The sequence below is a fragment of the Gossypium hirsutum genome, chromosome A02 (assembly GCF_007990345.1).
Source record: "Gossypium hirsutum isolate 1008001.06 chromosome A02, Gossypium_hirsutum_v2.1, whole genome shotgun sequence".
NCBI lineage: Eukaryota > Viridiplantae > Streptophyta > Magnoliopsida > Malvales > Malvaceae > Gossypium > Gossypium hirsutum.
In genome coordinates this window covers 74,013,785-74,085,873 of record NC_053425.1, presented here as the reverse complement: position 1 = coordinate 74,085,873, position 72,089 = coordinate 74,013,785, and the positions used below count along the sequence as shown (strand labels likewise).

General features: G+C 33.9%; 1 protein-coding gene and 1 non-coding gene across 7 annotated transcripts; both read left to right on the top strand.

The window, feature by feature from the left end:
- The first annotated feature begins 33,965 nt into the window (after positions 1-33,965).
- On the top strand, positions 33,966-34,072 carry LOC121217141 (small nucleolar RNA R71). Its single transcript, XR_005913324.1, has one exon. It is a non-coding gene; the product is annotated as a small nucleolar RNA R71 (small nucleolar RNA).
- A 5,926-nt stretch (positions 34,073-39,998) lies between these two features.
- On the top strand, positions 39,999-60,424 carry LOC107934027 (villin-2). Of its 6 annotated transcripts, none has more exons than XM_016866361.2 (24): positions 39,999-40,494; positions 42,423-42,577; positions 42,822-42,921; positions 43,077-43,145; positions 43,248-43,484; positions 43,628-43,805; positions 43,978-44,110; positions 45,384-45,543; positions 45,622-45,772; positions 45,850-45,950; positions 46,053-46,211; positions 47,290-47,358; positions 47,427-47,495; positions 47,604-47,741; positions 49,249-49,377; positions 56,603-56,750; positions 56,894-56,904; positions 56,987-57,127; positions 57,201-57,326; positions 57,932-57,994; positions 58,787-59,045; positions 59,217-59,446; positions 59,528-59,654; positions 60,139-60,424. In XM_016866361.2, exons 2-23 carry the CDS (start codon positions 42,522-42,524, stop codon positions 59,639-59,641), a joined length of 2,841 nt encoding a protein of 946 aa, XP_016721850.1. In that variant the 5' UTR covers positions 39,999-40,494; positions 42,423-42,521; the 3' UTR covers positions 59,642-59,654; positions 60,139-60,424. The 6 variants fall into 6 exon arrangements, with proteins under 6 accessions (XP_016721850.1, XP_016721849.1, XP_016721846.1 ...); XM_016866360.2 differs by lacking the exon at positions 60,139-60,424 and adding an exon at positions 59,816-60,069; XM_041087271.1 differs by lacking the exon at positions 60,139-60,424 and adding an exon at positions 41,957-42,036 and having other exon boundaries at positions 40,196-40,494; positions 59,528-60,069.
- Positions 60,425-72,089: the final 11,665 nt, after the last annotated feature.

Here is a 72,089-nt window from a genome sequence, read left to right as displayed (position 1 = left end):
GGTTTATCCACAATACGGTGTGTAGGGATGGATGAGTTCTAGGGAACTCTTATTGTGGTGTGTAGCGGAGTATGGGTAGGAACCTTTTTTGTTAAACATGAATTGCATTGACATTTATAAGCATACTCAAACAAACTGTTAAATTCTATATTGCTACACGATTGCGATTGTTTTGATAATTTTATTTTGTATGCCATGTCTACTGTTTTACACTGATTTCCTTGTGTTTAGACGCACACTAAGCTCTTTAAGCGCACCCCTCTTATTTCAATCTTCACAGGCAACTTCCAAGGTTAAGACACATACTTAACATTCAAAGGACTTGGCTAAGATTATTTTCGTTAAAGTATTTTAAACACAATATTATAATTTCTGTTATTTTGGAACTGTCTTATATAAACTATAGCATGATATTTTTAATTTAGGGTTTATTAACCATGTATGTCGTTTAAATTGATTTTAGGCTATTGAAACTTGGAATTTGAGTTAATTTTGCATGAAAATCTGGTTTTCATTAAATCTATGTTAAATATCACTTTTCCACTGCAATATTTATGTAAATGAGAATTTGAAAAGTTAATAAATTGGAAAACAATTAAGTTTTCAAAAATAGTCACCATAATAAGGAAAATGTTGAAATCAAATAGTTTTTGAAACTCGTATGTTTTTGTGAAAAAGAGATATGAAGCTAAGTTTTTCTTCAAAGGTAAATAAATGTTTGAAAAAGATTATTTTAAAAACTTCGGTAATTTTACTAGGCCATTTCCGTGGCTAATGTAACCTTCAAAATCTGGCTGTAACGTCTAGGCTGGGTTTGAGAGGCTACACATATATATACTATAGCTAATGAATGCTCATGCCGGACATAAATAATAATAAAGTCCAGCTGATGTATTTGCCTTTTTTGGCTGATTATTAAGTTGTCCTTTTGTACAGTTAGGCTTCAGTAGTATTAGCAATGTTGTACTATGAGTTTTGTTGGGCGACAGAGCTCAATACATAACATATAGACGAGTGTCTTATATTGCTACAGTCCTGGGTGCTATACAAGATGCCATTTCTGGCATCAATGAGTCACCAACAATGTGTTCTTTTAACACCCCAAACCTGGCCTAGACGTTACGGTCGAATCTGGTGCGTCACATCAAATCGGTTTTCAAATTTGATCTTTTCGGTAAAAATCCATTACTGAATCTAAATCCTTTTATTATTATTTAACTAAAGTTCTCGTCAAAACGTTTTACCAATTTTTTTTCCTTTGGTATATTACTTCATTTAAAACTGCAGAAGCATTTTAAAAACTTTGTTGTTGGAAGCTCGTGTTCCTTAGAAAATCGTGTTATTTTGAAAACTCGAGTTTTCCTAGACTAGCAGTTTGGTAAAAGAAATCACAATCCAAATTAAAACTTAAAACCCACCAACAGCCTTATTACATAAATTAAAACCCAAAATGAAATCTAATTGCAATTAAAGGAAACGAAAGTAGTAGTGTGGCCATCTCCGAGTCCCTCGCAGCTCCAAACCATCTAAGCTCAAGGATTACCTGCACAGTTAGAAACGGGGTGAGTTTACAAAAGCTCAGTGTGTAATCCCAATAACAAACAAACAGTGAATAACACAATAGCAGTTCAATCTGGCCCAAAGCCCTATTCAGTAACAGTACAGTCTGGGCCTTAGCCCTTAAGCAGTAGCAATATGGGCCTAAGCCCAATACAGTATTAGTATAAATGCATAATGCAACCCATCCCATACCAGTCAGCATACCATCCGTACCAACCAATACACTTGTAGGGATATCAATCGACCCACCCAACCAGCACACCCATATCGCAGCAAAGCTGCCAGTAATAATAATAACGTAGCATAGCTGCCAGTAACAGTAAGCGTGGTAAACCACCAGTAATAATAATCGTGACATAGTCATCAGTACAGTACTTCCTCCATACCATATACCCAACCCCATGCAGATGCAGTATGTCATACCGAAACAATTATATAAGAGTTGTACACACAACACTCACTTACCCCTAGCCCACGAGGACGCTCATGATGGCCTCTATAGTCTGTCGCCCATGACTTGGGCTCGGTTCACCATACGAGCATTCGCACGCTCGTGAGTCCATAAACACTGACGATTCAAATTTTGAACTTTTGCCGCTCTGCAGTAAAACAGGGGTGTGAATACACACCTTTCGGCATTTGGACAGTATTAAGGGTGATGTACAGTTACACACCTGGTTTTGCGAAAGCGACGAAAACCACCACGAACTCAAAGCCTCGATCAAAGAGAAGGTGATCAACAGTGTCTAGATTTACTCGGAACACCCTTGCATATCTTGGCCCTCAATTGCACATACAATAGTTTAGCAAATTTAACTAATTGATGAAAATAGCCTAAAGCCCCAAAACATCACATTCTTAAATTAAGGGATAATCGGCCTACCCAAGTTTTGGAAGTCAGGGTTCCGATAGCTCAAGAATGTTACGCGCATCCGGCCCCTCAGTAATGGCTGAACCCCGCGAACATACATCAAAGAATAAAGGTCACCATGCGTCAAACACAGAAAACTTAAAATAGGAATATTCGGCTGAAGGTAAATAATAAAAGAAATAATATTAACCATTGCTACACGATATTCTTACCACAACAAAGAGGCACCGATTTCACTCAATCAAAACTAACAGGGTGTCAGTCGCGGAGATCAAAAAGATAACTAAAGGAATAAAAAGATTTAACAAAAAGAGAAAAGGGGATATTCGGCTAATATAGAATATGATCTAGATGAACAAAAGATATTTGGCTAAGGTTCTAAAAGTAGAAACGCAAAGAAGACGAGATAGCGGAAGGGTTTGAGGGTAGGAAAAGAAGAAGAAGAAGAATGGGATTTCGGCATAGTGTTGGGTAAGACCTGGGGTAATGTCCGGTCAGGAACTTAGAAGAGAATAGAAAAGAGAGGCACAAGCTTTAACCAAACAGCATAGAGTGAAACAAGAATTTGGCTCTTCCTCAAAGGTACCTAAAGGAGTCGGCAGAGGAATTAAGACCCAAAAAGACCAAAATGAGAAAAGAATAATAGCAGCAAAAGAGGTTTCGACTTTCACTCACTACCCAAGTGCCAAAAATACACTCCCCAAACACTTAGCCAAAATTGCACCCTCACACACTCCCAAATGGCTACAACTCCTTCCCACATCAAATTCCATGAAATCGCCAAGATTTTCTCCCTTTATCACTCCACAACAACCTCCAAGACTCATTCAAACTCCCATCTGACAGAGTCTCAGTCCACTACTAACTCTTGCCGTCCCAAGCAGCAAAAATAACACCTTTTCCCCACTATAGGATTCGAACCTCAGTCTCCTCACCTCTCAAATCACGCCACAAGGCTTTTTTTGATAACAAACGACCACACCAATTCATAAGGCCCAAGTGCCAACGCTCAGGTTCTTTCAAAGAGAGAAACAAAATTTTGCAAAGGCCAGGGCTTGAACCCAGACCTTCCTAGACACCCCAAGCACACCCCTAAACATTAATCCACCACAACCTACATGATTTGCGTTAAACTCGGCAAACTTACAAACCCTAAATTTTAGGGCGTTACAGTTCTCACTTGCAAATTGGTAAAAAAATTAAAACTTTAATCAATAATTATTTTTTTATAAAAATTGTAACAACTCATATTCAATGGTACCAGAATTGGTGGCTTAGGAATCCCGTATTCCAATAATTGAGTTAGTTAAAGTATTATTTAATATTTAAAAGTCTATTTTAGTATAATATTGAATTTTGGCGCAACAATTTATTTGATTAGATAACCAAATAAGGTGTAAAGACTAAAACGTAAAAGTGGTTAAAGTTTAACCACTATAGATTTTTAGTTTGCTAAGGGTTCATTATGGAAAATTACCCTTTTTATATGGAGTGTTGGTGGTAGATGACAACATTCCCCACTTATGTCGCTTAATTAAGCTTAGTGTTAAGTTAATCAAGTTCAAAGTAATTAATTAAAGTTTAAAATATTAAGGTATATAAGGAATTTTAAAAGAAAAGATGAGACATTTTTCTCATCATCTTTATTCTTTCTCATGGCTATGGGGAAGAAAACCTAGGTTTATTAATTTCAACTTTATTTACTCAATTGGTAAGTGTTTTTAAGCCTGTTTTTTTATAATTTTATGTTTTTAGAATTCCAAGAGCTTGATTTAGCTAATCAGGGACTATTTCATGAAACTGTTAAATTTTATAAATGTTTCCACTGATGTATTCTTGAAGTTTTTGTGGATATTTGGCTACTTTTGAGGTTTAGATATGTTAACGGACTAGTTTGTAAAGTAAAAGTTGCTATTTTAAACTTAGGGACTAAAATGTAATAAATTTTAAATTTGCATGAACATTCTATAAATATAGGTTCTAATGGACTATAGAAGGATAGAATTAAGATCGATTTCAAAATTAAAGCTGAAATTCGAAAGTTATGATATTTTCAGTCTTAGGGACTAAGTTGAAATAAATACAAAAGTTGAGGATTTGTTCTATAGATGAAATTGGATTGTTATATAACTTCAATATGTTGTTAAATGATATTTGGAATGTATAATTGAGTTACATTATGATCTAGATCAAGATTTACAACAATTGGAGGATATACGAGGAAAAGAAAAAACTGTTAAATAGACCTTGACACCTAACCGTTGTTAATTGCCAAGTAAGTTCATACAGTATAAATAAGTTTAATTTTCTATTGAATTATATTTTAATGAATATTAATTTTTATTTGATAATTTGGATTTGTTAACAGATAGTACTCGAATTGGAGTTAGACTTAATCATAATGAAATAGTACAGAATTGAACTGTGGAGATAATTCCGATGAACTTAGTAAAAGTCTCGTATATGAGGTTACAGGTTGATGCTCGATGATTCCAAGCTCTAGCATTTGTTGCGGACTTGAAGATACATGTGACATAGGTTTAGCTCGGATAGGTAACCTGATGTCGTTTTATAGGTCTAGCCCAGATGGGTAACCTTACATGTATATTTAGTCCATGCCAAGATATTTAGCGTGTCATTAAAGGTTTAGCCTGGATGGGTAACCTGACATTAATGTTTATGATTAGCTCGGACGAGCACTTGATATTATTTCATCTGTGTACTAAGTTCTTTTATGATGTTTCATCAAGTAAAATTAAAAGATGGAAAAATATGGAACCATGAAATTGATGTTGACAAAAGATGAACATGATATGGATATGAGATACAAATTGAATTATGCTTGATATATGGCTATTTGAGATTATATGTATGATTATAATTCAAAAACCTTAGCTATTTGATTATGTTTTTTTTATAACTTGATAGGGATAATTGTTTGCATATTGTATAGTATGTGATAAATGATTGAGGTAAGTAAATCGTTTATATTATATGAGCTTACTAATTATTTATAATACTTACTAGTGTCACTACTTTCTTTGTAGATTTTGGACGTCTAGAACATGTTGATCAGATTACGAGGAGCAAACACCTTTCGTCTTCCGATTTGGTAGACTTTTGAACGTTTTGATTTGGTTATATGTGGCATGTACATAAGTTGGTCAAACACTTGTAAAGGCACATACATATGTTTTGGTTTGGTTGGTCTTTGCATATAAGAACATATTCTATATAGTAACTCGTTGGAATGATGTTTTGATTAATGCAAAGTTTGATATTTAGACTTGTAAAAGTGAATGGTATAGTTTAGAAGTTGCTATGTATATGATCTAGTTAATATAATAATTGATATATGGTTATAACTTTGATTGTAATGGTTCCAAATATGGCATATTGGTTGTATGCTTAGTTGGTTATTGAAATTAAAGTTTTGCCTTTGAAATGTACATGTTTTGAGTAGGTTAAATTGGTTATTGAATGCTTAATAGGTTATTTTGGAAGGGTTGGTTTGTGTTATGCAACATATGGTCTATTTTGTTGCACATGGTCTAACACACAGCCATGTGTCACACGCGGGCCAGTGACACGATCGTGTCCTTATTGAAAGTTTTGGAACATTTACATGGATGGTCACAATTTGTAACACGGGCTAGCCACACACCCGTGTATGTCTCAAAATTGAATCTCTTATTTTTGCACATGGAAACAGTGACATACACGATTTAAGTATACGATCATGTAACTCATGTCACACGATCTCAGCCTGTCACATGGTCGTGTAACCGTTGTTTACTGAAATTTCTATACTTTTTGCTAAGTTTTCAATTAACTCCAAATTGTTCCCGGGGTGGTTTAAGAGATTGCGTAAGCTCATTTATAACTTATCTTTGTTTATAAATCATATCATGCTTGGATTATGAAATGTTTTATTTGTTTAGTTGAATGTTTAAAGCCAATTTTTATGTGTTATGTTCTATTGACTATTGTAGCATCTTATAGCTCAGGTTCGACGACCGAACCGGATCAAGGGTGTTACAAATATTTCATCTAACAAGTTTGATTTCTTTTAAGATGGTTTACTTGTTAGGGGATCAAGAAGTATAAAACCCTCATTGTCTATAGATAAATGATTGAGGCATATGCTAGGGAGGTGGTAACTTTTTTCAAAATAAAATTACATTCATGTCATGTAATTACTTTAGTTATGTTATTTCACTCATGTTACTATAACCATGTGGATGTTATATTTTATGTCAGACGTTGCGGGCGTAATTCTCCTATTAACTTGTAACTATTCACTCTTGTGGTGCATTAACAGATCTGTGTTGAATTTTTCAATTGTTGAGTGGTACAACAGCTCATTTCATTATTCATTTTAGCATGAAGCCTCGTCATCCTCTATCTAAAATGGTGTTGTTCTAGCTCATACCTTACATATGTATTCTGATAAGACATGTTATAATTCATTTTAATTTTTAAATGTATTCAAAAGATTAAAAAATTATGAAACCAAGAATTACCTGATGCAAGCTCGTCCTTGTAGGATGATTATAACTCGCGTGAGTTCTCGATCGAAATTAAGAAGTATCGAATGTAATGGGATTTGTAAAGGTTGAACACGTGAATGGCAGGCTTTGGAAAGGTGATTTGATGGGTAATAAAGGAAAACAAAATGATAGGCTTGAATTCGATTTAAGGACTCAATAATGAACCAATATTATATAATAATTGTAACACCCCTAACTCGTATCCGTCACCAGAATGGGGTTACGAGGCATTACTAGTCATATCACAACTCAAACGAACATTCATTACATTACATAATTCGTATCTCATTCCCATTACAAAACTTATCATTTAACACTTCAGCATAATCAAACATGTATTAGCAAATAACAGAACAGAGCATGTGATAAAATATCTATCTTATTAGTTGAATGAAAACCATACCATTTCAAAACTTACGCATATACGCATATATATTAAAACTAAACAAAACATATATAACCTTAATAATATTACAATAGCTGAATATATTATAGTCACTAAATAACCAATTCCAAATTTCATTTTTAACCAATTCATACCTCACCCACTTGACTAATATTAAGTATTTTCTAAGTACTATAGCTGAATCTAAACATGCAAAGTTTATAAATTTTCTACTTTTGCATAATACACACATTTGATCAAAACACAAGGCTTGATTTCTATTAATATAGAGGATAAAAACTAACATTATATTTTTAAAACACAAGTGTCGATTCAATATACTCTTATTCGATCTCCTATTTCATAATTAAACAGATTCACATATTATGCATATTATTCTAGGCTAAAACATCCACACGGCATAATAGACATATTTATGTATATACACATAAACATGCATTATAACAAAACCAAAATATATATACATCTTTTCTCATCACAACTTATGCGCATAAAACCATATCAATTAGAACCAACTCCGAATTATTAATAATAAATCAAATCATGCCTAATATATAAGTATACTTGCCACCACAAATAGAACCAAAGTAGCCAAGCCTCAAACGATCACATCATAGGTATATCAAATGTGCATGATCTATAACTATCAAAAGAGCAAATGCACAATTGATTCAATAAACAAATATTCGATACACAAGCTGATTCTCTTATGATCAAACCAAAACAATCATAGAATATACATTCGGTCATTCATGAAAAACATTCAATACATAAAATATTTATATTTTTATGATATAGACCATATCACATACTTATCATTATGAGTCCAAAGCCTTAGCCGAATTGTAATGACCTGAATTTTTACAGTTATCGAAAAAGTGCATTTCCGGGTCTCCGTTTCTGAAAAATAGATTTGTAAATATTTATTAAAAATATTTACGAAGTTAAGAGAGTGATTAATTAAAGTTTAATGAAGCAAATTAGCTTAAATAAAGGATAATTAGATAAAAGGATTAAATTGAATGAAGTGTGAAAGTTTAATTATAGGATAAAGAAATTGAAAGGACTAAATAAGTAAATAAGCCAAAGGAGTGCCAAGTATATGGCAAAAATAAAATACATGTGTAATAAGTATTATACATACATTTGTAATACATGTATGTATTTACTTATTATTTAAGTAAATAATTAATGTATTTATTATTATTAAATTGATATTATATGATGAATAGATTAAATAAAGACAAGTGTATGGTAATGATTTGGTACAAATGTATTAATAAAAAAAATACATACATTTGTAATATATGTATTTGATATTAAATGGATATTTATTATTTAGTGAAAGATATTTATTAAATAAATAATTATATTATAATATATTTATATGATAAATAAATGTAAAATGACAAGTGTATGGTGAGGATGAAATACAAATGTAATAATATATGTGTGCTCAAGTGTAAAATAAATATTTGATATTAAGTAAATATTTAATAAAGTCATTATTATTGTTATTATATTTTATATATATATAAAGTAAAACAAAAGAAAAAGAGAGAAAGAAAAAGAAACAGAGAAGCAGACGAAACAGGGGAAAGAAAAAAAGGAAAGAAAAATAAAAGGAAAATTGGGGTTTTTGAAGCCTTAAGCTTTACTAGGTAAGTTAATTTGATCCCTTTTCTTACAATTTTGATGTTTATAGAATTCTAGAGAAGAGTACTACATGAATTATATCAAAAGTTAGGAAGTTAATGAATTTTTATTTGTTGATTAAGTTGAACAAAAAGATGAATTAATGGCTAAATTGATAGAAATTCAAGTTAAAAATGAAATAAGGATTGAATTGTAAAGTGATTCATAACTTTTATGCTTTAAGGACTAAATTGAAAGAATTTTGAAATTATGGTTTTATGATAAAAAAATAGATAATTATGTCTAAGTTTGGTTAAAAATTGAGTAGAAATAAAGTATGAATTAAGATAGAAAAGTAAGTGAATTTAGTTAGGATTAAATTGAAATTAAAGTAGAAAATCAACATTTTGTATTATGACTGTTTGGGATAGCAGCAGTAGTTTAAGTTTGAAAAATTAGCAAAAATTGTATAAATTGAATTAGAGGATGAATAAAATATGGAATTAAAGCTTATTGAGTCTAATTTCTTATAGAAGAAACGGTGTAAGCAATTGAATTTTAAATTATGAGATATAATGAGTTTTGTTAGACAAGGTCAGAATGAATTCGAGTTCCCCTGTTCTGACTTTGGAAAATCACCAAAATTTGAAGAAAAATAATTAGAGGCTTAAAGTTATATGTTTAGAATTCCTAGTCTATTTTCAGGAGAAATCAACGGGAATATTATCCTAGTTATGTACTGTGAGATAATTAATTTTTAGTGAAGAAGGGTCAAAATTGTCAAACAGCAGAATAGGGGTGAATTTAAAGAATAAACTATATTTAATGGCTACACGAAAAATTCTGAAAATTTTATGGTAAGAAGATTTGTGAATCTAGTTTCAGGAGAAATTAGTGGATCTTAATTTAGAATTCTGTAACTCAAGATATAAATTAGTAATGTATTAATGATTATGAATTATATTAATTTCGTAGTCAATGTGGTACTGGAAATCTCAGCTAAGAAAGGACAAGACAAAGTCAACGGGAGTTAGCTCGAAAATTACAGTTTGTATTTTCATAATCCAAACTTAATACTTAAATTGTTGGATTTATTATTTAATATATATATGTAGTAGGTGTTTTGAGATGATTATATGAATTGGATTGAATATTGATTATATTGAATTGATTTATGAATATATGTGAATTGTTATTGAATTGAAATTAAAATGTAAATTGATTGGAAAAGTGAAACAAATAAAATACATGAGAAGTTAATATTGGAATGGCTTTGATTGGATGATATGGAATTGAACCAAATTGAATTGAATGTGATTATTTGAAATGTATATTGATTGAAAAGAAATTAGTGATTTTAAATTTGATTGGACAATAAATAAATAAATAAATATGGATTGAATAAAAATAAAATAAATTATGAATATGTGTAAATATGTGAATTGTGTATTGATTGAAAAGTGGTTGGAATTGAACCGAAGTATGATTATATGTGAATATCTGAAATATATATTGGTATTGAATTGTATACTGATTAGAAAGTGGAAAAGTAAATTTGAATTGAATTGAATTGAATGAAATGGAATTATGATTAATTGAAATGTGTATTGGTTGGATATTGAAATATGAGAAATTGTGATTGAATTGAAAGCGAATTTGAAATAGAAAAATGATTTGAATACCCTATTAACTAGTCGGACTGAGTCGGATATAGTTGGCATACCATAGGATTTGGAAGTGTTCAGGCACTGAGTGCCATACTGGTGTGTTTGGTTGGAATCCGTATATCCGCCAAAGCCCGAGTCTTGTTAATAGGGGTAAATATGAATATTAAGTAAAATTGGAATAAGAATTAAATTTCCTATTAACTTGTCGGGCTAGTCGGATATAATTGGCATGCCATAGGATTGGAAGAGTACGGGATTTATCGACTTTACCGATCGGGCACTTTATGTGCCGTATTTTAGGCACTTATGTGCTAGTTACTATTACCGCTACTGCTACTGTTACCGATTCGGCACTTTGTGTGTCGAATATTGTTACTGTTACCGTTACTGTTACCGATTCGGCACTTTGTGTGTTGAATACTGTTACTGTTACTGTTACTGTTCCAGATTTGTTCCGATGAGGTACTCTGTGTACCGTGCTGCTACTGTTACTGTTACTGTTCCGGCTTCGGCCGATGAGGCACTATGTGTCGTACTGGTGTGTTGGTTGGATCCGTGTATCCGTCTGAGTCCGAGTCATGTTAATAGGGGTAAATAAAGGTATAAAATAACTTATTATTACTGAATAATTGACTGTTACCGGATAATTGACTATTACTGGATATTAGACTGTTACTGAATAACTGAATATTATTGAATAATTGATCATTACTGAATAACTGATTGCCACTGAATGAATAATTGCTACTGAATAACTTAATAGTTACTGAATATCTGATTTTACTGAATAATTGACTGTTACTGGATAACCGATCAATTGATCGATACTGAATAACTGATTATTATTGAATAATTGATTGTTACCGAATAACTGACTGTTACTGAATAAATAATTATTCTGAGTGTTAATGAACATTACTGATTGATTAATTGCTATTGAAAAATAATAAATGATTTGAAATTTAAAGTAGACCAAAACATTGGTTGGAAGTGAATGTTTGAATTCTCATTGAGTTTGAATAGTTCAATATATATAAATTAATATGTTTTATAATTGTTTAAGTGTTCAGATTATAGAAATACCACTGAGTGTATACTCAGCGTACGGTTTGTTTTCGTGCGCAGGTTAAGTTAAGGCTAGACCGTTGAATCAACATCCCAGGCCGATCCCGAATTCAATGAGGTAAAGTATGTTGAGTATTGGTAATGGCATGTACCTAGGATGTTTTATGAGAGTCATTTAGGTTGTAGAAGTATTGATGAAATGAGTAAATTATGGTTGGCAACGGTATATAATATGAATTTTGAAATTTACTAAAAATTCGTAATGATTCTAAATTAGTCCCGAATTGAATTTACTGTTCATATTGGACCGCGAGGGCCCATTAAAGGGACGACATCTTAAAACTAGGATGAGTATGAATATTTATTTTAATTAATGACCAGAATTGGACTGTACTGACTGGTAATGTCTCGTAACCCTGTTTCGGCGACGGTATAGGGTTAGGAGACGTTACACGAATATACAAATACACCTTATTTATCAATTTAAAACCAAATCACCCATGCAAGCATGCCATTTCAAATTGATGCAAAAACCATATTTCTTAATCAAATTCTTCATAGCTTAACTTAGTCCACACATGTCCAATACCATGAATTCAACATTAACATATAACTAAACACTTAATGACATGATTTAAACACCAATGCTGAATCATAAATAACTTATAACCATCACTTATATTTCATCACATAACTAAATACATAATTTACGTTATAAACAATTTCCAAATTGATTCATGTTTTGAATTATGTATCTCAATAATAGGTCAATAACAATCCATATCTCAAACACATGCATCAACCACATATATCAAGCTTTCCAAAAGAACTAAACATAAGCCATAAATGGTTACTACATGCCAAAACATATATATACCTAACATGAACTTATATCACAACTGAAAATGCATAAACATAAGCTTCATTACAAGCCATTTTCGTATGGCTCATTTATACAAATCCAAAATTGACCAAAACAAATGCTAGCCTATACATGCCATAGATTTATAATTCAAGCTTTTAAAATATCGAAATAGTGATCGATAGTGTGACGGATTTCCTTGATGATCCCCGAGCTCGTAACTAGCTTCCAAAATCTATAAAACAATGAACGAACACACACACAATAAGCTTGAATACCTTAGTAAGTCATAAGCAATTAAAAAATTTCAATAACATACATAAATCAATTAAACTAAGCCAAATCAAACAAACCTTAATCACATATACATTTATCATACTTGTAAATTCATAAATCATCACATAAACATTAACATATTATAATAAACTAAGCCAAATCAAACAAACCTTAATCACATAAACCGAATACAAACATGCTAATAAGCATATATAAATCTCTCTTTTATCATGCATGATTCATGTATTCATCTCAAGTATATACTTTCCTTACTTTCATAATCATATAACTTAGCACGTACCTGAACCTTTTAGCTCGATTTCACATTCAATCTTAACTCGATATTGCCTGTTAAACCATTCGGAATTAATAAGGATACTCGAATAGTCAAAAAGCTCGTACAACGCCAACGTCCTAGACGTGGTCTTACATGTAATCACATATCGATGCCATTGTCCCAGACAGGGTCTTATATGAACTCATATACGATGTCGATATCCCAGACATAGTCTTACACATAAATCACAAATCGATGCCAACGTCCCAGATGTGGTCTTACACAATCACATATCGGAATCTTATGTCATGACATGTAACACCCCTAACCCGTATCCGACGCCTGAATAGGGTTACGAGGCATTACCAGGAAATTCATCTCATTCACATACATTTATTCATTCATAATCAAAATCCATTCACAATGTCCCTAATAAGGCTCTACGAAACCTTCAAACATGCTTAAGAATGGTTCGGGGCTAAACCGATCACATATAAAAATTTTCGAACACTTAGAAAAAATTTACATTCATAGGTCACATGCCCGTGTAAGCAGGTCGTGTGCCTCACACGACTTTTCTAGGCCGTGTGAAAACAGAGCATACATATTGACTTGCACCACACGGCTGGAAACACGCCCGTGTGCCTTGGCCATGGAAAAACTGGAGGGGTTACTGACTTGGGTCACATGGCCAACCATACGTCCGTGTGTCTAGCCCGTGTACCCTTCGAATTGACCACACACGCCGATATGCCAAGGCTATATGCCTCACATGGTCATCAGACACGCCCGTGTGTCTAAGCTGTGCTCAAGACTGACTTAAATTCGTAGGGATACCCTAGGGGACACACGACCGTGTAACATAGCCGTGTGTCGTACACACCCGAGAACACGCTCGTATCTCTGCCCGTGTGGACAAAAAATAGGTCATTTGAAAAGCCATTTTGCCACCATTTTCTCATGTATACATAGCTACCAAATTTGTATCATTTCAACCCATATATAAGCAACCAAAACATGCGATTCCAAACATATAACAAGCTATCTATTATCAACCAATTCAACTACTAAGTTCCATATACAAATATACCAAAACAAGCCAACATATAAGGTATTATAATCACCATATAAAACACTTATCAAGCACATATCTTAACCCATACCAAAATGACAGTAGCATATACATGCCATACGCCATATATACAAAGCTTCAAAAGTACCAACGAGTTGATTCGATAGTGTGATGATGGTTTATGATGATCCCCGGTGTCCGAGCTAGCTTCGATACTCTACAAAACAAAAACAAATATCACTACGTTTCATAGCTTAGTATGTTCGTACCAAATATACTCAATAGTTCATATAATACAAAACATCAATTAATAAACACTTAGTAGTTCTTATATCATCATTCAATTCTAATCAACCACCATTTAACATGTATATACAAATTCATCAAGCTCCATACACATAGTATTAACTACCACATAGGTATCGTACATACCTGAACTTTCCCGTATTTATTTATTTCATTCTCACCTTTTTGTTCAATACATTAATTCATTTGGAAGTCTTTCAATGCTCTAAAAATTCGCACACTTAGTGCATCAGTGATTAGCCGAAGCTATAACGATCTCACACACTTAGTGCCATCACATTAAACCGAAGCTATCTCAGTATCGCACACTTAGTGCCTCATATAGACGAAGCTATTCCAATTCGCACACTAAACGTTATTTATAGCTGAAACTATTTTGAAATGCACACTAAGTGCCAAACATAGTCAACTTATCGTCGTACGCAATTGTAGTCACATATATACAATTTATGCATTATTAAAGCATTAAAAACATAATTGTAACTTCGTTGATCATGTACGAACTTACCTCTTACTCGGAATTGACAAATCGGATCAATTACTCGATAACCTTCGATTTTCCCGATCTAAATTCGATTCCTTTCTTTCTCGATCTATATAAATTCAAAATTAACTCTTTTACTCCTCAATTCATTTGATTTCATCCAAAACACACAATTTGGGACATTTTACACATTAACCCCTATAATTTCACATTTTCTCAATTTAGTCCCTATTTCATAAAAAAACATAATTTACAACAATTTCAACTAAACCCAAGCTAGCCGAATATCTATAGGCTCCATATCAACCTATATTTATCAATATTTTGCACATTTAAACTCACATTTTACACTTTTCACAAATTAGTCCTTTTTATGCAATTTCACTATAAATCACTTTACAAAACCTAATTATCTATCAACAAATACTCATTTTCCATCATCAAACATTCAAGAACTCAAGCATTCATCAATGGAAACTTTCAAAATCATCAACAATTTCAAAAATTGAAGCATGTGCTAGCTAGTACTCAAAGCAACAATCACAATAACGTAAAAATCATCAAAAACCAAGCAAAATGGACTTACCTATTTAATCATGCAATGGTAGAATGATAGAAAGCTTCAATGGCTTCTTCTTCTTTTGTTATTCGGTTGAATAAAGATGAATGAAACAATATTTTTATGTTTTTGTTTTATTAATAATACATTAATACATAGTTTACATTTTTACCCTTGGTTATTAAACCATTTAATCATCAAACATTAGGCCATTTATATCCATTAACCTTATCAAAGGTCTAATTACAATATAAGGACTTCACATTTAATAAGTCATAGCAAATAGCCACCTTTATCATATAGAATATAACTTTTTCATTTTACGCGTTAAGTCTTTTTTCTCAAATCGAGCTATTAAACGAATAAATTAGCTCACGAAATTTTCACACATATATATTTACATGCTGTAAACACCAAAAATAATATTAAAATAATTTTACGATCTTGGATTTGTGGTCCCGAAACCACTATTCCGATTTAACTAAAACTGGATTGTTACATGACATATGTATCCTAACAATTCCTAATGTTCGTATGGGGCTTTCGGATGTCATAAACCAATCGATTCCATCTCGTATATATTTCTCCCATGCTTATACTAATTCAACATCAACACATATATAGGTAATAATTTAATTCAACACATATATTACATAAACATTTAAAATTTAACGACATTTGTTTACTTCTGTACTTACCTCGGACGAAGACGAACAAACCAGAACGACTATTCGACAACTTTAGATTTCCCCCGATCCAAACCTGATTTCCTCTTTTCTTGATCTAATTCAATATAAATTCGACTTATTTAACCACATATTTAATCAAATTCATCCAAAAACATATAAATGGGCTAATTACACTTTTACCCCTAATATTTTACATTTTTTACAATTTAGTCCCTATTTCACAAAACACAAAATATAAAAAAATTTCACCACACCCATGCTTGACCAAATTTCACCAAGGTCCCTAGCAGCCCATTTCTTTCATTTATTTCACATTTTGACCCCTTAATTTACAAAATTCACAATTTAATCCCAATAAGGCATTTTTACTAAAAATCACTTAATTAAACATGAAAATCTATTAACACATATTTATTTTTCATCTTCAAACACAAAAATCATCAAGCTTTCAACAATGGCAAATCTCAAATTCATCATCAAATTCAAAAATTCAAGCATGGGCTATCTAGTACTCGAAGCAACGATATCAAAAACGTAAAAATTATCAAAAATCGAGCAAAGAACATACCTAATTTAAAGCCTCAAAGTGCCGAACCTAACTTATTCTTTTCTTTCTTTTTCCTTTGAAGATTCAGCCTTTGAAAAAGATGAATGCATGGTCATTTTGTATTTTATTTTGTTTTATTACATTATAATATATTAATTACCATTTTAACCTTATAAATTTAATTAGTAAACCATATATTTTAAGCCCAAAACCGGCCATGCTATTAGTTAATGGCTAGTTTGCCACATAAGGACCCCATGATTAATTCCTCAAAGCAAATAAGCACTTTAACATATAGAAAGCTACTTTTACATTTTATGCAATTAAGTCCTTTTATTAAATCGAATACTCAAACGATAAAATTAAATCATGAAAATTTCACACATATAAATTAACATGCTGTAGACAACAAAAATAATATTAAAATATTTTTCTAACTCAGATTTGTGGTCCCAAAACCATTATTCCAAATAGGGTCTAAACTGGTCTGTTACAATAATACTGACTGAAACCCTATATTAGCATTTAGAACGAATACAAAAAGGAAACAAGAACCGTGACCCTCTATCTAACAAGATAGGAACCAATCGGTATAAAGGATGAACGCCACACTTATAAGAAGTGATAAGTTCAAATGAAACAGATTGATGCCACAAGAATGCTTGATAAGTCAATTTGAGTCAAATAAGAATAATGAGAGTGAACACTCACAATAAGATTAAAATTCATCAAAAGTTGTTACAAAATGTCTCAAGCCTCATATTTATAGGCTTTACAAGGAACCAACCGAATAGGCATGAGATAACAATCAGAATAAATGTGTTTAATGTCCATTAATTCATTCAAAGCTTCCCTTGAAAGTTTCTAGACATTGATGATGCCAAAAGCCTTATTCGACATCAAGGCCTTTGGTTGGGTTCATGTTTGCATCATCCCCCCCTCGAAGTGATTTGTCCCCAAGTCGTCTCTTATGTCATAAGGAGATAAATCAGAAACATTAAAACTTGTAGTAATATTATACTCACCTAGGAGGTCCAATCTGTATGAATTATCGTTAATCCTTTCCAACACTTGGGAAAGACCAACTTAGATCTTCTTTGAGTAGGGAATCTTTCTTTTCGTATGTGTAGCTTGTAACATCCCTAACCCGTATTTGTCGCCAGATTAGGGTTACGGAGCATTACTGTACAATCAAGAACATTAAACTTTCAATAACATAATCAAATAATATACATATATACCATCTCTAAATCAAGCCCTCGAGGTCCTAGAAACACCATAGAAGCAATTGGGGACCGATTTGAAATCATTTGAAAATTCAAGGAAAAAGTCATAAAAATTTGGAAACATGGGTCACACGGCCATGTGGTCAGGCCGTGTGCCTCACACAATTGAGACACACACCCGTGTCTCAGGCCGTATACCCTTCGAACCAGGGACACATTGTCGTGTCCCAGCCCGTGTCCTTACTCGTGTAACTCTCTAAGTAGGGTCACACACCCGTGTGTCAAGCCATGTAACTCATTGACTTGCACACTAAAGAAATATTCAAATAACACACGGTCGTATGTCTCATACTACTGAGTCACACTCCTGTGTCTCAGGCCGTGTGGACCCAAATCTACCTAAAATCAAACCATTTCCTATCCATATAATACATGACTTTTCAACCTATTTAAGCATACTTCAAGGGAACTTAAACATTACCAACACATACACCAAAATGCCATTTCAAAGTCCTAAGTTAACTAACCAATGTGTCATTCAAAGACACCACATATGTATCCAAACATCATCTATCTAACATGTCAATATTGCCTTATGTCAAGCATGAATACCCAACTTCATTATGTAACTAGATCACATCACAAAAGACCATTTCTAAACCATCATTATCATACCATATGACCATGCACATCAATTAGCTAACATATTCATAAGCTACATTTCATGCTTATCAACTCAGTATATATAGGTACTAAAACATACCACATTTAACTATCATCAACAGTTCAAAACATATTATAAGATCATGATTTTCAATCACTATAAGTGGTCAAGATGACCTTATACATCAAGCCATACAAGCCTATCATATAAACATAACTTCAAGATATAAGCATAATAATTCAACCATTTAGTACATCCATGAGCTATCAATACAAAAAGCATATGCGTGATAATATTGCCATTTCCATACATGATAACCTAGCTCATAAATGAACTTAATCGTATCTCAAATAATCAATTTCAAGTCATTAACAAGATGATAAGATAACCTTAAAAACAAGCACACCAAAATCACATAACTTGGTAAAGCATCAAAATGTACCAAACCAACCTAGCTTTCCAAAGTTTATACATGCCAAAACACTATTAACATAAACACCATAATATCATCTCAAAGCACCCTATACATGCCATTATAAACCTTAACCAAATTACTTAAAAACTACCAAATTGTCCACTGAATAGTGTGATAGATCTCTGACAAACTTCCAATTGATTGAGATTCTAATAATTTATGAAGCGAAGGAAAAATAACTACGTAAGAAATGAATGCTTAGTAAGCTCGTATAAAATTTAAACATAATATACCATTTCAATAATGAACTTTATAGCATAAGTTTAAACCTTTACCAATGCCTTAACCTTAATAAAAGCCTATATAAAACCATCAAACTCATAAATCAGCATACTTGTTCATGATACATATTAAATCAACCATATATGTATAAACATAACATTCAAGTCATCATCGTTATCATACGATCATGTTTCATTCCATTTGCTTACTTACCGTTTCCAATACCATAAGTTTAATATAAACCTATTCAAGCATCATCAAGCTCACATGTTAGTAGATTCATTGACAATCATATGAATTCATTTATACCATCAATGGATTTCGTAAGATACAATACATAAGCATCAACATTTTCATATAGTTATGAACCTTTCCATTAAGTCACTTACTGTTCCATTCCCTTTTCTTGCCCATTGAACCATCTAGAATTACATTGGATACTCGAGAAAGCTCACACGAAGTGTGTCTTTACATATAACCGTAACCTTTCCTTTACATGAATACTCACACGAGCTGCGAAATGAGCCTACTCACACGAGCTGTGAGTCAAAACGTAAGCTACACAATGCTGTTCACACAAGCTGTGGAGAATCCGCAAAAAATGCAAGACCTCAGCCATCGGTAAGACATTCAAGACCAGCACCCGAAACATGAAATCTCTAATGACATCTCATTTGTATCCCAAGAATTCTTAAGGTTCAACAAAGACTCAATATTGATCAATTCGTCATAATGTGGATACATTCACATATATATTAATTCATTTACATTAAAAACAACATAGTAAACATTTAATTTAATTAATATTATAATGATTACAATTCATACAAACTTACCTGACTAAATTGCAGCAACAACTAAGTATAGGGGCTATTTGGTAATTTTCTCTTCTCCTCGATTTTCCACTCGTTCTTGATCTAAAATAATAATTCCATTCAATTCACTAATTCTAACAGAAAAATTAATTCATTTTATGCAATTAAGTCCTTTTTTACATTTTACAAAATCACCCTTACCCTTTTTGCAATTTAGTCCCTAAACCCAAAACTTGCAATTTCATCATTTTTAATAAAAATTCATGCGAACCGATTTTTATCTAATTTTATAACAGTCCATATTTATCATTAATTTTCAATATTTTCCTTTATTTATATTATTTTCATAAATAAATCCCTAAACTTGAAAATCATCAAAAATTACTTAACAAAATACTTATATTTAACAACCATGCTTAAGATTCTACCATAAAATTTCAAGAACATCACAAATTCATCAATGGCAAATTTCTATACATTTAACCATCTAACAAATTGACCCCCGGGTTAGCTAGATTAAGCTAACACGAGTCTAAAAACATAAAAAAAACATAAAAACGAAATTAAAACACTTTCTATGTACCCAAAATTAATTTTGTCGAAAGCTTCCTCAAGGTATCCATGGAGGTTTCGGTTGTACTAAACAAAGACAAAAATATGATAGCATTTTAGGCCTTTTGTTTCTTTTAAATTTCATTTAATTATAAATTACAAATTTGCCCTTTTAAAATCAATCAAATTTCAAGCATTTAATTACCCAAAACCGTCCACCCATTCAATTGGTATAATTGAAAGATTAGTCCATCAATTTAAGATTCCATAGCCATTGGACTCTTTTAACTAATAGAAGTCAATTTTTACACCTTTTACGATTTAGTCCTTTTCACTTAATTAACCATTTAAACATCAAAATTTCTTAACAAAACTTTAATACAACTTTAATAACACTCCAAAAATATTTTAAATATAGTTTAGCATAGAAACTAGGTCTCGATACATCATTTTCTAAAACCACTTGACTTTAAGATCATACCACTTGAACCTAATTATTCATTCTAATAGCATAAATTGCCATTCAACATTTATTTTAATACCATATTTGACTCGTAAATATTCAATAATAATATTTACGAACTTACTCGTCAGATTTGTGGCCCCAAAACGGGTTGTTATAAAGCTAAACCCAATCTTCGGGTTCAAAAACTACTCGTTTACGTCCTTTATTGGCTTTGCTTGCATACTACTTGGATCCCTTCTCGATGTTTTCCCTTACTTTGTGGTTTAGATTCTTCACAAACTTAGCCTTTTTTCCCATCTACATGCAGAAATTTATTAGTAGGTAAGGGAATTAAATCTATCGGAGTCAGAAGGTTAAAATTGTAGACAATTTTAAACTGTGAGTGCTTAGTGGTCGAATGCATAGATCGATTGTAAGAAAACTCGATATGCGGCAAGCATTCTTCCCATGTTTTCAATTTTTTCCGAATGGTTGCTCTCAGCAAGGTGGATAAAACTCGATTAACAACTTTGGTTTGGTCATCCGTTTGCGGGTGGCACGTTGTGGAAAACAGCATCTTGGTGCTAAGTTTGCTGCACAAAGCCCTTCAAAAATGGCTAAGGAATTTGGTATCTCAATCTGATACAATCGTCCTTGGTACTCTATGTAGCCGAACCACTTCTCTGAAAAACATATTAGCTACATTTGAAGCATCATCAGTTTTGTGGCATGGAATAAAATGAGCCATTTGAGAGAATCTATCAACTACCTTAAAAATCGAGTCTTTCCCACTTTTAGTCTTAGGAAGTCCTAGTACAAAATCCGTAGAAATGACTACCCATGGTTCTTCAGGAATGGGTAGTGGGTTGTACAATGCATAGGGCTTAAAGCGAGATTTTGCTATAACAGCCCGATTTTAGCTAAATCAGAACAGTGGTTTGGGAACCAAAAATTTGAGGTGGGAAAATTATTTTAATATTATTTTTTTGGTGTTTATAACATGTGACTATATATATGTGAAATTTTCGTGAAATAATTTTAGCGTTTGGATGCTTAATTTGATAAAAAAGACTATATCGCGTCAAATGCAAAAGTTAAATTTTATTTTTTTTAAGTGCATAATTGCTATGACTTATTAAATGAAAAGTCCTTATGATGTTATTAGACCATTGACAGTGGAATTTGACAAAGATGGCCTTATATTTAAGCTAAATCAGAACAGTGGTTTCGGAACCAAAATTTTGAGGTGGGAAAATTATTTTAATATTATTGTTTTGGTGTTTATAACATGTGACTATATATATGTGAAATTTTCGTGAAATAATTTTAGCGTTTAGATGCTTAATTTGATAAAAAGGACTATATCGCGTCAAATGCAAAAGTTAAATTTTATTTTTTTAAGTGCATAATTGCTATGACTTATTAAATGAAAAGTCCTTATGATGTAATTAGACCATTGACTGTTTAATTTGACAAAGATGGCCTTATATTTAATGATTTAAATGTTTATAAACCAAGGTTAATTTAGTAATTTATGAATTAAGTATAATAAAACAAAATAAAATTTAAAATGGTTGTCATCTTCTTTAATTTACAACTGAAATAAAAGAAAGAAAATAGGGTTGAGAGCATTTTAGGGTTCAGCCCTTATTGATCTTGATTAAGGTATGTTCTTTGCTCGATTTTTAATGATTTTTACGTTTTTGAGATCGTTGCTTTGTGTTCTAGCTAGCCCATGCTTTAATTTTTGAATTTGTTAAAGAATTTGTGAAGTGCCATTGATGAATGCTTGAGCTTTTGAATGTTTTATGATGAAAAATTAATATTTGTTGATAGTTACACAAGTTTTGTTAAGTGATTTTAGTTAAAAATGCATTTTTAGGGATTTAATTGTGAAAAGTGTAAATTGGGTGGATAAAATGTGAAATAAATGAAAATTTTAGGCTGCTAGGGACTTATATGAAATTCAGCCAAGCATGAATCTCGTTGAATTGTGTGCATTTTCAGTATTTGTGAAATAGGAACTAAATTGTAAAAATGTGGAACTTTAAGGGCTAAACTGTAAAAATACCCAAATATGTGTTTTTGGACTGAATTGAATGATTTGATGAATAAATAAGTTAATTTTGAATGTATATATATCAAGAACAAAAGAAATCGAAATTAGATCGGGGAAAATCAAAGGTTATCGAATAGTCGATCCAGTCCGTTTATCCCGAACACAAGGTAAGTTCATATGCAGTAAATGTCTTTAAATTGAATTATATATGTTTAATTGTCATTGAACTACTATGAATGTTGAATGATCAAATACGAGCAAGAATCGACAGGGTTACAATATTCGAAAGTCTCGTATGAACCTTAGGAATAGTAAAGGATACGAATGTCATGACATTAGGATTAACGAGATGTGTTTATGTGTAAGACCAAGTCTGAGACATTGGCATCATTATGTGATTACGTGTAAGACCATGTCTAGGACATTGGTATCGTTATTTGATTTCGTGTAAGACCATAGCTGGGCTATCGGCATCGATATGTGATAACATGTAAGACCATATCTGGGATATGGCATTGTACGAGCTATATGTGATTTTCGAGTATCCTTAACAATTCCAAAAGGTTCAACGGGCAAAGTCAAGTTGAGAAATAATATGTGAATGAGTTAAGTGACTCAGGTACGTATGAGATTCATACAAGTATTGAAAAAGGAAGTATTGAATAAATTCATTTATGATATTGAATATGTATACATTGAGAAAGGTTTGTGAGCTTATATGTGCTTACTTATAGTTTTCCTATGGATGGAAATGAGGTTGATTCATGTGTTAATTTTATTTTTATATGGCTTACTAAGCTTTTAAAGCTTACTTTGTGTGTTCTTTCCTTGTTTTATAAATAATCGAAGCTAGCTCGGATTCGGGGATCATCAGGAACACCGTCACACTATCGATGAAAATTGTTGGTACTTTTGATGCTTTGTAAATTTGGTATATGGCATGTGTAGGCTAGTGATATGATGATGTGTTTTGAAATATAATATTAGCCATAAGATTTGGCTCATAAATGATGTAAATGTTTGTGTGTATTTGGCCATCTGAGTTGACTTATTTTATGAGTTTGGTAAGTGAAATATGATGTATATAAATGGCCTTGCATTTGGGCATGTTTATCATGGATGTTGTGATGATTAATTGGTATGATTTGAGGTTTAAAATAGATGATAAGATGATGAGAAAAATGCATAGAGAAGAGAGGTGAAATTGTTGGTAATGTCATATTATTTTAGTATGTTTTGGACTACAATTTGAGTAGTGAAATGGATGGATTTTAAATGGCATGATTTGTATATGAAATAGCATGTTTTGGTTGCCTATAAATGTATTTAAATGGTATGAAATGATGTGGTATTGGTTTACTTGAAGAGGGTGAGAAATGTGGCTTAAACCAAGCCTATTTGCACCCTACACGGTTGAGCACACGGGCGTGTGGCTCAATCGTGTGTCTACTATAACTTAATTAAACAAGTCAGTGAGTTACACGGCTTAGACACACGGGTGTGTCTACTGGCCGTGTATGACACACAAGCCGACACATAGGCGTGTGGCCGACCATGTGCCCAAGTCAGTATACCCTTCAGATTTCACATGGCCAAGGCACACGGGCATGTCTCCAGTCGTGCGATGCAAGTCAGTATGTATACCCTATTTCCACACGGTCTATGACATGGGCATGTCCATTGCCGTGTGAGGTACATGGCCTGTTCACATGGGCGTGTGATCCCTCTATGCATGAAAATTTTCTAAGTTTTTCCAAAGTTTACAAATGTTATCAGTTTAGTCCTGAACCACTTCTAAAGCATGTTTAAGGCCTCGTAGGCCCTGATTAGGGAAAATATGATTGTATTGAATGATATTTGTATACAAATGTATAAATGTATGAGATTTAGATATTAAATGATGTGCATTGTTCGGTAATACCTCGTAACCCTACTCCGGCAATGGATACGAGTTAGGGGTGATACATTTGCCTTCTTACAAGTGATGCATTGGTCGCATACCCTCTAGACATCTCACCTCATATTAGGCCAAAAGAAATGTTTGTGGAGCATGGCTAAAGTTTTGGCTACTCCAAAGTGCCTCATAAGACTTCCACCATGCACCTCTTTCCCGAGCACATCTCCAATGGAACCTAAGGGATACATAATTTACCTTTTTTAAAGAGGTATCCATCATGCTTATAGTACCTTTTGAATGCCCATTTTTCAAGAGCTTTGTAGATTTCACTAAAATCAGCATCAGTTTCATAAAGTTCCTAAGATATGCAAAGCTAAGTAATTTAAAATCTAAATTATTGAGAAGTGCATACCTTCTTGATAATGCATCTACAATAACATTCTCTTTACCTTTCTTGTATTTAATCACGTAAGGAAACAATTGAAGGAATTCCACCCATTTGGCATGCCTCTTGTTCAACATGTTTTGCCCCTTGAGATGTTTTAATGCCTCATGGTCGATGTAAATGAAAAACTCTTTGGGCCATAGGTAATGTTGCCAAGTTTCTAACACTCTGATTAATGCGTACATCTCCTTATCATATGTTGGGTAATTAAGGGTAGCACCATTCAATTTCTCACTAAAGTAAGCTATAGGACACTTATTCTGTGTTAGAATGACTCCAATCTCTATTCCTGAAGCATCACATTCAATCTCAAAAGTTGTTTGTAAAATCAGGTAAAGATAACAGTGGTGCATTTGTCAAGCAATCTTTAAGTAAAAGACTTCTCTTGCTCCTCACCCCAATGAAAGTTTAAATTTTTCTTGATAATTCCAGTTAAAAAAGCAACTAAACCTTCAGTAAAAACTAGCAAGACCATGAAAACTTCTTACTTTGCTTATATTAGTAGGTCGTGGCCACTCTCATATTGCTTTTACCTTCTCTTGATCGACTTCGAGGCCTTCCGAGCTAACCACAAAACCTAGAAAAACAAGTTTGTTAGTACAAAAAGAACACTTTTTAATATTTACAAATAAAGTTTCCTTCCTTAATACTTCCAACATGGATTTCAAATGATGAATATGATATTCCAAAGATTTACTGTAAATAAATATATCATCAAAATACACTACACAAAATTTACCAATAAAGGATTGAAGAACATGACTCACTAACCTCATAAAGATGCTTGGTGTGTTAGTTAGGCCGAAGGGCATAACCAACCACTCATACATAAAGTGCTTGGTTTTGAACGTGATTTTCCATTCGTCTCCTTCTTTCATCCTTAACAGATGGTAGCCACTCTTTAGATCTATTTTAGAGAAAATGCGAGCCCCACTTAGCTCATCTAACATGTCATCTAAGCATGGGATTAAGTGTCGATACTTGATGGTAATCTTATTGGTTGCATTAGAGTTGATGCACATGCGTCAAGAGCCATCTTTGTTAGGTACCAACAGCACGGGCACGACACATGGGCTTAGGCTTTCTCGAACGTACCCCTTTTCCATTAACTCGATAACTTGTCTTTGTAGCTCTTTGGTTTTCTTAGGGTTGCTTCGATAACCTGGCCGATTTAGGATAGTGGCTTTGGGAATAAAGTCTATTTGATGCTTGATGCCCCTAATGGGTGGCAACCCACTTGGGATGTCCTCTAGGAACATATCGTTGAACTCTTATAGTAAAGACATGATAGAAGAAGGAAAACTGTTATCTAAATCGTTAGTACTAAACATATTTTCCTTATAAATGAGCACAAGAAAATGATGCTTTAAAAGCAAAGACTTTCTGATTTCTCTTCTTCTTTTTTTGCAAAAAAACTCAACTTTCCCAACTCACTCTCTTCTTTCCTTTCATTTTTCTCTGATTTTTTTACCTCAGTCTCTTTGTTTTTGTTTTTTGTTTTTGACTCATTCTTTCCTTTCTTCTTTTGTATTTTCTTGTCTTTCTCACTCTTATTTTTTTTCCTCATTTTCTTTTGCTCTCGATTTTTCATAAGACTTTCTTAATTGGGACTGATCTTCATAAACTTGTTTAGGAGTAAGTGGTGCCAAAGCAACATTCTTCCCTTGGTGTTTAAAGGTATATCGATTGGTATATCCATCATGAAATACTCAGTGATCAAATTGCCATGGTCTTCCTGACAAAAAGTGACCAGCATACATTAGCACTACGTCACAAAGAACTTCATCATTGTATTTTCCAATTGAGAAAGTAATGACAACATACTTACTAACTTTGAGCTCACCACTGTCGTTGAGCCATTGAAGCTTGTAAGTATGTGGATGTTTGGTGGTTGCTAGGTCAAGTTAGTATAACTACCACCATCTATAATGACATAACATATCTTTCTTTAGACAAGGCAGCGCGTATGAAAGATGCTTTTGTGTTGTTGCTCATTCTCCGCGGTTTGGATTCTTAAGCTTTGCTTAATGACAAGGATTTTACCATCCACGGAATACTCCAAGTTATTCTCCTCATCAGTAGTATTTCAAGCTTATCTTCCTTTTCAATTTTAGACTCTATCTCACTATTGTCACTTAGAATCATAGCGCTCCGATTTAGACATTGGTTAGCAATATGGCCCCTCTTAAGGCATTTGAAACACTTGATGTCTCGAGATTGATTTAACATTGCCTCGTTCTTTCCTTTACTCGGATCTCCACTCGGCTTATTAAACTTTGATGCCTCAATGTTTTCTTTGGATCTAAAAGTGGTATCCTTTTTGTAGGTTCCTTGAGCCCACTTCAATGTAGAAACAGAATTAGAAAAGGTTCGGGTGGTACCTTTTCTTTTCAATTGTTTTTCCACCTTGAGCACCATGTGAACCATATTAATAACTTTAACATAGTGTTGCAATTCAACTATATTGGCGACGACTCAATTGAGGCCGGCTAGAAATCTTGCCATAGTGGCCTCTCAGTCTTCCTCAACATCAGCACGTATCATTCCTATCTCCGTCTCTTTGAAGTAATTCTCCATGCTTCGATTACCTTGGGTGAGATTTTGTAGTTTTTGATATAATTATCGATGGTAATGGGCAGGTACAAACCTGATGCGTGATATTCGTAACAAGTTTTAAAGATTTATAAATGAAACGTTCTTGAGACTAACTTATTATCACGATTAAGGCAAGTATACCTATCGAACAGTAGTATAGTTCAGCAAGATCGGATTGTTGAACCCAAAGGAACTACGAGTGCTAGTATTTACTTCCTTTTTATTATCTAGCCTAAAAATTAAGAGGTTTGGTTATCTAAACCAATTACTAATTATGAATGCATAGAAAAAAAAACTTGGGAAAATTTGATTGATTGAGACAATACCTAAGGAAAAATCCACCTAGACTTCACTTGTTATTTAACTCTGAATCAGACGATTTATTGATTTGACTTGATCAGTAGAAATCCCTAAGTTATATTATTATCTATCTCGAGACTAATAACGTCTAACCCTAGGTTGAACAATTGAAATCTCTTTCTAATTAACAACCTAGGATTGCATTAACTCGATCTATGAATTCCCTTATTAGGTTTCACCCTAATCTGGAAAAATCTTGTCTCCCTATCTCTAGGCGTGCAATCAACTCCACTTAATTATGAAAATTTTACTCTTAGACAGGGTTTATGCCTCCTCTAAATAAGAGCTTAACTTGAATCAATATCCTGGAATATCAAAACAAGAATTAAGAACACATAATTAAAAACAAGTCAAATATTTATCATAAAATTCAGATAATAATAACAAGATCTGTCTCAGATTTTATTCCCCTTAGGTATTTAAGGGGTTTAGTTCATACTTATGAAAGAAAACATCTCAAAAGCATAAAGATAACAAAACATAAGAAAACCCAAAACTCCTGAAGGAACTTGAAGGGAGATCTTCAGTCTTGATGATAAATCCGGCTTCTAAGATGGATCAATCGGTTTCCCTTGATTAATTCCTTGCTTCCTCCTCTGCATCCCCCTTCTAAGTGCCTCCTCTGGTGTTTAAATAGGCTATAGAATGCCAAAGAGCCCTCAAAATTGGCCTTTTCCGAATTGGACTAAACTTGGGCTCGGCAGGGACACGCCCGTGTGCTATTACTTAAGGCAGTGGTCAAGGCTATTAAATGGGCACGAGCGTGTGATCTACTTGTGTAAGTCGTGCTTTGAACTTGCCAAAGGGACACTGCCCTGTGACACGCCCGTGTGAAGCAGTTCAGGTCGTGTTGATTTCCCACGTGGGTTTATTTTCTCCATTTTCGGTCTGTTTCTCGCCCTTTTTACTCTCCTATGCTCACCTAAGTATAAAACATGAAATTAAAGGATTAGGAGCATCGAATTCACCAATTCTAAGGAAAAACCATCCATAAATGCGCTAAGCATGGGATAAAAATATGTATAAATTATGGTTTATCAAATACCCCCACACTTAAGCATTTTCTTGTCCTCAAGCAAAATCTTCAACTCACAATCAAAATAAATTCTTCTCAATTTATAATCCCTATCAATAATATCTCAAAATAATCCATAAGTATTCATATATTGAAAATTCAACTAAAAGTGCATCAGAGTTTCAAACATTCCAAGTTGAGATTTTATCACGAAAACATAGGTGTCTCCCCTTATCTAAGTGATTACCTTTGATCAAAATATCGTAGAGTTTAACATCCTCACTAAATATTCACTCAAATCACTCAAGGTGTTTAAGTATATCAATAAAAGCACTCATTAGTCAATATGAAAAGTTATTACCATAGGCTTGCTTGAAAATCAAATCTCCACCACTATGTATTGAGTTGATACATCAATCAAAAGGTCTTTTAGAGAGTTGTAACGTGGTTTGGTTAGGGGGTGTGGTCACAAGCTGAAAGAAAAGGTTAGAATCGAGATTGAATTGAAAAATTACCTAGCTAGAAAAATAACTAATCATCGGTTGAATACAAGTGAGCTTCTTCTCAGAATATGGAATTAACATTCAAGCTCAAAAACGACGAATTACAACTAATATGTATTGAAGTACATTCGTTTGTTTTTTTTTAAGAACAAGTCAAATATTTAGAGGAGCAAAACATAGCTAAGCAATTAGTTCAAATCAAATCTCGACAAAAATAGGGATCAAATTAGGGGATTTCAACAATACTGGGTTATGGGTTAATATTGATGGTGAATCAATTAATAGCTTGTTAGGCTCAAAGGGGCCCACTAAGGGTTAATTATGAAGGTAGGATTTTGTGGAGTGAGTGGGTTAAACTTAAGTGCATTTATCATCTTGACATATCAAATCAAATGGTGTGGTCTTGACATGCATAATTAAGCAAGTTCTAGAATAACAATTCAATACTGACGCACTCAAAGCAACAATAAAAGTGAGCATGAAAGAAATAATAGATGCTCTAAAGGCTCAAAATCACACAAAAACTATGGCTTTTTTATGTTTAACCCTGTGAATTTCAACTCAAGATAATACTTAAACTTAGGGAAACAACTTAAATGTTTTTAATTCTTCAAAAATCAACTTATCATGCTTGATTCCCTAATGTCTTAAAGTTTAAACAATCAATGCATAAATGCCTATGTTTTAATTCAAGATATATCAATAAAAACCATAAGTTAATTAAAATTCATTCTAATAGTGATATGAGTGATTCACGTGAGAAAGAAGACAGAATTCAGAGATTTCTAATGGTGATATAAAAGACCCCCCACACTTAAGATGTACATTGCCCTCAATGTACAAAGGTAGATATATTGAAAAAGATAGATTTATGATCATAAGATAAGGAGAGAAGTGAAACTTCCTGAATGATGAATGAACTCCTTGAATTGGAGTTATGAAGAGTAATTGGCCAAAGCAAAGATGAGAGTGGAGGAGGATACTCCGGTGGTGGTCGAGGTTCATTAATCCATAAATCCTGCGCCAAAAGAATATTATATCTGGTGGTAGCTATGGTTGTGGTCAAGCAATGCATAGCAGTCGTAGAGAACCTTCCCAATGCAGTTTTTAGTTCCTATGCGATGATGAGCTTTGGAGCTCTTTATAACTGTGATAGAATTCAGGAATTCTTTATGAAACATAATGAAGCATAATTACTCGTAATGAAATAACCGAAAATAAAAATTGTAAAAACTCAACCTAAAATAGTATTAAGAGGAAATAAAAAGTAATTTTAAAATATAAAGATAAAATTAAAATAGATAATAGGTGTTTATAGAGAAATTGGGGCACACGGCCGTGGGGTACGCCCGTGTGCCTTCGTTTCAGCCAATGCGTTTTGTGGTTTTCGAAATTAGGCGCATTGGTGTACACGGCCATATCGCACGGCCGTGTCTTGCTTCATTCGCTTCTCTCACGCCTGTGTACATAGGTCCACGCCCCTATTTGTTTTGACAATGTTGACCACGGGTGGATGGCACGGGCGTGTTGCATGCCCGTGTTACATTCTCAGTTTCAACTACGATTTCAAGGCACGGGCATATCTCACGCTTGTGTTGTTCTAACAGTTTCGCCCACGGCCATATCGCACAGCTGTGGCAACTTATCGCACCCCGTGTTAGGGAAAAATCTTGCCCTGTTTTTACACGGCCTAATGCACACCGGTGTGCCTGGCCGTGTGGTCTTTAGAAAGCCTACGTTCCATGACTTGGTTAATATGTTAGATGTTAAAAACTAAAATTTAAAGAAATTAACACTGTTAGTGCTCGAGTTGCCTCCCGAGAAGCATTTATTTATAGTCTAAGTTCGACTTACCCTCTTTTGCATGGTCAAGGTGGTGCGAGGAGTTTACGCTCCTCATCCCTTTTATAAACTTTATCAACATAAGGTTTAAGACGAGTATTGTTTACCTTAAATGTGTCGAATTTGGGATGATTTACCTCGACTGTACCATATGGGAAGATACTGAGTACCGTAAAAGGAATTTCTTCATTAGGTTCAGAAGTGGTAATGTGAGGATCTGCTGCATCTAGTAGTACTTTTTCTCCAACCTTAAGTTGATTTGGTGAGGTATTGAGCTCGTCCTGGCTCAGTTTCGATTTATTGGGTGTTCTCAGTTTCTGTGTCTATCATTCATCTAGTTCATCGATTTGTAGCCTTCGTTCTTCATAGATAGGTCCTTTGTTGTTGTTTGAACACGGCTCATATGCGTTCTTTGTAACTATTTCCTGCATAAAAGGTTTCACCACATGATCAGTACTTGTAGAATGATTTATACAACCACCTTCAATTTTCGATGTGTTACTCGAATTACGACCTTGAAGGGTGATTGTTTCGTCTCTCACACGAGGTGTGAGTTTACCTGGGCCAACATCAATAATGGTTCTAGCAGTCGCTAAAAAGGGTCGTCCTAAAATTAAAGGTGCGTTACTACCCTCTTCCATGTCTAGAACAACAAAGTCTACTGGGTATATAAATTTATCGATCTTAACAAGAACATCTTCAATGATACCCCTAGGAAATCTAATGGTTTTATTAGCCAATTGAATGCTCATCCTAGTTTGTTTGGGTTTCCCAAGACCTAGCTGTTTAAACATTTTATAAAGCATAACATGAATGCTTGCCCCTAAGTCGGCCAATACATTATGAACATCTAAACTACCAATTAAACAAGGAATCGTAAAACTCCCTAGATCCTCAATTTGTTGGGTAGCTTATTTTGTAATATGGCTGAGCAAACTGTATTCAATTCCACATACGACACCTCATGCAACTTTCGTTTATTTGTTAAAAGCTCCTTTAAAAACTTGACTGCGTTTGGCATCTACGAAAGGACTTCAATAAACGGTAAGTTAATATGTAGTTTCTTTAAAAGTTTAAGGAATTTATCAAATTGTTGGTCTGATCGGTCTTTCCTTGTCGCATTGGGGTATGGCACACAAGGTTTATATTCTGTACTCACCGACTTTGGGTTATTTTGGCCTACATCATTCTTACCTTTGCTAACCACCGTTTCTGGCCTTGGTTTTGCAACTAGCCCTTCCTCACCTTGAATGGCAATCGCGTTGAGCTATTTCCTTGGGTTAAATTTAGTGTTGCTTGGCAGGCTACTTTGTGGTCATTCGGAAATCAACTTAGCAAGCTGTCTAATCTGAGTTTTGAGCCCCTGGATTGATACTTGTTGATTTTTGAGTGCCGTCTGGTATTTTAAAAATGAGTTTCTGACACTGAGATGAATTTGGTTAGCATCTCTTCAAGGTTCGACTTTTTCTCCTATTGGTACGGTGGTTGCTGAAAGCCTGGAAGGGGTGGTGGTCTCTGATTTCCTTGGCCTTCCTATGAAAAATTTGGGTGGTTCCTCCAACCTGCATTGTAAGTATTGCTATAAGGATTGTTTTAAGATCAATGATTGTTACCAATGTAATTTAATTGCTCGTTCTCCATTACCCATGTAATTTAATTGCTCGTTCTCCATGTTGTGGCCATAAGGTGGTTATTCTGAACTGCTTGATCCACCTCTACTTGCTTCACACTGCATTACTGGATGTACCTGAGTAGAACCACACAAACCGTCAATCTTTTTATTTAAGAGTTCTACTTGGTTAGATAGCATAGTAACCGCATCGAGGTTGAAAACACTGACTGTTTTCATTGGCTTTATCCTCATGACTTGCCATTGATAGTTATTCAGTGACATTTCCTCTATAAATTCATAGGCATCTTCAGGTGTCTTATTATTGATGGTTCCACCAGCAGCTGCGTCAACCATTTGTTGAGTCGAAGGATTCAAGCCATTATGAAAGGTTTGAACCTGTAGCCAGAGTGGTAACCTATGGTGAGGGCATCTTCTCAAGAGGTCCTTGTATCTCTCCCATGCATCGTAGAGTGTTTCTAAATCCATCTACACAAAAGAAGAGATATCATTACGTAATTTAGTAGTTTTAGCCGGCGGAAAATATTTTAATAAAAACTTTTCGGTCATTTGTTCCCAAGTAGTGATTGACCCCTGTGGCAACGAGTTCAACCACTGTTTAGCTTTGTTTCTCAATAAAAAAGGGAATAACCGAAGGCGAATGGCGTTATCAGAAACACCATTAATTTTAAATGTATCACATAGTTCCAAAAAGTTTGCCAAATGAGCGTTGGGATCTTCGTCCTGCAAACCATCAAACTGAACAAATTGCTATATCATTTGAATTATGTTAGGTTTCAGTTCAAAAGTATTTACAGCTACAGCAAGTCTAACTATACTCGATTCAGTTCCTGTTAAAGAAGGTTTAGCATAATCATACATAGTGCGCGGAGCAGGATTTTGATTAACAGCAATCGCAGGAGGTAGCGGATTTTCTTGGTTTTCAGCCATCTCCTCGGTTGTGGTTGAAGTATCGTCCTCTTGCTCTTCCTCTGTGTATCGTAAGCTTTACCTTATTTCTTTTCGGTTTCTGCAAACTGTGCGATCGATCTCACTGTCAAAAAGTAGTGATCCTAACGGGTTTCTTCTGGTCATAAACTAGAAAAACCTGTCAGAAAAAAAATAAATGAAGAATTAGAAAAGAAAATAAAATAAAAACTTAAATTGCAAATAAAGTAAATGGCTAAAGTAATAAAAAATCGAGTTTTTCTAAAATCCTAGTTCCCCGGCAACTGCGCCAAAAACTTGATGCGTGATATTCGTAACAGGTTTTAAATATTTATAAATGAAACGTTCTTGAAACTAACTTATTATCACGATTAAGGCAAGTGTACCTATCAAACAGTAGTATAGTTCAGCAAGACCGGATTGTCGAACCCAAAGGAACTACGAGTACTAGTATTTACTTCTTTTTTATTATCTAGCCTAAAAATTAGGAGGTTTGGTTATCTAAACTAATTACTAATTAAGAATGCACAGAAAGAAAACTTGGGAAAATACTTTTGGGAAAATTCGATTAATTAAGACAATACTTAAGGAAAAATCCACCTAGACTTCACTTGTTATTTGACTATGAATCAGACAATTTATTGATTTGACTTGATCTGTAGAAATCCCTAAGTTATATTATTATCTCTCTCTAGACTAATAACGTCTAACCCTAGGTTGAACAATTGAAATCTCTTTCTACTTAACAACCTAGGATTGGATTAACTCAATCTATGGATTCCCTTATTAGGTTTCACCCTAATCCGGCACAATCTATGGATAAATTATGGTTTATCAAGTACAAACCTCTTTCTCATAATAGCTTTCATTTCAACATATGTAGACACGGGTCATTCGCCATTTCATTTCCTACTCAAGGTTCCCTAATCTCACCAAATAATACCATAATCAAAGAATTTGATGGCAACAAGTTTTACCTTTTTGATTTTTGAGTAGTTATGGCATTTAAAGACGAGTTCAACCTTCTTTTCCTACTCCAAGTAAGCTTTAGGGTTGGTTTTCCTTTGGAACGAAGGGATTGCCATTTTTATATTGCTAAGGTTATCATTTATTTGATTTCATACCCTCAGTCCTCAATTTCTTTGATCTCGATGCCTCAAGCTATGACTAGAGGCTTGATCACTCTCCATTTAACTCTGATCATAGTAATCTTCTTGATTCGGCCTTAGAGTATATCGCTACCTCCTTTGATTTTGAGGTGAATGTCCCTTTTGGGCCCTCTCCTCCAATTGGTCCAATTGTTCTTGCATTGGCTCTAATCGGTGTTACAACATTTTGTCCATCTAGAAAATGAGAGCTTGGTATGCTAGATCGGGCACACCATCACGACCAACATTATTCCTTTCGAGACTTTGAGACAAGATGTTTCTCACAAAACAAACCCCATTGATACTTTTAGAAATAAATTTTCGCTCCTCTCATGTTTACACTCTTTATTAGCTTTTAACAACTCTAATGCTCTCTCACTCACACTCTTGCCTTTAATAACTCTTACTCTCTCTCTAAGTTCTTATGTGACTTCCTTAGACTTAAACAACAAACCTTGTGGAATCAGCTTTAAAAGTGATGTAAGGTAGGTATTAAAGTTAGGTGATAGAGAAGGCTTAGAAGGAAATCTAAGGGTAATTTGAAGTGTGGCTGTAATCGTTGTGGTAAAGGAAAACTTGTACTTGGGAAAAAAAACACTTTCAAACTAACTCTTTTTTTAATAGAAATTTTGAAACTCCCTTTTGTATTTTTCGAACTTGGGGATGTAAATATGTTGTATTCTTTTATTATTATTATTATTTTGAATGCTAATCCTAGGAGAGATTAAAACTTTGGATACTTAATTTAGCTAGCTTAGATACTAAATGATTCGAGCTCATCCTCATAGGATGATTACGAGTCTCAAGAGTTCCCAATCTAAATTAAGAAGTATTGAATGTAATGGCATTTGTAAAGGTTTAAAACATGAATGGTAGGTTTTGGAAAGGTGATTTGATGGATAATAAAGGAAAACAGAAGGATAGGCTTGAATTTGATTTAAGGACTCAAGAATGAACCAATATTATATAATAATACTGACCCAATCCTTATATTGGCACTTAGAATGAATACAAAAAGGAAACAAGAACCGTGACCCTGTATCTAGCAAGATAGGAACCAATTGTATAAAGGATGAACACCACACTTCTAAGAAATGATAAGTTTGAATGAAACAGATTGACGTCACAAGAATGCTTGATAAGTCAATTTGAGTCAAATAAGAACAAGGAGAGTGAACACTCACAATAAGATTAAAATTCATCAAAATTTGTTACAAAATGTCTCAAGCCTCATATCTATAGGCTTTACAAGGAACCAGCCGAATAGGCATGAGATAACAATCAGAATAAATGTGTTTGATGTCTATTAATTCGTTCAAAGCGTCCCTTCAGAGTTTTTAGACGTTGATAATGCCCAAAGCCTTGTTCGACATCAAGGCCTTTGGTTGGGTTCATGCTTGCATCATTACCCATGTCAATGACTTGTTTAACGCTAATTTGCATTATTGAAGTCCCTATGGAAGTTAACTGCAATGTGCCAGATGCAATAGATAGATATCCACGGAACACCAGAACGCTTAATCACTACAATTAGCCCCTTCAATATATAAAAAATGATGCAAATGTTATTTTGTTTAACAACATGCCGTTGCAAGTTCATGAATAAATATTTCCACGATTCCATGTTCTTAGAATCCATAATAGAAAAGGCTATCGGTAGTATGTTCTAATTACCATCTTATGCAACCGCAAGGAGGATCTACTTATATTTCTCAAAAAGTCAGGTCCTATCAACCTGCACAAGCGGCTTACAGTGGGAACATACTTTAATGCATAGATTGAATGTCAAGAACAAACAGTGGAAACTTCTTCTCCTTGGTTGTAGTTGGTCGTCCAAGTTGTAAGAAAGTAACATTTGCAAGTCAACCACAGTCCCTGCATGTACTACTATATCGCGGCTAACCACCCTTAAAGTTTATTATATGACACACCCTAATCTTCGTACAACTGCTCCATCACCATCTATTTAACCTACCATGCTTTACTGTATGATACTCTGTAATAAAACTGAGATTGCATATCAGTAATCAAGAGCAATACAAGAATGGTAGGCATGCCTTTCACTAGTGGCATGATGCAACTACAAAATCTTTTTGTATCATGTTTCTGATGGTCGTGCGTCATTTGTGCAACAATGCATGTATGAGGCCTAACAGATTTCATAATCTCCCACAATTATAACCTTTAGATGACTGCAGCTCGTGCCCGCCAGTTGCAACTTTCTACAAACCTCTAACACTCCCCAATATATTGTTTCGATTTAGATACAACAACTTTGTAGTCCATCGACACTTTCATAGAATATCACTTGATCGCAAATACACATTCGTTTTTATTTGCGAATTGTTGACTTACGAACAACTCTTCTAATTTTGGATCTGTAGCTAAACTATGAGAAGGTATTATATTTAGGTATTTAGGAAACTTAGATGCATGCACAACATTGAGATACACGTCCAACATGTGGGCCCTAAGGTCATTGCATATGATAATGCCACGATTTGGGTTCCCGAGTGAAGGAACATATACATTATAATCATCATCTGAGCCTTCATCGTTGATATCATTCAGGACCTCATCAAAATCGAGGTTAATAAAATCTTCACCCTGATGACCAGAACCACCATTATTATCAGGTCCTTCTTCACCATCTGCATCGGTACCAATCACCAACGGACGTATTTGTAAACGGGGCCCGGATTAGGGTTGTTATACACAATCAAAATGTCACTCTATAATCGCATGGTTTTACCCATCTAACATCCAGATCAAAGTCAAACTCGTGTACAGACGATCGCCTATCGAAAAATGCTCTCAGAACCTCCATACACGGGTTTTCAACTTCATATTATTAATTTAATGGAGTGGCATTTTGAATAGGCTCAACATCTTCTAACTCAATGAACAGCTCAAGTGGTTCAGATTTCCTAGGTGAACAATAAAGTGTGATAATAGTCTCCACGACATCATCATCTACAAGTTCCATCTCTCAATATTTGCATGGATTTGACGAAACTGGAAATTTGTAGAATAGTCTGGACATCCTCCTTCCACAACGTCGACCAATTTTTGCACTAATCTTTTGTTTCATATCATCAACTTTTATGTTCTTGTTAAACCTTATTCCTATTTGATGGCAAGATTCATACAACTAACTGCTATTTGTAAAATTACCCCGCCGAAATGAATGTATACAAAGAATTGGTTATTCATTTCGAAACTAAATTTGTAAAATAAATTAAATATATATTAATTCCTTTTAAATAATTCATACGATTTTATAGCAAGAAAAATACTTTTTATCAAATAGTATAACTTGCATTTCATATTGCTAATTATCAAAATAAAATAAAATATAGTTACATAAAAATAATTAAAAACTAACCTTATAAACTTGAATTTGATTTTTTAAGGCTAAAATGAAAGCTAATATGTTGATCTTCAATTTTGATTTCTAAGAGCTCTTTTTTTTCCCGATTTGTTAAAATAATTTTTCTCTCACTCTCATATTGCTAAACAATTTTTTCTCTTTATTTTTTCCTATTATCTCCCATTTTGTTAAACATAAATTTTCTTTTTTTTTCTTTTAAATAGATGGACACAATATTTTAGCCAGGGGATGGGGCTTTATATAGAGGGTTGGTGTCGCCTGATAGCATTGCGGGACCTAGATTTTCAAACTGGTGCCGCTTGACATGCCGACGACACCATATGGCGTCAACCACTTTTTGTCACTTCAGCTGTTTTTTTTCCTAACAGTCAATTTGTTTTTTTTAAATTAAAATGGTGTCGCCTAATACAACAACAACACCAATAAAAAATATTTTTTTTGTTTCAGCTGTTTTTTTTGACAAGCTATTTTTTTAATTAAAGCGGTGCAGCTTGACATATTGCTGGCACCAATAATTTTTTTTTGATTTTTCTTTCACCATTTATACCTGTTTTTTCATTGATATTTTTAAAATACATACTGGTTTCGACTGGCACAGTTACGACACTAATAAAATATATATTTTTTAAAAAACACATAATTGTTGCATGATTAGACAAAAAGTAGATGGTTTCGCCAATATATTTGTGACACTAAGAAATATTGTAATAAACACCTTATTTTCGTAATTAAATTGTTTTTCACCTAATTTTTGTATTTAATTAATTTTTTAAAACTATTTTTATAAAAAAGGGCTTATTACATTAAATGGTTTTTGTACTCTTATTTGATAAATTTATTGTTATAAAATTTTTATTTTTTAATCATAATAATAGGAGTCTGAACAACTTAGACAAAATTCTAGGGTTAGGACATACTGTTTCTAAATGTGCGGTTTTTGTTTTGTCCAAAATTTTGTATTACAAACATTTCTTTTTTCCAAAATCAAGAGGAAAAGTAAATAAAGAGTTGTAGTGTTAATTGGTAAAAAGAGAAAAAAATAGAGTGGAAAGAGAAAGTCCAACCTGGCCGGAGCCTTACATTTTTACGTCTTTTTGCTTTCCTTACGAAAATTCGTTAAGACTAAAACCAAGACAAGACCAAAGCGAAAAAAGAAAAAAAAAATTCTTCTGCCGTCCGTTCACCATCATTAATTCATTCATTTTTTCCCCTCTCCACCTCTCAATTTGCAAATCTCAAAAGACAAGAAAAAATAATAAAAACTCAAAAAATATAGAGATAAAGTTAGAGGGAGACACTTCACCCTATACATACATACATACCACTGCAATAATTCGCTTTTTCTTTCCCAGTATTTTCTTCCCTTTTCGTTCCTCCCTTTAATTTGCCAGCTTAGCTTAGCTGTTTCCCTTCCCTTCTTCAACCTCAAAGATCTCTCTCTCTCTCTCAAACTCAAGGTACCCTTTTTGCTTCTTCTTTGATCATCATATATTTCTGTTTTCTGTCTCCTTTTCTGACATGTTATGATCAAGGGAAAGACCGTTTTGCTTTGATAGTTTTTCTGGGCTTTAACTCCTTTGGATCTCCTCTTTTTGTCGTCTTTGTTTGATGTTTGTTGACCTGGGTATGCTTGATCTTGTCTTACTTTTAATTCCTTTTGTTTCTTTCTTCTTTGATTTGCTTGTTTAATGCTGATGTGATGTCAGATTTTCATATTGTTCTCTGTTTTATTTTTGTCCGACTTGATCATGATTGTTTTTGTTTGTTTCTGCTTTTTAAATCTGTTCTTCAACTATCTATTGCAATTTGCAAGTGCAATGAAATCTGGATTCAGTTTAATGACAGCAACTATGGAAATGATTTAATTTGTTATTGTAATTGAGCATTAGAGATTAAAAGATCTTAGCTCTGAGCCAAATTTTGAATGGTTGTTGACTTCGTCAACTTCTGCCTTTTAATCCCTTGATTGCTCTAGTTAAGTGCTGCTTGGTTTGCTTATCAATGACACTAGTGCTAAGATCCTTTGCTGCTCTGGTACCTTTGGTTTATATGCGTGATCAAATTGAACAGTTTTGCTTTCCTTACAGTGCTTAGTGTTGGTTGGTTTTTACCATGCCGATATTTGAGTACTATTGAAGAGGGTATTCTCCTAAGCGCGTTGAAGAACTATAACCAAAGGCTTGATTGGGCATGTTTAAAAGTGTTTTCTTATATTTATGAAAATGACAGGATGATCGGTTTAAAGAGTAGTTGTTTATCTCAATTAGTTTTTTTGGCCAGAAGAATAGAAGTTATTAATTTCCGAAACATGTCGAGTTGGCAAATCTGTCCATGTATGGAATATATGATTATTTTCACTTCAAGTAAGAATGCTGATTGGAGATCTCTAGCCAATTATGTGAACTTCATCATGAATTTTTTAAATTCTGCAATCCAAGATGCATGGACTGAACACTTTTGGTTTTTTTAGAACTGAAAAGTTGCTCCTAAACCTTCATATAGTGGTGCAACATGTATAGTTTTTAGTAAGAGATCAACTTTGTGGAAGAGTTTACTTTTTCTCATCTCTAGTTTTAAGACTATGATTCGCTAAGTTTTAGCCTTAGGATAGGTATTTATCAGTAGCAACTGAAGATGCAATTAGTTCTAGTAGATTTAATAATTCATAGATCATTTTGAGTGGACAAGTAGATCTGCTTTTGAGAGCACCATGATATGTGGCTTTGATGGATGGATGATATAAATTTTAGTGCATCAATCTCGAAGGGAGTTTCTTTCTCATGTGGATCAACTTCCAAGCATTAACATAATAGGGGGAAAGTTTTTATGCCCATCAGCTGTCCTTGCTTTTAAGGATTCTTTAGCATGCTTCTGTGATGATATATGGTGGGTTTCATCGGCAAATTAAATAAATGGCAGTTTATTATGGGAAGTTGGCCAGCATGTTGACCTTGGAAGAAGATCCTGGAGAAGACAAGATTGCTTCTAAGATTATTAAGGTTATTTACGATTGTTTTAATTAGATGCAATACATGTCAAGTGAGCTGGTTTGCAATTTGCATGCTAGGCATAAAAACATTTTCTGAAATTTTTTTATTGCTGGATCCTGACAGTACTAAGTGTTGCCAACATATCTTGTTGTTGAAGATTGTGAAAAGCTGTGACTTCTCTTGAATTGCTTCTGTTTTTTGGAGCAAAACTGATTTTATCTTTTCCAGTTATTATTATGGTTGTAGCATTTTGAAAGAGTAAAGTATTTTTGTTAGACTTAAATTGTCATAAGAATTGGTCAAAAAGGCTTTTCTTTTCGTTTTTGATTTTTAAAAGATTTGAACCGTAACTTAATTTTTCCTTGCATGATGTAATATACCTATGTTTTCTCCAGATATTTTTCTGCAACTTCCAGACTGCTGAAGGTTGGATTCTGAAGTTGAGCTTTACATTTTTCGCTTAAGAAACCGGTTATAAAGAAGAATTCCAAGAAATGTCTAGCTCTTCAAAAGTTTTGGATTCTGCATTTCAGGGAGTGGGTCAAAAACCGTATCCTTAAATCAAAAGGCATATTTGTTGTGAAGTTATGGATTTAATTTGTTCTTAACCTTTTCTTTTAAGTAAGATTATATTTTCTACCTTTCAATACGAGAGACCAGAATCAATCTCTTAAGTTTTTTTCCAATGCCAGCAGGGTAAAATAATAACAGTTTTTTTGAAGATATGTGATCATGTTGCATGTATGTCCTGCTTTTTTTTTTTGGTAAAAGCTGTTGCACTTGACATCTTATAGTGGGACTGAAATCTGGCGTGTTGAGAATTTTCAGCCAGTTCCATTGCCAAAGTCAGACTATGGAAAGTTCTATATGGGGGATTCGTATATTGTCTTACAGGTGCAAACTCTCTCTTTCACTTGGTCTCTCTTCTATGGATGCTTACCCATATACTGGACATTTCTCTCTCTTATTCTTTTCCAGGATAAATCATTTAAGTTGAATCACTGCTTTATTTTTATATCTCATTTGGTTTCTCTTCTGTGGTTTTGTAGACAACACCTAGCAAGGGCGGTTCATATCTGTATGACATCCACTTTTGGATTGGTAAAGATACTAGTCAGGTGTGCTTTTGCTGCATCTATTTTTACTTAATTTGTTGAGGATTTAAATGTAACTTCTCATGAATTAAAACATCTTTTTTGAGATCATTTTGTTACATGCAGGATGAAGCTGGAACTGCTGCTATAAAAACTGTTGAGCTAGATGCAGTACTAGGAGGGCGTGCTGTGCAGCACAGGGAACTTCAAGGCCATGAATCTGACAAATTTTTGTCATACTTCAAACCTTGCATTATACCTCTGGAAGGTGGCGTTGCTTCTGGATTTAAAACAGCTGAAGAAGAAGAGTTTGAAACACGGTTGTATGTCTGCAGAGGAAAACGAGTTGTCAGATTGAAGCAGGTATCTGATGCTCTTTACCCAAGTTTAATGAGTCTGGATGGAATGGAGCAAGAAACAATGAGTTCCATGAATTACTTATAAACTATTCAATATGAGATTATTGTGGGTCAGGGAAATACCAGTTTGTATTATTCACTTTGCAGGTTCCTTTTGCCCGTTCTTCACTGAATCATGATGATGTGTTTATCTTGGACACTCAAAATAAGATTTATCAGTTCAATGGTGCAAATTCTAATATTCAAGAAAGGGCAAAGGCATTAGAAGTAATTCAGTTTCTAAAGGAGAAGTACCACGAGGGAACGTGCAATGTTGCAATAGTTGGTAAGGGTGCATGCATTTACAGTGTCAATTGTCAAAGATGTTGTTTTTAAGCTCTCTACTTCTCTACAATTATTTATTGAACTGTGTACTAAGTTTATTTATTTTACCCTATCTACAATTGGCACTTCATCAATCTACACTCATATATGCATTAATCTAATCACCTTGCCAGATGATGGGAAATTGGACACGGAGTCCGACTCAGGTGAGTTCTGGGTCCTCTTTGGTGGTTTTGCTCCAATAGGCAAGAAGGTCACCAGTGAAGATGATGTTATTCCTGAGACAACTCCTGCTAAACTTTATAGGTAACCGTATCTTTTTCTTTTTCTCCCCTTTGATTTTCCCTAAAAGTAGCACAATGAAGTTTCAGGTGCATCTAAAATTTTGCTAGAGTTAAATAAAATACTTTGCATTCAATTTATATGTTGTAACAGTGTTTCAGTTTCTTAGCGGTCAAACCTGATTTATAAACTTGTAGTCCCCAACCTCTTTCCGAAGTGAAGTGGTTAGGGAAAATAAAGCAACTGTGTTAAGACATTGTTCACGGGTCTGGAAGACCGAAACAGCACTCATGACAATTTTTCCCCCTTTTCTGTAAGCCCACATCAAAGGCTCTTTTTGTGTGCTTGAAATCATTAAGATTCCACATTTTTGTATTGTCCTTAATATATTTGTTGAGAAGATTGAAATTCTGTCTCTCTTTATTCCTTTAGTTTCACGTCTATTTTATAACTAGACGTACAAGAGATGAAGAGATAAAAGGAACGAAATCCACCTAAATGTAAATGATCTAATCCCTAAACTTTAGGAACAAGATATTTACATGATATATACACGAAACGGAAAGATAATAATACATGTTATTTTCCACAATATTACCTTTAATATAACAAATCTTATAGTCCGGCTGCTCCAATTCGGCTAATATCAACCCAAGTCTCAAGTCTCAACCAATGCAAGTATGGATCCTTATTAGTTCAAAAGCAACCAACTCCAGATTCTAGAACTTTTATCTATCATTTCAAGGTCTAAAAGACATTCTTTTCAGTTTATCCTATTGGTTCAATGTCATATGTTTCTCACATGTTCATTTGGAGTGTTCCTTTTTATTATCTTTATGGTGCAATAAATCTAAAATCAAGTACTTTAATGTGTTATCAAGAATGTTTTGATTAGTTTTGAAGCCATGAGGCAGCATTATAAGGTTAGCATTGTCTTAATATATTCTCCATGTCAATTTCCTTCTTTCCTTATCAAAAAGGAAAAGGAGAAAAAGATGAGTGGACATGAGAAAGCCTTCTATGTAGGCAAATTTTCTGGAGAGAATAAAATAACATATTAAACTTATTTTAAATTACTTTCCAGACAGCTTCAAGTGTATTCTAGTCACCATTATTATGGGTAATATAGATGAACTGTACTTTCTTTCATTGGATGCTTGCTTTGAGTTCGAGAATCTTCTTTTTAGGGGCAAATTTAAGTGACTAAGCATTCCTGATTGAATTTTTTTTTTAGTTTATATTGTTTCTAAAGGTATGTATATATCAATTGATAATTTCGAATCACTGGTTCCTGTAGCATAACTGATGGTGAGGTGAAGATTGTAGAAGGTGAACTATCGGAAGGTCTCTTGGAAAACAACAAATGCTATCTACTAGACTGTGGTGTGGAGATTTTTGTTTGGGTTGGACGGGTGACACAAGTAGAGGACAGAAAAGCCGCTAGTCAAGTTGCTGAGGTAGAGATAGAGGCATGACATTGATTTCTTCATGTCTTTCTAGGAAGTGAGTTCTCATTCCCAACCTTTTATCTCCAGGACTTTATTGTTGGCCAGAATAGACCAAAAACAACACGCATTACCCGTGTTATCCAAGGGTATGAAACCAATTCATTCAAGAGCAACTTTGATTCTTGGCCGGCGGGATCTGCAGCTCCTGGTGCTGAGGAAGGAAGAGGAAAAGTAGCCGGTAGGATCACTTAATAAGCTTCAAATGGAACTATTATATTTTTTGGTTGACATTATTGAATGGTATCCTTTTACTAGCTTTGCTGAAGCAACAAGGAGTTGGTGTCAAGGGAATGAGCAAAAGTGCTCCTGTGAATGAAGAAGTTCCTCCTTTGCTTGATGGCAGTGGAAAGACGGAGGTCGAGTTAGTTGTCTGCTTTCTGTTGGTGTGGCATTTGACTTAAGGACACAAATTGTTGACACAAATATGGTGGTGCCGTTGGTGGTTTTCTTTTTTGCAGGTATGGTTCATCAATGGCAGTGCCAAGACACCATTGCCAAAAGAGGATATTGGCAAATTTTATAGTGGAGACTGCTACATTGTCCTTTATACCTACCACTCAGGTGACAGGAAAGAAGATTATTTTCTTTGCTGTTGGATTGGAAAGTATAGCATTGAGGTAACTTACATCATTCTTATCTGAATTCGAATTAATAATAATTTTTTGCTTATGATAATGGTTTCCAATAAGTGTTGCTTCCTAATATGAAATTTAGAACATGCCTAATTTCATGCATAGTAGACTTGGACTGCTTCCTAACTTGGATTCTTAACCTGCGTATGAACTATTGATAGAGGATTGAATTTTGGTTGCACCTATTGAATTCTATAATTTTAAGATGACGCTATGAAAATAGTGAATGCAAATTGTTGTACATATAAAATACAGTTTTGCAGCACTTCAGTTGCAGTCATAAATGTTTTAGAGCAAATATATTTGGTAAAAATCTGTACAATTCAGAATTCCATGCTAATTAAAATTTTAGCAATTGGTGCTGGAAACTTATGTGTTAGCAAGTCCTGATCTGGATGCATCTGCAATAGGGAGAAGTTCTTCATTGCACAAAGTAAAGTAATTAGTGGCTGGGAATTAAGATTACTTGACAAGTTTAACAAATAAAAGAAGATAAATTACATAAGGCCTGTAATCGTCAAGCATTTTAGAATCTGACAAGACCACAGCACTCATTGTACCCTAAACATAGAATTAAAGAAAAAAAAGAAAACCCAAAATCTCTAATAAGAAATTGAAAAATTAAGAAGTAACTTGAAAGCTGCTGTAGTTTCCTGAATAGATGATAGTGCATTTTCAATCATCTGTATCTCTCCTTGTGACACTTACTGCCTCATATTTTTGTTTCTTAAATATAATTTTTACTTGCTAAATTTCTTTGCAAAAAGTTTCATCTGTATTGCCATTGTTGATTGTTCAGAACTTAGCAAATTCTGTATACTTTGCTATGCTTACTTTGCTGGGGAACTGGTTTCTAGGTCATACATTGGTGACAATATGTACTTCATTTGGCTTGCTTGCGGCATTGAATCTATATCCCTTCTTTTTTCATTCTTAATGTCCTTTGCATAGAAGAAAGAGGTTTATATGGTCACATGCCAACTTGATGGACTTCATTCTGGTGTGGTCACTCATGCTACTTAAAACTTTGTTTTCTAAATAGTTTATCTATTTCTTAATTCAGGAGGACCAAAAGATGGCCACTCGACTGGCTAATACAATGTGTAACTCACTTAAGGGGAGGCCTGTTCAGGTAGCATAATACCTTCAGCTGAGTACAATGATTCTATTGCTTGTGTTTCTAATAGATGATTATTGCAGGGTCGAGTTTTTGATGGTAAAGAGCCACCCCAGTTCATTGCACTTTTTCAACCAATGGTGGTCCTTAAGGTATTTAATTTGATATTGAGTTTTAGAGTATCATTTCCAATTGCTTTTGACTTTTTGGTTTAGAATTGGCGGGTATCAGCTAATTTCCTATGCGTGATCCCTATCCAGGGTGGTCTAAGCACTGGTTACAAAAAGAGTATAGCAGACAAAGGCTTGACAGATGAAACCTACACTGCAGATTGTGTTTCTCTATTTCGAATTTCAGGAACCTCAGTGCACAATAATAAAACATTGCAAGTTGATGCGGTATGCATTATTTGGTTATTTTGTCAGTTTTTGCCTTTTAAATTTATGTTTGGTTGATTAGACTGTTTTTCCATAGAACTTACATGCAAAACGACTAGTTTATTTTTGTTTTATCTTCAAATATTTTCTGGACCCTAACATTTCCTGTTGCCACCCCAGAGTAGAATCTTTATGTGATTGAAACCTTTTTCAGTTTTCACTGAGAAGTTTTTAATCTAAACTTTTGTTGGTTTTGAGGAATCTGGAAGGTAAACATCTAAACAATGGACCACTTCTATGTTCTTTTTACAAATTGTGGGGAATTGTATTTTCATTGTCAAAGTTTGTTGTTGTTTCATTGTTAAAATTTATCCATCAAAATGGTATCTCATTGCTTTAGCAACCCTTTTTTTTACCTTTCCTCTCTAAAATAATTTGAGATATTCGGTGTTTTTTCTATTTTTTCCTTTTCGGTTCTGTAAGTGGTAAGAAATCCTTCTTGGGAATTAGTCATTTCCAGTGCTTGTCCAGAATTATCTGCCCTCATAGTATAGTATAATTACCAATATATATTACCATTTATTCAAAAAATATATATATTTATTACCATGAAGTTGCTTGTCTAGTTGAAGTCCCTTCCTTTTTGCTGTTTTCCGGAAAGATGAAAAAAGAAAATCATTTTGCAGTCATTTTACCAAATTTCATACATATTATTACATGATGTAGCATTTATTTAGTCAATGAATCTCCAGTCATGATTGTCTTGGTTCTTTGTTCATTAGTCTCATAAAAGAAATTTGTTTTCCCTTGCTAATTCAGTCTTATTTTCCGATACACATATGATTGATTATGCATTTATGTCTGCTGGAAACTGAATTTATTGCTGCCTTGCATTAGTTGAAAATTTCAAATGCCAAGTCTTCTGAGGATTTCATTGTTTTTAAGCACAGAAATATACTTATGTATTTTATTGTTCAATAGTGCTGCGATTATCTGAAACTAGACTGAAAATGTATCGATTATCTGAAACTAGCCTGAAAAGGTATCATAACTTACTCAAGATGTGATTTTTCTTCAGAAGTTCTGAATTAAACAACTGTGAAAACTGAAAAGAAATTGTTACTACAATGCTAGCATTTTTGGAGAAATAAAGGCCTAGAATACTGAAAATATTAGATGAAGATATGTTTGCTCTGAGGTGGTCTTAAATTTACAACTAAAGTACCGAACTAGTTATGTCAAATCAATTAGGATGTGTTACAGAAGATCTAAGTCTTTTCTCTAGGATGTGGTTCAAGGCTTCAATGCCTTGTAACTCTCAAGTACCAGAAAAAAGGAATAATTGGTTCAACTCATGAAATAGCAACATTAAAGTCTTTTACTGCAAAATGCAAGCTACTTTTATTTGACATTAATTGTGTAGCGATGACAGGATTCTACAGTCTGTTTTTATGGTGGTGCAGCATGACTTCCTATTCCTTCTGCATGCTAACAGCAGTACCTCCTTGTTTTTGTAACTATTGTTCAGGTGGCAACATCATTGAACTCGACTGATTGTTTCCTTCTGCAATCCGGATCTTCCATGTTTACTTGGCACGGAAATCAAAGCACCTATGAACAGCAGCAATTAGTTGCACGAGTTGCTGAATTTTTGAAGGTATGCTCTTTGGAGAGCTTTACATTTTGGCTTTGTTGTGACTAAGATTAAAGGACAATCCAGTAATGACTTTATATTATTGTCTATTATCTAAGTTCCAATTAGTTGAGTTGATCAATTAATTAATACTGCTAAAGATTGTAATACATGTATATATGCCTACATATCTTGTATCAATCAAATAGTTAGATGTAATTCTTATATGATGTTTATAATTCTTTTTTGTTGAGTGATGCAGTTTTCATTTATCACTATTCTTAGAGCGGAATATATCTATTTTATGCTTTTAGAGACATGGTTGTTTAGGTATTTACAAGTTCTTTTCCTTTGAAACTGTGGTTTAGGACAGAAAATTGAGGACAGAACTAAGGTTTCAGAACGGGATGCTAAGAGAAAGCTTAGAACAGAAAACTAAGGATGAACGATGATGCTTAGTCAATTCTTAGATCTCACACTGAAATGAAGATGGGCTTTTATTTTTAATTTAGGAAGAAAATAATTTAAATAATAAATATCCTAATTTTTAATGCCAAAGCACAACATCAGCAAAAACAGACAAATATTTATAGCAAGTACTCTAAACTCGGGTTTAGAGTTAGTTCTATCTTCAAAGAAATCAAAACCTCCATTTTCCCTAGCACTGTCACTCCTCCCCAAAAGACCATTTCCTCAAACTCATACTGAGATTACAAGAGACATGAAGGACAAAAGATTACAAGAGAGTTTAGGGGCATGAAGGGCATCATGCAGGTTACAGGTGGATAGCACAATGGATCTGGTCCCAGCAATTCCCGAGAGAGACCCATAAGTAATCTTGATTTTTTATTCCCTGCACATGGAGTAAAAGCAGAAAACAATTCGGAGCAGCTTGTCATATGCTCAGTTTCTCTAGAATCTATGATCAAAGAACTAGTTTGGCTAGGATTGACACTGAGTGCAGAAACAAAGTTCCCCTTTTTGAGCCAAAGAGCAGAAGAAATTTGAGGAATATACTTGGAAGAGATTGGAAAGGTTTTTACGGGTTCTCTAGTTGTTCCTTTGTGAAATGAGACAATTCTGGAGTACTTTGCTGCCCTTGTTCCTTGTTTGACGGTAAGAAGGCACAGTTTTCATAACTGTTTTTTTTTCCCTTCCAGTTTTGAGGCTTCCCGTGAATTTTCCAGCACATTTCTCTTTTACGTTAATGCTTTTGTCTGTGGTCACACTAGGGTTTTTTCTTGCTATATTCAGCTTCATTTTCCTTTGAAACAAGGGTAGCATTTTAGAAAACAATATCAAAGAAGGAAGAGGAATTAGAGTTTTATATTTATTTAATTTCTTTAGGAGTTTGAGTTTTACTAGGTTTTTTATAAACTTTAAATTAGGAATTCTATTAGGACTTTAAATTAAGAATTTTATTAGGACATTAAATTAGGAATTAGATTAGGACTTTCCCTTTGTAATTAACAGCCTATAAAAAGGCTGTTAACATGAAAAAAAGTAAGCAGATTATTTTTATCACAAACGTTAGTTTGGGAAGGGGATTCATTCAAGGACGAATCTGCCTTTTGAGTAACCATAGGTCGAAGCAAGAATTCTTTCTCGTCTAGACCTGTGACTAGATCCTACGCCAAGGCGCATAACAACTTGGTATCGGGGTCAGTTGTCATGTGTGATGAAAAAATTTTGACAGCCAAACTGGAGGTATTCATGGAACAAATGGCTACAAGGCAACAAGCATTAGAGGAGCAGATGGCGATGTTGTCTCTTCCGGTCCAAAAGACAACGAAAGGGGATTCAAAAAATAATGAAGAACAGGGCAGCAGTGGAGGCAAGAAAAGAAATTCAGATTCGCAACATCATGGGGGTATGGTGCCAGGATACTCTAAGATGGAATTTCTCACTTATGATGGTGTTGGAGATCTTTTAGGATGGTTAAAAAGATGCGAAAATTTTTTTGGCAATCAACGGACCAACGAAGAAGACAAAGTCGGTCTAACTTCATTCCATCTTTTAAGAAAGGCACAATTGTGGTTTGATCAAATCGAAGAAGATGAGACAAATCTAGATTGGGAATGTTTCAGAGAGTGTTGTCATGTCAGGTTTGGGTCACCTATGAGTAATAACCCCTTGGGGGAACTTGCAAACCTGAGACAAACTAGGACGGTAGAAGAATATCATCGCCAATTTCAATCACTACTTGCTAGGACTATTGATCTTAAACCTCGACAACAAGTAAACCTTTTTACTGCTGGATTGGTCGAGGAACTTAGAATTGATATTGAGATGCAACAACCGGGAAATGTTGGAGTTGCAATGAATATGGCTCAAGCTTTGGTATGTAAACAAAAAGTCTCTTCCAAGATGTTATCTCAAACCAATCTAAACTGGTCAACTTCCCAAAACGCTGGTAGCACTTCAATTATTCCAACAACTAAGAGCTTTGCAAAGGGAGGAGGACAAATAACGAAACCAATGGGGAATAACAGCAAACTAGGTTCTTCCGTACCATTTATCAAGAGATTGACACGAGCAAAAATGGCGGAAAGAAGGGCTAAGGGGTTGTGTTATAATTGTGACGAGTCTTACTCCATGAGACACAAATGTAAAAGGCTATTTTGGATAGAAGTACCAGATACTGAAGATGAGCAAGATGATGAGGTAGATGATTTTGAAATTTCTTTACATGCCATTAGAGGAACTTGCATTCATCTATTATGCAACTAACAGTAAAGGTGTCAGGAAAAATAGTGTTAGTTCTTGTTGATTTGGGCAGTACACAACTTTCTACGTGAAGGTTTAGTGCCAAGATAGGGACTGAAAATACAAAAGAAATCTGGGCTGCAAGTATGTATGGCAAATGGAGAATGGGTTCCTAGCATAGGCATTTGTAAATCAGTACAGTTCGTTGTGGCCAATGACAACTTGCAAGCCGATTTTTATACAATACCATTAGAAGTACCAGATATTGAAGATGAGCAAGATGATGAGGTAGATGATTTTGAAATTTCTTTACATGCCATTAGAGGAACTTGCAATTCATCTATTATGCAACTAACAGTAAAGGTGTCAGGAAAAATAGTGTTAGTTCTTGTTGATTTGGGCAGTACACAACTTTCTACGTGAAGGTTTAGTGCCAAGATTGGGACTGAAAATACAAAAGAAATCTGGGCTGCAAGTATGTATGGCAAATGGAGAATGGGTTCCTAGCATAGGCATTTGTAAATCAGTACAGTTCGTTGTGGCCAATGACAACTTGCAAGCCGATTTTTATACAATACCATTAGAAAGGTCTGATATGATTTTTAGGGGTTAAATGGTTATGTACCCTTGTTCCAATTTTATGGGATTTCAGCTCCTTAACTATGCAATTTGCAATAAACAAAGAGAAGATACTATGGCAAGGGCAGCACCCAGAGGAAGTTCCACGACTTAGTTTGATACAAGGACAAGATTTAACTAATATAGTATTGGATAAACTCTTGGTAGAATTTGCGCATTTATTTCAAGAACCGTCTGGGTTACCTTTTAACTGCAAATGTAACCATCATATAACTCTTAAACCAGGAACGGGACCCATTGTAGTCAGGCCTTATCGATATCCGCATTTTCAAAAGGATGAAATTGAGAAGCAGTGTGATCAAATGTTACAACAAGGAATCATTTGACCCAGTAGATCACCATTCTCTTCTCCAGTACTCTTGGTAAAGAAACATGACGGGTCATGGTGTTTTTGCATTGATTATCGAGAGCTTAATAATTGCACTGTTAAAGACAAATATCTGATTCTTGTAGTTGATGAATTGTTGGACGAACTTCATGGGGCAAAATATTTTACAAAATTGGATTTACGGTCGGGATAGTTTCAAATTAGAATGGCAACTACAGATGTGGAAAAGACGGCCTTTCGAACCCACCATGGACACTTTGAATTTCTTGTCATGCCATTCGGGCTTACCAATGCCCCTTCCACATTTTAGAGTTTGATGAATGACATTTTTCACCCTTACTTGCGTAAGTTTGTTTTAGTCTTCTTTGATGACATATTAATTTATAGCAAAATATGGATTGAACATATGCATCATGTAAGATTAGTTTTTGAACTCTTGCGGGATAACATGTTCTTAAAAAAATCCAAGTGTTTCTTTGGAGAGTCTTAGGTAACCTACCTCGGTCATGTCATCCATGGTGAAGGAGTCGAGGTTGATCACACTAAAATTAAAGATGTCACCGATTGGCCAACTCCTAAAACTACCAAGGCTCTATGAGGCCTTCTTGGGCTGGCAGGATATTACAAAAAATTTATCAAGAATTATGGACAAGTGGCTGCACCCTTAACATCCCTTTTAAAGAAAAATGCTTTCAACTGGACTAAAGAAGCTGATGTTGCTTTCACCCAATTAAAAACTTCTCTTTCAGCAACCCCAGTCTTGCAATTACCCAACTTTGAGGAGGAATTTGTGGTAGAATGTGATGCTTCGGATAGCAGGTTTGGAGTTGTACTGCAACAAAAGGGACACCCCATTGCCTTTTTCAGTTGCAAGATTGCAGATTGACACCTTAAGTTGGTTGCCTACAAACATGAATTAATTGGTTTGGCAAATGCAATGATTCATTGGCGGCCCTATCTTTGGGGAAGGCACTTCCTCATCCTTACTGATCACTTCAGTCTTAAGTATTTGTTAGACCAACAACTTACGACATTCCCACAACTTGGATTAGCAAGTTAATGGGGTTTGATTTTTGAGTGGAGTATAAAGCAGGAAAGTTGAATAGAGCTGCAGATGCTTTATCTAACACCTCATGACTATTTTATTCCCTCGAGTTGAAATTCTTAAAGCCATCAGACAAGAAATAGAAGCTTCCCCAAAATTATTATCACAACTCCAACAAAGAATTCTACAAGGAAAATTGGGGTCTGATTGGGTCACACAAGATGGGTTGATTTTCTTCAAATGGAGGTTGTGCCTTTTACCTACCTAACCAATTATTTCCAGTATTATTTCCTTTATACATGCTATGGCACATGAAGGGGGATTGAAAACATTGCATCGTCTTCGTCAAGATTTTTTTTTTGGAAAAGAATGAAGCTTGCAACCTCAGAATTTGTGCAACATTGTTTAGTATGCCAACGCCACAAATGGCAAAATTTATAGCCCGCAGGTTTACTTCAATCTCTTCCAATACCACAACACGTTTGGGCTGATATCTCTATGGATTTCGTGGAGGGTCTACCCAAAGTAAAAGGGAAACCGGTACTTATGGTGGTTGTGGATAGACTCTCGAAGTACACTCATTTTTTACACTTGTCCCCTCCGTGTACTGCTATATCTGTTGTTACCGTCTTCTTTGCAGAGGTATTCCGACTTCATGGCTTGTCGGAATCCATAGTTTCGGACCGTGATAAAGTTTTCCTTAGCCTGTTTTGGAAGGAATTATTTCGTCAAAGTGGTTCTAAGCTCGCTTTTTCTTCAGCATACCATCCCCAATCTGATGGTCAGACAGATGTAGTTAACTGAACAATAGAAATGTACCTACGATGCCTCTCTAGTGATCGTCCACGTCAGTGGGTCGATTGGGTTCCATGGGTTGAGCATTGCTACAACACCTCATATCACATTGCCCTAAAGGCAACCCCTTTCCATTAGTATACGATAGGGATCCACCTCGACTTCTCTCCTATTCAGCTGGTTCTATAAGGATTGAAGTTGTGGATAAGGCTCTATAAGATAGGGATGCACTTTTACAAAATGCTCGGGATAGACTCTTGCAAGCTCAGCAACGAATGAAGAATAATTATGATTTGGGGCACAGAGAGTTGAATTTTAAAGTCGGGGATTGGGTTTGGTTACGACTTCAACAATATTGACAATTGACGATAACTAAACAGAAGCATCACAAGTTGTTGCTAAAATATTTTGGTCCTTTTAGGTCTTGAACAAAATAGGAACAGTAGCCTATCAGCTTGAATTACCTATAGGCAGCAAATACATGATGTATTCCATGTTTCTTTCCTCAAAGAATACAAGGGACCTTAACCAGATGCGGTAGGAGACTTGCCCTTAGTATATGATGGCAAGGCCTTGCCTACTCCACAAGCTATTATTAATACCAGGATTAATCGAGGTCGACGGGAACTATTAGTGCAATGGGCAGGAGTCCTTAAGAAGATGCCACTTGGGAACCAATTGAGAGTTTTCGTGTAGCTTATCCTGAATTTGAGCTTGAGGACAAGCTCAACTCCAAGAGAGGGAGTAATGATATAGATGTTTTCATTGGAAAACAATATCAAAGAAGGAATAGGAATTAGAGTTTTACATTTATTTAATTTTTTTAGGAGTTTGAGATTTACTAGGTTTTTTATAAACTTTAAATTAGGAATTCTATTAGGACTTTAAATTAAGAATTCTATTAGTACTTATAAATTAGGAATTAGATTAGGACTTTCCCTTTGTAATTAGATTAGGACGTTAGTTTGGGAAGGGGATTCAGTCAAGGACAAATCTGCCTTTTGAGTAACCATAGGTCAAAGCAAGAACTCTTTCTCGTCTAGACCTATGACTAGATCCTATGCCAAGGCGCATAACCCAATTTCACTCTCGTAAGACATGGTGCTTCTGCATGTTGATTTTTTCCTCAATAATGGCTGTTTCATCCAAAAAAGTATAAGAACTGAACTGGTCCTGATACCACGTTGTTTTAGGACAAAAAGTTGAGGACAAAACTAAAGTTTTAGAACAGAAAAATAGGAGGAAGCATAGGAAATAAGGTTGTAACTTTTCTGCATACCTCAGTCCGAAAATTCAGCATAATTTATAGAGAGAGCATACGACTGAACATTGCATGAGATTCCCTTAATTGATAGAAATCCTTATTTCAAGGCATCTCTTAGTTTTGATATTATTTTTCTAAATCTTAAATACTCAATATAAAATGTACTTTCCTAAACTACGTCCAAACCCCTAATTGACAGTTGCAAATCCCTTATAGATTGGATTGTGTATCCTAGTCAATAATCTCTTTTTTCCCATAATTCTACATAATCTCTTGTGAATAAATACCAGGAAAAAGTAAAATATACTGAATAGTAAGCATTGAAGTGGCTGGCTTTCAGCTTTTTCATAACCAATCATTTTGCTTCTGATTGTGCCTTGTTAATAAAAGTCAATAGCAGCACTATTAGCTCATTCAAACAACTGCTTCCCCCTTGTCAATCAATCATCTAATAATTTTCTTTTGCATTCAGCCTGGAGTCGCTCTTAAACATGCTAAAGAAGGAAAGGAGAGCTCTGCCTTCTGGTTTGCACTTGGGGGGAAGCTTAGTTATACCAGCAAAACTGCATCTACAGAGATTGTCAGGGATCCCCACTTGTTCACTTTTTCTTTTAATAAAGGTATCTTGTTTCTAATATGATCTGCTTTATTTTCATATTTATACTCTTAGATTTCTTCGTCCTGCCCGCAGTTATTGATGAAACTTATAACCATTCTAACTGTTCTTTCCCTGATTTTGTCTGGTTCCAAATGGATGCCACAGGAAAGTTTGAGGTGAGCTTTTCTAATGTAATTGAATCTCGCTCCTACAGGTATCCAAGTTTCTTCTTATGCAAGTTTACATTCTGTTGTACAGGTTGAGGAAGTTTACAATTTCTCTCAGGATGATCTCTTGACAGAAGATATTTTGATACTCGATACACATGCTGATGTGTTTGTTTGGGTTGGTCAGTGCGTAGACCCCAAAGAAAAGAAAAATGCTTTTGAAATTGGTCAGGTATAAATAAAACATTTATTCTTTATTTTATCCTTTCAAGATGCTCGTTATTCATTTTACTAGTTCTTTGCAGAAATTTATAGACATGGCTGCATCTCTAGAAGGTTTGTCTCCACATGTTCCACTTTACAAAGTTACTGAAGGAAATGAACCTTGCTTCTTCACAACATTCTTCTCATGGGATTCCACCCAAGCTACTGTATGTGTGTTCATGACTGGATTTTTCTGCTTTATCCCTAAATTACTGTCACTTAAATTAATGTTAGATCACTTTTATCTTCCTCAGAAACAAAATTTGAGAAGTTACTTCTCATATTTTCTGTGCAAAGACATTATTTTGTAGATGAGGAAATGTTTGAATGTAACTCTGATGAAGAACCTGTATAAGAATAAATGACCATTTAACTACACCTTTAGCCATCAAATTTATCCTGGGTTTGACAAGTTCCTTGTCTGCACAAAGAACAAATGAGAAGGATAAAGTAAACAAAAACTGTAGAGCAGGTGTGAGATGCAGGAGATTAGAAGTCAAAGCACTAGGACTCCAAAATTTGAATTGCAATGAGAGATCCCCAATGATGGAAAAGTAGGATAGTAGATGTATATTGTTGTATGGACCCAAGAGGGAGTTCATGGACATAGTCTGCTGTGTTTGAATGAAGTATGATGGAATTCTTCCAAAATTAAAATTTAAGGCTCATACCTCTGAGAGCTTCTCATATCTTGAATGACATCACCATTATATGTTTTTTAAGGTTGAACTGCTCTTTGACAGACACGGTTCTTCTGTCATGTATGTTGCAGGTTCAAGGAAACTCATTCCAGAAGAAGGTGGCTTTGCTCTTTGGGGCTAGCCATGCTGTAGAGGTAAAATTTTCTTTAATTCTCATAAAGTGAGTATTTTCATTATATTAATTTTTTGTCTGTACAGAGAAACTTGGATCATAAAAATTGTGGGAGTTAATTTAGGCTACTTGCAAGGAAAATAAATTATTTTCAATATATGAAGTTTTGATGTATTGAAAGCAAGATAAGATGTGTTGTAACTTTCTTCTTTTAAAATTTTTTATACTTGAGGTTGCTTGCAGTTGATTCTTGTCATGGGAACTAAGAGTCCAATACTCTATCAGCAAAGAACAAGTGGATCGAATTCTAAACATGACTAGCTGCTTTATACTTGGTTTCTGAATGTTTATGCATTCTGCTTTCTTGGATAATGTTTGTCATCCATGCTGCTGCTGCTATGGTGGGATTCATAAAGGCAGGAAAAATACGAAAAAAAAAAAATGATATTTCTAAAAGAGGAGAATAATGAATTAGATTTCTTGTTTAGGTTTTTTTTTTCTTTTATTTGCGTTGTTTTCTACATGTTATATTTTTTTCAAAGTTACTTCTGTTTTCTGCCATCCCTTTTTCAGTTATCTTCTAATGCATTTCATCCCCCGCTTTTCAATGGGTTGAATAAGTTCTGCTTGTTTTCATCAGGAAGTTTTAATTTTAGTCAGTTTGTTTGACCCTTTTGTCTTTGTATGTTACTGGATGGAGTTTCTTATTGTTTCCTTCTGCTTTAGTTTCCATTTCCTCATCTGTATCATTGCTTTCAGATATCAAAATTTGAAGCATTATTAGTCAAGTATTTGATATGTGCCATTGTTGCAGGGCCAGGATCGATCCAACGGAAATCAAGGGGGACCTACACAAAGAGCTTCAGCGTTAGCTGCCTTATCATCTGCATTTAATCCATCATCAGCTAGCAAAGCCTCTACTCCAAAGCCTTCCAGCACTAGTCAGGGATCACAAAGAGCAGCAGCTGTAGCTGCTCTTTCCTCGGTTCTTACTGCTGAAAAGAAGAAACAATCACCTGATGCATCCCCTATAAAATCCACTAGCAGCACTCCTGCAGTAACCAGTCCGCCTCGTAAGAATCCCTTTCTACTCTTTGGAAAATGTTATCTAGAAACATGGACCATTGCCTTAGACTGATCCAACATAAGTTGCTAAATATTCTTGATGCATCTAATGATGAATAAATTTGACCTGTCTTATTGTATATTTTTGAAAGTGTATCTGATGCATTGAGATTGTACAGCTGAAGCAAAGAGTGAAGTGGACCCTTCTGAACTAGCAGATTCTCGAGAGGTTCCTGAAGCCAAGGAGACAGGTGTAGTATCTGAAACCAGTGGGGAGGATTCAGAACCAAAACAAGAGAGAGAGCAGGATGAGAATGGGAATGGAAGCACTCAAAGTACTTTCAGTTACGAGCAATTGAAGGCGAAATCCGAAAATCCTGTAACTGGAATTGACTTCAAAAGGAGAGAGGTTTGACTTACCATTTATATTTTTAAGTTCACTTTTAACTTTTCCTGAATATATTCTTGTTCTCACTCATCAACTTCTCAGGCTTATTTGTCGGATGAAGAGTTCCAGGCCGTATTTGGGATGGAAAAAGAAGCATTTTATAAACTGCCAAAGTGGAAACAAGACATGCTGAAGAAGAAAGTTGATTTATTCTAGAGAATGAATGCACGTATGTTGTTCTTTTGCATTCTAATGCCTTCATTGAATTTGATCTTCACTTCTGCTCGAAAATTGTGGTTTTCTTGGTATAGCTTGGATTGCCTTATCTCATTTGCTTTTTTTCATGTCGTTGTGGTTAATATCTGATTGTTTGAAAGAGTGATTTTTTAGGTTCCACACCTCCTCCCAGCATCACTGGCTTTTGTAGTGTATCACATGTAGTAGTCAAGGAGAGTTGGACTTGGCAGGTCAACATTCTTTTATTTGGTTGGCATGTATCTCATCTCTGTTGTGTTTTTATTTTATTTTTCCGTGTTTTAGTTTGGTAAACAAGGTTGGTGGATGTATATGGTTTGCATTTGTTTGAACATAATGGATAATTCATGGTTTGAGAAATATATATACATATATTTGTCTTTGTTTCATTATATTGATTTTGAAGGAGAGATGAGATGAGGTAGTCCTTTTAACTTAATTATGCTGTTTTGTTGTAGGTTTCTGTAGTCGAGGAAATTGATTGCACTATTGTATATAACGGATCAGAGATTATATTTTTCTAGTGTAGTGTTCTTTTTTACAGAATATATTTTCTAGTGGTGCTGCATCTCCTTGGGTTTCTTTATAACACAGTAGAGATTGCAACTGGACGACTTTGGGTGGAGTCAATTTGTTTTTATTTTTACATGGGCATAAAGTAAATCACAAAATAATTTAACCAATTACAGAATTTTCTTTATTACTTGCATGATATATTTTGTAATAATCTAATTTGATTTAATTGTTTCGTGATAGAAACTCGCAGCTCATCATCAAGCCATTCAATTTTAATATTATTGCAATATGGAGCCACTGGATAATACTCTAGTGTTTGATGAATTTGGAAATCTTTTAAGATAAATTTTAATTATTTATTTTTAAAATTTGTTGGTGAAAATATAGTTGAAAACTTTTGACATTTTTAAAGCATTTTCAAAGATTTGTAATTAGACTTATTTATGAGTTGGGTTACTTATTTAGACTCGAAGGTCTGTTCTAAATTTAGAAGGACTTAAACAAAAATATTAGTTCTGAAAAAAGAGTTTGAGAAAAAACATTAGACTTGTTTAAAATATGGGTTAGGTTTGGGCTTGAATATTAAAGATTTGAGTTTGGCTCAACTCATCCTGTTTTTAGAGTTTGTAATACTTTAAATTATGTTATTTTTGTATATTTGGTAATTTATAACGCAAAAAATAAATTTATACTAAATATACAACAATACTATAATGTAAACTTTAAAAAATGTTAAAAGGTGGCTATATAATTTTTTAAAATATATAAAATTAATAAATATTAAAATAAAATAATATAAATGTATATTTTTTAAGAAAAATAAGAAATATGGTTTCGCTTGAAACAATATTGAGTTAGCCATTTGTAAATATGTGTGGATTTGGACAAAATTTTAGGCTCATATTTTAGGTTGGGTTTAGCTTGGACAAGATAAAATATGTTAATATTATGCTTAAACGTGGTTTAACTCATGAACATCTCTACTTGTAATATATTTAAAAAATATGTTTTAAATGTGTTTTAACTTATCTAAATGTTTTTGAGTCAATACTAAATTGTTAACATGCGCTTTGATAGTAGTCTTGAGACATATAGCTCTAAGTTTTGAGGCAAGGAAATCAGTAGCCAAATTTTACCAAAGGATGCAAAGTCTCGAGACATAGATAATATGTCGTGGCATGCATGTCTTGAGACCTAGTCTCCTAACCGTTATATGAGTGCTATTTTTTTAATTAAGTCTCAAGACACCTTTGGTATGTTTCTAGAGATAAGTTCCAAGGGCACGACTTGAACTTAATGCTTTCAATTGTTAAATTTCATTCCCAATAGTCGTTGATGGGTGCCGAATCTACCAAAAAAAAATCATATGCCTAAAAACAAATCACATAGGTATTGGTTTGACAGTGCTCGATTTTCTCACAACCAGGGCACTTCGTGGGCAATTTCATGCCCACAGCTATTGCAATTGTGCATAAAATAAATAAAGGAGATAATGGATGTCTTCTCACTCACTGATAAGTCGGTTATAGTGATTGAGGATGCCTCAACCATCAAGTCTTCCTTAATCGTAAATTAACCACGGGAACCGCCTAACGATTAATCTTACCAAACAAATAACCTTGAAAGTACGGCAGCCTTGCCAACTAGAAGAACACAACTCTAGTTATTGATCTCAACCGTGTGTATCATTTAAATTTGATCACTAATTAATCCCATGGCATCATTCAACTGCACTCCCAATCAAATCACGCCAACTTGGCCTTCCATAAAATAATTCGACATCGAATTATTTATACCAACCGTGTATTATTTCCATCACTTCAAAAAAAAAAAGATAAAAAAATATTAAATATAATTTCAGATCTCACAACTCTAATATCAAAATTTGATTCATCTTTGGCTAGAACATAGCTTAGTTGGGTATAATAATTAATTAAGTAAACGAAATAATCAAAATAAAATCTAATAGAATGAAAGAAACTTTGCCGCAAAATCCAAACAAAAAAATAAGGAAAAATTGACTACCGTATTTTCCAAAAGCAAAATACGTACTTCCTTTTTCCTACTTTTAGTTTTTAAGCTAAAAAATAACGATTGGTATTCGACTTCTACTTAAACTCTTCAAGATAAAATTAAATATTTATCTATATAAAATATATGGGATAAAATTAATACTAATTAAACTCCTAATAAATATATTTCTAAATAAAAATAATTAAAATAAAATAATCATAAAATTTTAAAAACTTTGTATGTCAAATTACTACTCTCGTACCCAAATCTTTCATTTGACTCGATATTTTCACTTGTTCTTCACATTTTGGACTTGCACTGCACCTACATAGAAATTAGATAATAAACACCAAAATTAATAATATCATGCCTAAAACTTTATCAAAATAAAGCACATAAATATTTTGAATTAGCTCTCCATCAGAAGTAAATGTCCGCAAACTTATTCTTTGATATATTCACCAAGAACAATTCAAGACTCAAAAGAGACATATCAAAGTATCAAAGCCAAGAGAAAAACTTTAAATTCTTCATTTCTCATTTTTCTAGTCTCAAAGTTGATATTGTAAAATCTTTGATCATTCTTATTTCATCTCTTTAGTGAACATAACTTTGTAAATGCTTACCTTCTTAGAGGCTTTATTGTTTACTTCATCTTTATCACTATTTTGTAAATTGGAAGAGTTTTAATTGAGCTATAAAAATTAAGATTTCTAGTTTAGCCAAGCTAGGGGCGAGATCCAAGTCTTAAAAAAATATAGTGTTGTAAATGTTATACCTTCTACTTGAAAGATATCAATTCTAGTAGTCAATTGAGAAACCCTAACCTTTTCCTTGAAAGGTATCAATTTTAGTATTCAATTGAGAAATCCTTAATAGTAGAAATCTAAGGTAATGGAGGTAAGCAGTTGGGGCCGAACTATTATAAATCTCAAAATTTAGGCGTTGGAGAAATTTCATGAAAAAGCGTGAAAACATAAAATAAATGAGGAAGCTCTATGAGAGTGGTTGGTCAGTTGGAGAAGATGAAAGGCTGATTAGGGAGAGGCCCTTCTCATCCTTTTAAAAATACTCAAGTGGGCCAAAAGCCCAAGTTCTAAAGTTTAATATGTTTTCCTTATTTCCTTGATCCTATGATCCATAATAATTACATAAATCAATTATATCAACAAATTAATATTTTCAATATAAAATTCTTTAAAAATGACCAAAATATCATTTATGGTAAAATTATCATCTTGCTCATTTTGCATCAAAATACAATTTCATCAGATCAAACGATTATTAATAAACCCAAAGTTCATATTTCTCATTTAATTTTTAAAAAACCATCATTGAGTACTGAAAATTATATTTTTACCCTTTTCTCAATAAAATTGGTAAATTTAGAATTTAATCTTTGTACTTTTGAATTTGTTCCAATTAGGTTCTGAATGTGATTCTCATCATAACAATACATATTCTAGCTTTTCTCATGTCAATCAATCAATAATAACTCGTTTTTCTTATTTTGGTTGAATTTGCATTGTAACAACCTTATTGTAGCTAGTACAAAAGGTGCAATTTCGGAATCTAATTTCATAAACCAAGTCGGTGAAATTATAATAGAAGAACTTTTGAAGTCAATATGAAAATATATCGATAAATAGTCAAGTAATTTAATTGATAAAATTGTTAATTAAAGTACAAAGGCTAAATTGTAAAAAAAAATCTTATCGCTATTGAATTTTTAATTTAAATTGTAACAGTCCGGTTTTGACCCTAGTCAAAATAGTGGTTTCGGGACCACAAATCTGAGTCTGAAAAATATTTTAATATTATTTTCTGTGTCTGTGGTATGTGAATTTACATCTGTAAATTTTTTTTAATTTAATTTGTCTGTTTCTGTGCTTGATTTGCAAAAAGGACCAAATCGCGTAAGTTGTAAAGGTTGCTTTCTAGTTGCTAAAGTACCTAAGTGCTATGGTTTGTTAAAGTTGAGGCCCTTGCATGTCAATAAGACCATTATATGATAGTGGGAGACATGGTTTCGCAATATAGTAAATAGATAAATTTTTAAAGGATGGTTAGGTAATTAGGTAATATATGTTAATAAATAAAACAAATGCATGAAAATTTGTTCATTCATGCATATCCTTGCCAAAAATAAAAAAGAAAAAGGGAGGAAAAGAACAAGCTAGGCTTTGGCACTTTGATCCTTGATTAAGGTATGGATTTTTGTCCGTTTTTGATAATTTCTACGTTTCTATGATCATTGATTCGTGTTCTTCAAAGCCCATGTCTGAATTTCTGTTTCTGTTAAAGATTTCATGAAATTCCATTGTTGATTATATGAGCTTTGAGATGATTTTTATATGGATTATGAAAGATATGTGTGAGATTATTAAGCTTTGTTTTTGAATTTTGATGAAATAGAGCTAATTGAGCTAAATTGTGAAAATGAGGTTTTGAAGGACTAAATTGAGAATTAAATATGTTATTTGGGCTTGTATGGAAGCCATGTATATTTGGCCAAGCTATAGTCTTGGTGAATTTTGCATATTGGTGATTTTGTGAAAAATGAACTAAATTGTCAAAGTGTGAAAATACAAGGGCTAAAATGTAAACTGCCCTAAATTTGTGTATATGGATTAAATTGGCTAAATGTAAAGTGCCCTAAATATGTGTATATGGATTAAATTGAATGAAATGAATGATTGAATGGTTGAATTTGTATTGTATTAGATCAAGAACAAAGAATATCGGACTTAGATCGGGGGAAGTCCAAAATAGTTGAATAGACGACTCGTTTTATCTGAAATCTGTCCGAGGTAAGTCAAATTACAATTACGTGTTAATTGAAATAAATTATGCACGTATAAACTATAATCTGTATTGGATGGCCTTGAGTGCCGGATAAATATATTTGGAGTAAAGTATGATAATATGTTAGTATCTAAAAAGCTCTATATGTTTCTAAGAAAAGTTGACATCTGTCTGAGACATCGTGTAAGACCGTGTTTGGGACACAGGCCTCGATTGAGATTTACGTATAAGACCATGTTTGGGACATTGGCATCGTGTCTGATTTCGTGTAAGACCCTGTCTGGGACAGAGGCATCGATATTGAATTACATGTAAGATCACATCCGGGACGTTGGCATTGTACTTGTTTATAAGCATCTGTATCGTTTCTAACCCGTCTGATGATAGCATACGAAATCTGAGATTGAGTATATGAAATGTATAACCTATGCAGGTACGTTTGTATCGTACTAAATTTTTTAATATGAAAAAAAAACATTGTCTCTGTGAATTATGTATGGAAATGAAGCATGACATATATGCAAACAAAGGAGCATGGTTAAGTTTATGAATTATTCTATGAGATGCTTATGAATCTTTATGGTTGAATTGTACTTATATGCTTTAGTAGTTAGACCAATTGTATTTGGCTTACTAAGCTCTTTGTAGCTTACTCTATGTGTTTACTGTCTATTTTACAATTATCGTAGCTATTGAAGGCTCGGGAATAGTTGAGGATCATCACCACACTATCAATCTCATTTTGGTACTTTTGAAAGTGTACATATTTTAAAGTATGGCATGTATAGGCTAGAAGGTTTATGTATTAAGTTTTGAATTGTAAATATAGGTTATGCAATGAAAGTTGGCTATCAAATGGTATGTTTGTGTTAAGTTCTGGTATGGTTTGAATGAGTTGAATGATGATGAAATAGTTGTAATGAAGCATGTTTTGAGCATGAAATTGGCTGAATATTTTGTATAAATGCTGTTTAATTTGGTTTGTAGGAATGACCCATCAAAGGGTGGCAAATTGGCTTAAACCAAGCCTGCATGGTGCCACACGGGCATGTCATATGGCCGTGGGCTAAAGTCAGTAGCTAGCTAAGTATCACACGGCTATAGCACACGGGTGTGCCTATTGGACGTGTGAAAAATTCAGTATTGGACCTATTTTTGGCACGGCTGGTTCACATGGGCGTGTCTAGTGCCCGTGTGTGACACACGGCCTAGTCGCACGGGCGTGTCACTTTAACAGTTTGAAAGAAATGGTTAAGTTCTGAAAATCCTGAATAGGTTCGATTTAGTTCCGACCTTTCCTTAAATGTATGTTTTAGGTCTCGTAGACTATATTTAGAGATGATTGCTTAAGAAATTATGTTAAATAATATCTGTGATTCTGAATTGGTCCGAAATGTTCTGTCTATCTGGAATGCCTCGTAACCCTAATTCAATGTCGGTTACGGGTTAGGGGTGTTACATAAATAATTCTTAGGGGCTTGAATAGAAATTAGCCAAGGGACTTAATGGTTATTTAACCATTAAGTTAATTTGGATGGTGGAATCTGGTCATCCATGCACTTTTAATTAAGAAAAAAAATCATTAGATTAAACATGGTTAATGGTTAAAAAGTAAAGTTAGTTAAGCTTAATTACATTCCTTAATCTAAGTATATAATATATGTGAGTGGAAAAAGATGAAACCTATCATCTTTTTCCTTTAGTTGTGCCATTCAAGCTAAAGAAGGAAGAAATAAACTTTATTTCCATCTTCCAATTTTAGTTCCAAAATCTACAAGGCATCCATGCTTTTTTTTTGTGTATTTTTATGAATTATGGTATTTTAAGCCTTGACTTAAAAGACCCAAGTGTTAGATTTTCAAGTTATTAAGTATATATCAAGTTTTTTTTAATGAATAATTGATGAAATTAAGCTTGAATATGATGAGATTGTTGGTTAGTAAGCTTGAGCTATGTTAGGACTAAGTTAGAATGTAATGAAAAGTGATAGGTTTGATTAGAAACTCAACTAAGCCCTATAATTAATTTTATGACATTAGGGACTAAATTAAATAAAATGAAAGTTGTTAGGAAATTGTGCTATGGATTGAGAGTATTGGATCCGTAGTGAAAAGATATGAAATCATATTTTGATCCGATGTTAACTATTTATGAACATTTTGGATATAAAGACTAAAATGAATAAAATGAATAAAATGCAAAATATGTTTTATTATATGTTTTTCATGTGATTGAGTAGAAACTAATACTATTTTTTTAATTGAATTAGTGAATGTAGCTAAAGATGACATCGGGCCGTCCTAATAAAAAGGAAAGGTTTAACCAAGTACTAAATTGAGTAAGATGACATTGGTGGTTTGTTTCATGAAAGATTTACCTAAGACTAGATATTTAATTGAAATTGCTATTGATGAAATGTAACAGTCCAAAATTGACCCTAGTCGGGGAGTGGTTTCGGGACCACAAAACCGAGTCATAAAAATAATTAATTTCCATATTCTATGCTTATTATGTGTGTACATGAGTATGTGGAAGTTTCATTCTCCAATTTTGCCAATTGCATGAGAAATTATTAAATAGGGATCGATATGAGACATGGTGAAAATATGATAGGCTAATTTAAAATGGTCTATTAATGCATGTTATGAAAATGATGGGTTTGCATGTCAAATTACCCAAAATTTGAGCTAGTGGTTGGCCATGCTATGGGTGGAAACATGTTGGGAACATGTTGGCTTAGTGAGGTATGTTAGAAAAAAATAAAATAAGGAGTATGGGTAATAAAGAAATGAAAACAAAAAAATGAGTGGTTGTTTCCCCCCCATTGCCGTGAGCTAAAGAAAGGAAAAGAAAAATTTTGTTCATCCTTTTTCATCCTCTTTTGACCGAAAATTCTAAGGAAGGAGGAAGGAGTTCTTGCTTCATGTTTGGTTTGGAAGAGGATTAGGAGGAAGTTTGGCCATGCATGTAACTAGATTGAGGTATGTTTGATATTATTCTTTGAGATTCATGTATATTTTAAGTTGTGAGCTTGAAATCTACCTAGCCATGGTTCAAACTTTGTTAAATGATGGAGATGATATTCGGCCATGAATGTTACATTCTTGGTTGGTATTTTGATGTCTTTGGTGATGAGGTATGGAGATGGTTGACTTTGAGTGTTTGAACTAACTAAGGATCAAATAGATGCATGGGTACAAAGTAGGAAGAATCGGCTACTATGGTTGATACTAATGCCGAATGTGAAAATGTTATATTAAGTAATGTATGTGAATTGTGTTAATAATATGAAAAAAATATTTAGATGTATTATAATTGATAAAGTATTAAATCAAAAGTTGCTAAAATTGCCATTTCTTTAGCCGAATATGTGTTTGATCAATGAAGAATTTGTTGAAGAATATAGGTGAACTTGGTAAGAGTACTCGGCTTAGTGTATAAATGATATAAAGATTTTAGAAATTATTTTTGGTTAGGTGTATGTATGATTAGGTATATTCGGCCATATGAGTAAATATATAGATGATGTTAAATTTGATTATGTATAATGGGCCATATAGGGTACACATTGTGATATTAACTTTGATTCTCTATAATTGATCAAGTGGGTGATTAGTAAGGGTGATTGCCGAATATACTAACATACATATGCATGTGTAATTAGATTGTAAATATTTAGCAAGGCGGTTAAACTAGTTGATTTATTGATTAAGCTCAAGGAGTTAAAGGAGGAGAATCGAGCAAAGGCAAAGAAAAGATCATCGAGTAGCCGAGTTGGAACCGTCTTACCCAACACAAGTAAGTCATTAAGCATATCTTTGGTATTGATTTAAATGATCGTAATACCTATACCATTGTGTTTAATGAGATGAAATGTATACAAATGTATATGTAAGTAGAGATGAAATTTGTCGAATGTAAAAAGGAAGTGAAGCCTATAGAGTGGCTGGTTTTCGGCACTAAGTGTGCGGGCAATAAGTGTTCACGGTCATGAGATTGGCACTAAGTGTGCGGGTTTAAATTGTACAGCACTAAGTGTGCGAGTTTAAAGTACATGGCACTAAGTGTGCGCGGTTGATTATTAAGCACTATGTGTGCGAACCCAATATATATTTTCTATAAATTATTTACATTAAGGGTGCGACTTTACCGAGTCGATTTTGGACAGCGGAAAAGGTAAGTGTGCGAACTTGAAATGCATGGCACTAAGTGTGCGTGGTTGATTACTAAACATTATGTGTGCAACCCAGTATATATTTTCTATAAATTATTTACATGAAGGGTGCGACTTTACCGAGTCAATTTTGGACAGCGGAAAAGGTAAGTACCTTGAGTTCATGGCTAATAGGCGCTATGTTTATATTTGGAGTTGAGCTTGGTAAGTTTTGAACCTATGTGACGATTATAGTTGAAGTCACGTACATAAGGTTCATTGTGGAATAGGTGAAAGTTCGTTTAATTGTATGATTATAACGAAAATAAAATGATGTATGAAAGGCCAATGTAGGACTTGGTATGAGATTGAACCATAGGGTTTAAGGAACTATGGTATAGTTTGGTATGGATGGAGTACTTAACCTCATTTCATTGTTTCCTGTTGTGATAATTTTATTAATGGATGGTTGTGGAATGCTTATGGCTTACTGAGTTATATACTCATTCGGTGTTCGCTTGTCACCTATTCTAGGTTTCTTCGACTCGTCTCTTTTTGCGTGATCGTGCCGTCGTCGAAGTCATCACACCGGCTAGCAACCTTTGGTATTTTCTTCTTAGTTGGTCTAAGAGAACATTTCGGCATGTATAGGCTAATATGTTTTGTTGAAATTTGGTATGTAAACTTTTAGCCATGCGAAAATGGCATAATGTTCGGTTGAATTTGGTTCTAATGTTGGGACGTAAGTCTTGGTAATACGATTTTTATGCCATATGTCATGGCTGATTAATTTTGGTGTTAAGATTCATGATATGGCAATAGCGTAGTAGGGAGATGTTTGACAATGATTAGCCTTTGGTATGGCTAGTCATGATTATAATTTTGTGATATGTATGATGAATTACTAGTTAGATCAATGAGAAATCACGAAATGGACATAGTTGCTTCAGTAACAGATGCTGGCAGCAGCAGTGACGTGGGATTGAAAAATTACAAAAATTAGTAGGAATGGAATTAAATAGTGAATAAATTATGTAATCGAAGCTCGATGAGTCTATTTTCATATAGAAGTAACAAAACAATCATATGGACAGTATGTTAAGAGATATTCAGGTTCTCGTGAGACAGGGCCAGAACGGTTTCTGGGTTCCCTGTTCCGACTTTGAAAATTCATTATAAATTAACCAGAGATAATTAGGAGCCATGCCATATATTTATAGATTCCTCTCTGAGTCTAGTTTCTATAGAAACAAACGACATCAGTATTGAAGCTCTGTACAGGGAGATATCCAGGTCGTAATGGGAAAAGGTCAGTGTAGTCAACCCCAGTAACATGGGAGACTTTGACTAATAAAATGTACTAATTGGCCTGACCAAAAATTCTAGAAAAAATATGAAGATGGGAATATGAGTCTAGTTTCAGGGAAAATTTGCGGAACTGGATTTCGAGTTTCATAGCTCAAGATATGATTTTTAAAGCGACTAGTACGCAAATTGGCAGCTTGTCTGGAAAAATTTTAATAAGTGGTTTGAAGTCTGTTAACACCTCGTGTTCGACTCCGGCGACGGTCTCGGGTTCGGGGTGTTACATGAAAGATGTGATGATAGTATAAATGATGATATGAATATGATGATTTTGTATGAATATGTGAAATTGAAGTTGTGAACTCATTAAATAACATGTAGAAGATAAGCAAAAACATGAAACTTGATATGCATGTGAATGTGAGATTGCCATACAAATATTATATAATATCGAAACATAGTGATGATATGTAATGGTATTGTACAACAGTAATTCTAGGTATTTAATTATAAAACTTTCTGTTTATAAGGGTTTTAGTGTAATTTTGTGAACCTTGGAAATTGATTTGGTAATTGGTTAGATTTCAACTACTAGTCACGTTACATTAGAACTGAGTATTTTGTTTAGTGGGAAACATTATGATAAAGAACATTAATTGCATGCTGATGAATTGGTTTCGGTGAACGAGTGTGGGAAGGTTATATAGGAAATGGACATCATTTTCTGGGGAGCTCTCTCTCATTTTTGTATTCATTTAATCTCTTCTATCTTCTTCTCTGGTTTATTTTGTAAGAAAGAAAAATTAAAGAGCAGTCTGCATGGAGAGGGGGAGAAACTAATGTATTAGTTTACAAAATTAAGGATTTAGTAAACTAATAATCTTTCTAACTCTTCTATATCTTTGGATTGAGGAAAAACAAAAAAAAATAGAGGATTTCAGTTTAATTCATTGAATTTGTACTGTGATGATTAATGTTATAATTAACCTTTAAAGTTTCTCTGCATGCAAATGAATCATGGTTTTCTTATGTATACGTTCGTTTTGATTCTGATATGGTTGTTATTCTTAACCAACCGAGAAAGAGGAGGATCAAGCGATAAGGGCAAAATTAAGCAGATGTAATCTGTATCAACTTTCTGTTATTTTGCTGGTAAGTTTCTAAACTCAAATCCTCATTGTTTGTTTTATTTATATTAGTACTGTGTTGTTTTGGGATGTTTGTTGTACTGTTGAAGCATGCAAAGTGTTAATCTAGATATGCATGTTTGGTTGTATATATAAGTTTGTTGTTTTGATTAACCACTTTTCTAGATTGACCACTATATGGATAACAACCCAGTTCACCCCTTCCTTGGCATATTCCTAGCATCGTCCCTCTTGGTATAATCATTCACAACAATACCTGAAACATAAACAAAACATTTGTAAGTTATACAAACCTAGTGAGTTTAAACACAAAATACCTTTAAACATTTCTTGCTGAATTTCTACATTTTGTCTCTTTGGATTACCATTTCTATCTTTGGCAGATACCTTCATAGCTTCATATATATGTATGTATATATATGTATGTATATGTATGTATATATGTATATCATATATATACATATATACA

Coding starts and splice junctions, on each gene's coding strand:
- LOC107934027 (XM_016866361.2), top strand. CDS start 42,522: ATGTCTAGCTCTTCAAAAGTTTTGGATTCTGCATTTCAGGGAGTGGGT. Junction 47,359..47,426: donor TTAAGGGGAGGCCTGTTCAG/GTAGCATAATAC, acceptor TGATTATTGCAG/GGTCGAGTTTTTGATGGTAA. Junction 57,128..57,200: donor ATGCTTTTGAAATTGGTCAG/GTATAAATAAAA, acceptor AGTTCTTTGCAG/AAATTTATAGACATGGCTGC.